Below are 63,225 nucleotides of genomic sequence, written 5' to 3'. Positions count from 1 at the left end.
TACAATCAAGGGATTGCAACCTCTTGTATTCTCTACATATACCTACGTTTGGGTAATACAATCTATTCAAAATTGTTCCCTTCAAATTGCTAAAAAACTTGAAAAAAAAATTAAAAAAAATAATAGAGTTGATTTTGATTTTTAAAATGGTTAGATTTAGCCGCCTATGAAGTGGATGGCACACACTTATTGTTGGAATAAGTGGGTCAAACAATTGGGAGATTAAATGCATGTTTAAGTACTAATAGTCACTTTCTTAGGACAATATTTGCTCTTATTGATAAAAACCGATGTGCGGAGAGGTTGTTGAGGCAAAATTTTCCTTGGGATACAAAGAAACAAAAGATCTAACAATTTTCTCGCCTATTCAAATGCACATTACTAACACTACAGTTTCAAAGTACACTACTTTAAAATAACACCTAGTATTTTTCTAATGTAAAAATAAAAGAATTACCAAGTGCAAAAAAAACTACTCTCCAATTTTCTTGAAAAACTTTAATGGATACTTCACTAGGGACAAGAGGATGTATTTGTCGAGTTCAAGATGAATTAAATGACCTAAAGTTCCCCAAATGGGGGAAGGTGGACCAAGTTAGTTGTCTGCCTGAGGGCAAACAAAATATTTTCCCTTAGGAAGCATCTACAAAATGCCTATAGGTGAAGTTCTACAATACTTCACCTACACCTTTTCACCGTATAAAGTTCATCATACAATCATAATTGTTTGGTAGTATTTGAATTTTTATAATTACTTTATTGATCATATTTATCTAAAATTTGGGGTTGTGTGTACAAATGACTAAGTCACACCAAAATAAAATTTTTAAAAATAATAGTCATAAAATAACATGATGAAATTACCTTTGAAACTTTATGGGGGTATTTTGTATAATTTTTATCATTCAAATTATTTGTTTTATATTTTATTCATGTGCATCTCATTAAAGCGCACACACTTACAAAATTTCAGATCATTATGAATTATAAAAAATATATTAAAATTCAAACACTATCAGACATCTGTGATCGTATGATAAACTTTGAACAGTGATAAAGTTGTAATTGAAATACTGTAGAACTTCACTAATAGGCATTTTGTAGTGTTTTCCTTTTTTTTAATATATTGTTTGATATCATTTTTTGTCATATGGTGTTATTTTTCAAATTGATAAAATGGTAATTTGGCCAATTGTCATTTGCTTTTTAAAGTGTTTGATTACTTCATTCTCAATTTGAATTTGTTATTCTATCGTGTGATGGTGATCGTGACAGTTTGAAGGTGTTGGTACGGTTTTGGCGGTGGTGGTAGTTAATGGTTGAGAGAGAGATATGGCTTACCCATTTTTATTGAAATGGTTAGTCTGTTTTTAAAATATGAGTAGTAATGGAAATCACAACGTGAAATTAAAATACATGGAATGCTATCACTACAACCCCAACCCCTTTACAAAATTTTAGAAAGTTTATTGATATTCTATTATTTATTAGTAGTAAATATTTCATTTGTAGTAGGTATTTCATTTCCTAACTGTGAGATGAAAAATTTAATGGACAGTAGAGTGGCAGAATAGTGTTGAGGTGGTAGTTATGTTACAGTGGGCAACTCCATCCTACTGCCCTTTTCCATCTAGGCAGTGATGGAGTGAACCCCAAGAATGAAACTTCAGTGTTTTAAAATTCGACGATTTTGATTGAAATTGCATAAATATGGTTGAGTCTAATGGTTAGGTGATTCAATTTTATGCCCCTAGGTATTGCCCGATTCCCACCCTTATATATTTTTATTTTATTTTATTAATATTATACTTAATGCTAACCAATCTGGATCGTCCATCCACCCAATCTGGAGTGGTATATTCGGTGGCCAGTTCAACCATCTTTTTATACATCGGTAAAACTGAAAGTAACCGCTGCATATGGTTCCATTTAGTGAACATCTATGCTCTTCTGGAAACCAATTGTATGATCAATTATTTTGGCAGTGAAACTAATCTAGGAGTATTTATAGACTTCAAAATAGTATTCTCAATTTTATAATAATTACAAGGAAAAAGTTTATATTAGGTCGACACTTTTAATTGTATAGTTAAGGCATGTCTCGAACCTCCATCGGAAAAAAGCTACTTTGACATTGGAAAAGCATCTTAATTAACCATCTCGACATCGAGAGGTATGGATACAAAACAAAAAGATTTAGAGTCCAAAAAAAAAAAGATTTAAGTCTCAAAAATAGATATGCTTGAATTGAACTATTTTTAAAATTTAAAATTTATAATTAGAAATGAAAATAGATTATTGGGCTATACTAAAAATTTTCGACATCAAAGCTAATTTATTGGGGGCAAATCTACCAAACAAAAATATTCTTACATAACTTTTTTGTTTTTATTAAAAGCATCAATAGGTTTGGCGCTTTCAATATCGAACAATTTTTTTAAAAAAACCTACTACAACATAGTTTGGAACTAATGGGCACTTTGGAAAAAATAGACAAAAAAAATAGAAAGTCTGTAAGTTTTAAGATTTTTAGGATACTTTTTTAAAAGGTGAGATTTGTATAAGGTTGCAACTTTAAGCGGTGCACCTCCAAACTTTATCATAACATGTAATTTAGGTGTCGAAAATTTGTAGCATGACCAATAAATTTATTTTTGTTCTTCGATTATAAAACTTTAAATTTTAAAATTCATTCAAATCAAGCATATCTATAAATACATAAAAATCTAAAAAAATGTATGGTCTAGATAATATGTTGTACTATATTTGGGATCTTAAATCCTCTCACTCTCTTTCTTATTTAAATATTCACTTAGATTGTTTTTCATCGTCAAAATAGCCTTTTACCCATGGGTTTCGAAGCGCACTTTGATTCTACAATTTAAGGTGTCAACCCTATCTAAACCTTTTTCCTTTTTAAATGTATAAAGAATTTTTTTGCCTAAATTTTGAATAGAGAAATTTATCAAAATACTTATAAGAGATACAATGTTTAATATTTTATATCATTGCAACTCTCTTAACTCATGATCATGAGTTTTTCATGAATATTGTAAAATAAAATCAAATAATAGGAGTAAAATATTAAAGGAGAAAGTTTATATAGAGCCGAGGCTCTAAACAATCAAATTAGAGCCACCTAAAAAATTTCACTAGAAAAAGTTGTTTTGATGTTTAAATATCTTCAAATTGATCATTTAAATATGAGAAAAAATATAGATTTCAAGTTTTGGAATAGTGCATCTTGTAACACATTTTTAGACAGTCAATTTTCATGATTTTTAAGTTTTTATGGATATGATTGATCTACACTATTTTTGAAGCATTAAGATGTAAATATATTTTAAAACTATCACAAAAATTTTTGATATTGAAACCATATTTTTTGATACTATTTGAAAGTGCGCTCTAGTTTGATTGTTTGGAGCCTAGGCTCTATTTGAACCGCAAATATTAAACGTCTCACATGTCATGGATATTTTGATAAATTTTTTTTTTTCATTGGATGTGTTTTTTTTGTGATTCTATTTCCTTAATTTTTCTACTCCCGAAAAAAATCACTTTCCCTTGTGTATAAAAACGACACTTTCCCTTGACAATAAAACCCTAGTACTAAAACCCTGCGTTCTTGAAGTTTAGGTGTGGGAACCCTAATTTTGTCGAGGTAGATTGGAGGATCTGCAATATCTGAGTTTCTGGTTTATCAATGGCGAAAAAGCGAAAGACTGCCTCCAAGCCTGAACCAGTAGTTAAACAGGAAGAACCCATCTTTGAAGAAGAGGTGGAGCCAAAACCAGAGACGAAAGAAGCAGAAGAATCGGGTTCAGAGTCTGAGTCATCTGATTCTGAATCTGAAGAATCAGAAGAGTCTGATTCAGAATCAGAGGAGAAAGAAGAATCATCTGAATCGGAAGAGGAAGAAAAGAAAGGGAAGAAGATTGATAGAGAGAAGGTGAAGAAGCTCCTTGAGCCCTTTGGGAAAGACCAATTGGTTGACATCTTGAGAGAAATCTCAGTGAAGAATCCATCTTTCATCTCCAAGATCAACAAAGCGGCAGAGCACGACCCCTCTCATCGAAAGATCTTTGTTCATGGCCTTGGTTGGGATGCCACGAATGAAGCTCTAATTTCGATTTTCAAAAAGTTTGGAACCATTGAAGATTGCAAAGTGGTCTCTGACAAGCTCACTGGTCGAGCAAAAGGCTATGGATTCATCCTCTTCAAACACAGGTCTGGAGCTCGAAAAGCCCTAAAACAACCACAGAAAAAGATAGGTAATCGACTAACTTCATGCCAGTTAGCTTCTGCTGGTCCAGTTCCAACGCAACATCCAGGTCCTGATTTAACAGGCAAAAAAATCTATGTGAGCAATGTAGCATCTGATATAACCCCACAAAAACTCTATGCTTTTTTCTCAAGATTTGGTGAAATAGAGGAAGGGCCATTGGGATTAGACAAAGTCACTGGAAAACCGCGCGGGTTTGCCATTTTTGTTTACAAATCACCTGAAAGTGTGAAGAAGGTATTGGAAGAGCCATTCAAGAATTTTGAGGGCCATAATTTGCATTGCCAAAAGGCAGTAGAAGGGATGAAATTAATCAAAGCGGGGCCCAATATGGCGCTGAATTCCGGTGTGGGGCCCTCTCTCAATGCCCTTTTGGCAGCGGGCCAGGGTCCGGGCATGCGGATCCCACCTGTTCTGAATCCAAGTGGGGTTGGGGTTTCACCTGTGGTTAACCCAAGTGGGATAACTGGGGTCTCCCCTTCTTTGAACCAGGGGGTTTCAGGGGTTAATTTGGCAAATGCTGGTTCATTTGGTTCTTCAGGTTTGAGTGGTTATGGAGCTCAACACCAGCAAGGACTTAGTGGGATCAATAGTGTGAACCCCAGTGTTGTTGGGAATTATGGGTCTCAGGCTGCTCTTCAAGGGTTGGGTGCTTATCAGAACCCACAAGTGGGTGCTCAGGCCTCGGCTGTCAGGTCTCAGGGTATGGGGCCATTGGGTGGATTGACTTCGTATCCTGGTTATTAGGTGAGATAATGGATTTTATGGATTACTCCTACTACTATTGATATTGTTATTGTCAACTTGTTACTATTAGTCAATGTGATTGTTCCGTTTATTGTTCTTGTTGTTGTTTCAATATTGCTATTGACATCATTACTGTTGTTTTTGCTCCTATTGTTACCATGAGTGCAATATTTTTTATATGCTGGTTGTTAGGCAATATTTTTATGTTTTATTTAATTAGTCCTTTGGTCAGGTGTGCTGTTTTTTGCGTTATATTGAAGTGCGTCAAGTTGTCAGTGTCGTATACTACCCAGAATCTATTGTAGTGATGTTTACTCTAATCTTTGTATTGCTGCCTTGGGTTTTTGAAGAATGCCAGTTCGAATAGTTCCTAGGTCATTTTTTGTATCTTTATGTGTTTTGACTTGAAAGCAAGTTGATTACGATCTTATACTACCAGAATGTGTGTTTGCATATGTTTATGGATCATTTTGTGCGATATACCTTAATGAAGAGCTTGGAGTTGTCAGTGTCCAGAGCCTGAGTCAGAGGCCAACTTGGCAGAGTCTCTATAAAAAAAAGATACATAAAAATCAGTATTAAAGTCAGAATTCGCCCTGAGTATCCTTGATAATATCAAGAAAACCTGAAGCTTTTTGCCATGTTGTGAAGTATCTAAACGATTTCGGTCCAGGTGGGGGGCAGTATCAGATAGCAAAACCAATGGTGAGCAATGGTTAGAGTTACCTTTAGGTAAAAGTTGCACCTTCAAATCAGAGAGAGAGAAAATCCAGTCAAAGTTAGTAAGAGCTCGATCCAGACAGTTTCAAATTTTTTTGAATCTTAATCTCTACATATTTGATTTTGTGGTTTTTTGTTTTTGCTTTTTGACAATTCCCTAGTTAATGGCCACCTGTAGACCATTCTGTTTTTATGGTTGTGGTTATGCATTAGTCTTTAAAAATTGACGAACTGACTCGAAATCTTGGACGGTCCCATGGAGGGAATTACTAGAATTGTCCATAACCGGGCAGTTGTCACTACAGCAAATCACCATGTTTCGTGCGGATCACTTTAGGGTTTGGGCAATTCCTAAGTTTGGTTCTTATCATGGCCCTCCGATCTTATTTTGTCTCAATTTTTTTGTGACTTTTGGGTTATAGAGTTCCCATTGTGCATGTGTATAAGCAATGCTAAAAAGTGGATTATACAACTCTCAGATTTTTAAATCACCCATGCACACATGCTTATATATTTATGTATGCACACATCGACATGTAAAGCGTTCCCTAGGATAGTCATATACATTTTGTACATAGATCAAGCTGCTTCCAAGCCGCTTCCTGAACAACGCTTCCATGTGCTCCCAATGTAGGGAGCATCATCCATCAATCGTCTCAGGCTACCACCTCCATCCATGCTACTATGGGCTGAAATCATGGGAAACATTTTGTTCCCTTGACGGACATGATTTCCTCTCAACTTATGTGGAGTGAGGGTAGGGAAGAAGTAGGTAAGAGGTGTTGGGGCTGACAACTTTTGTTTGGAGACTCTCTCCTGTTAATATATACAGTTTTTCCTTTCTTCTCTCATGTTTCCTTTTCTATTTTTAGTCTCCCTCAGAAACTTCTGATGCATCTATTATTGTCACACAGACACCTTAGATTTTCCTTCATATCACGTATGGAGGTCTGACATGTGAGATTGTGATCCACAATTGCTTTCCATTTTAGGGTGTTGACATGACATGTTGGCACAACTATACTTAACACAATTGAAAAAAAAGGAAAGAAAAAAAAGACATGTGGTCACAATGAATGTGCCAACTACTTCAGTGCCACACATACTTAACCATATAAAATAGGTAAATTACCAAAAATATACCTTAATATTTGGATTATTGGAAATAAACCCCAATCTTTTCAAAACCTCATCCATACCCCTTTTTTGGGTGTGTAGACGAAAATAGCCTTCACGGTAGTCTTAGAACTGTGAAGGCATCACGATCTATTCTAAACCGTGATGGTCATGGCGGGTTGTAAGTCAAATGTAGTTTTGAAGTATCACATCGCCTAAAGAACCGTGATGGTTTATTGGACTTTCACGGTTCTAATTTAACCGCCACGGGGCATAAGAACCCGTAATGACCATCACTGCTTTTTAAGTTCCGTGATGCCTCTTAACGACCATCATGGCTTTTAAGTGTCATGATGCCTCAAACCATTAAACCGCCCATGACCATCACAGTAGTGAGTCTACTGTGATGTCTTCATGGTTCTAAGACTATTGTGAAGGCTATTTTGGTCAAAAGAATTGAAAAGTGAAGAACAGGGGTATGGATGAGGTTTTGGAAAGTTTGGGGTTTATTTTCAATAAAGGTATAATTTTGATAATTTCCCTATAAAATATCAATGTCACTTGTGGTCTGTGAATCCGGAACCTCTTTGATAGTAAACACTATCATTGACTCGTGCATTATAATTGTCGTTTATATATCAAAGTATTGTAATTCAGCAACTTAAAAACATGAATCAGTGGTGACTTGGTGAAAAAGAAATGGAATGAAAATTTTCATCTCCTTTTTCTTTTTTTGAATGTGCTAACTGTTCTATTGAGTAAGGAGTGTAGAACGAGTTTTAAAAAAATAGGCCTCCCATAGATTGGGACCCTCTACAAAAAATAAGCATCTCGAAGAGCGGGAGCTCTATACAAAAACTTAAAGGCTACCCATGAAGAGGTGGCCTATTAAAGAAATCACCGAGAAGGCAAGTACAAGAGAAAAAGATAAAAAGGTGTAGGCCTCTCCACCATGATAGATCAGAACAACAGAGGAAGGGTGCAACAAAACTCATGCTGTGGTGTTGAGTGCTCCTCCTTTAGCATGGGAGTTGGCCCCGCACCATGTATGCCTCCATGAGATGACCATAGGCCTGCAAATATAAGCAATCTCGTTAACAATATGAGCAGGAGTCCGGGGGACTAGGACAGGAGCCCGATGCCCAGCGAATAACATTCTTGGTGTCATCCCCAACGATTAAAATTGGGCTTCACGGTGGATTGAAGATTTTGAGACCCTCAAGAATTAAAATTGGGCTCCACAAGGGCTAAAGCCTCAGCCGATTGAGAATTTCAAATCATTGTTGGTAGCCTTAAAAGAATTTTTAGATTTTTCTTGCCTGAGAATAATTCGTGTCTTCACAAATTTTAAACTTTTCAAAAAAGAAATGTTTTTTTTTTTGTAGATTTACTCTAATATGTTTTTTGTGAATATTTTGTATCTTTATTTACCTCTACATACATGAAGTTTCTATAAGAGCACGTATATTGACGTGTGGTGCAATACTCGCTCTTTTGCCTAAAGTATTCGACACCTAAGATCCATAGTAATAGACATGGATATTTGTGCCTTAGCTGATGCGTATACCGGTATATGAAAGTGAACCCTAAAACTGACCTTCAGACATATCCGTCCATTGTATGAGGGTTTCAAGTTAGATGAAGTACTTCTGTAATCATATTTCAACAAAAATGGTTAAGCAAAAGTACCTAAATCTTTGAAGTGTTAGACATGCATGTTGTGCTCCCGGTGTGTCAAATGTGCCATGAGCCAAGGACACATGTGCCCAAGTTACATTGCATAAGTTATGCAGGTACATAGCATAAGTTATGCACTAGACACCCACACGCTTGTTGGTATCTGTGTAAGATTGATTTCTCCTTGTCTATATCCCTAGAGGCCCCAATATGCAACCAGATTTGTTACTCAATGAATTGTTGCACTATCTAGAAAGGCTATGTTGTGTAGGAAAGCAAGAAGATTGATGCGCATCCTTTTCTTCTACCATTTTCTTTGGGTACTGATGGAAATCTGTTATGCTTGTCTATAAAGGAGGGGAAACAGTGGGGGTGGGGTGGGATTTCTATTAGTTGATCCATGTCCCTGTGTTAAATGCTTGGTCATTCGAGCCCTTTACCCTTTTGTAGGTAAGTAGCACAGAATATGAGGCAAAGAGATTGAATAAAGAGATAAGGACACGGTTTCTATGCGGCCAGCCCGTATATTGTAGAAATGTGGGCTTGGCAATAAATATATATTTTTTAATATAATTTAATCCTAAATTTTAGAAAATATATAATCTTTAACATGGAGATCATAAATATGAAAAAAAATAAAATTGAAATCTAGAAATAGTAATTATATTAAGTAAACATTTGGACCGTTAGTTACAAATGTTTTTAGATGGACTAAGCTTTAAAACTCTGGACCACATACTGTAGAAATGCGGTCCAGCCTGCATGAAACAATTTTCCAAGGGATAATGGGCTGTGTCAAATTTTAATACAGATGAGGATTTGAGTGCTGGCTTGATTGGACACAGTGTTGATGGTCAAAACCAGGGTTTGAAAACTCGGCGAGTCAAACCTAACTCGCCCGGTTCGACTCAGGAATCGGCAGACCCCGTGCCGGTTCCACTACAATATCGGGAATCGCCCGTGTCTAGAGAGAACCGGGCGATTCCCAATAGTGAATCGTCGAGTCTCAACCGTGACTCGTCCAAGATCACGGGCTGTACAGTGTTCTTCACAAATTTCATGGTTTTTTGTCATTTTCTTATCATTTTTCATCTTTTTGAGGATTATAATCAAATCTTGCAGGCTTTATTTTAAATTTTTCAGCATTTCAGTCAATAAAAGGTAGTAAAAATCATCGATTTTGATCAAAAAAATTTGGATATGTGAAGAACCCTAAAAAAATTTTAGGGTTCCGTCATTTCTTTGATTTCAAGCAAAAGAGGGCATCATTTTTTGTAAAATCTGAGGGTTATTGATCGTAAGAGTGTTGTTTAGAAGTTTTTGTTCATAATTTGCGTGTATTTTGGATGAATACATATCAAATTTGAATTTGAAGCCACGGGTGCACGAAAAACAGGTAAGAACTGCGTTTTTTTTTTTCTTTTTTCCGCCATTCTATCAAATTCACTCAATATTTTACAAATAATATGTTAAATTTATAGGCTTTTGATTCGTTATAGTGTTGTTTATCATCACATGTATTCAATTTGATTTGATTTATTCAATTTGAGTTTGATTTTTGAGAAAAAAGACTGATGTCTGTGAAGAAAAAATGGACTGCGTTTTTTTTTTCCCGCCATTCTATCAATTTCACTCAATATTTTGCAAATAATGTGTTAAATTTATAGGGTTTTAATTCGTTAGTGTTGTTTATCATCACATGTATTCAATTTGATTTTATTTATTCAATTTGAGCTTGATTTTTGAGAAAGAAAGACTGATGTCTGTGAAGAAAAAATGGACCGCGGTTTTTTTTTTTCCTGCTATTCTATCAATTTTACTCAATATTTTGCAAATAATGTGTGAAATTTATAGGGTTTTGATTCGTTATAGTGTTGTTTATCATCACATGTATTCAATTTGATCTGATTTATTCAATTTGAGCTTGATTTTTGAGATTGAATGACTGATGTCTGTGAAGAATTGTGTTTTTTTTTTCCCCTCAATTCAATCAATTTTATTTAATATTTTGATAATAATGTGTTAATATTATAGGACTTTGATTCCTTATAGTGTTGTTTATCAAAATATGCATTCAATTTGATGTAATTTATTTGATTTGAGGCAGATTTTTGAGTTGGAATGATTGATGTTAGGTGGGTCTGTGAAGAACTGCATTTATTTTTTTCTAATTCATGATCAATTTTTTTGAAAAATTGTGATTTTTTGAAAAATTGTGACCAGTTTTTGATTATTATGAGGAATTAAACAATATTTTTAATTTTTATTGTTAAATTTTTTGTTCAAAAAGATGCATGTTGATAGATTATTTATGCAAAAAAATACATGTTATTATATTTTTAATACAAAATTGTAGTTTTTAATTTGTTAATGCAAAAAAATACATTAACAAATACATGCTGTTACACTGTATTATATTTTTAATGCAGTTTTGCATTAAAAATGTATTTTTATTTTTTAAAATTTTTAATGCAAAAAATACATGTTGTTATACTGTATTATCATGAGGAATTAAAGTGAATATCATTGTAAAAAAATCGTGGCATGTATGATAATTATATTATCTTGCAGTTTTTCAATTTTATGATTAAATTTTTAATGTAAAAAATGTATGTTCTTGATAATTGAGTTGTAGCCATGTTTGGAGCTTGCATTTTTTATTATAGTAGCTTGCATGTTTGTAATTGAGATGTACAATTATTTGTGATTATTTCAATTGAGTTGGGATTGTGCCCACTATATCATTGTAAATTTTATTTGTGGCATTGTGAATGACTATATCGTTGTAAATATTTTTTGTGTCAAATATACGTGTAGTGGCATTATGGATGACTATATTATTGTAATTTTTTTCTTGATTCTAAGTGTGACTTATACAGACTATTTTTTAGCTATAATGTTACATAAATATTTTTTTTTCTCAATTGGAACTAATTCATGTTCTTCGAAATGAAGATTTGTGACAAGTCCATATGTATTGGCATTGTGAATTACTATACCATTGTAAATATATTTTTTATTGATACTATATCAATGTAAATTTTTTGTTCTATATGTAGTGGCCGATATAGGCTATTTTTATCTATAATGTTGCATAAATAAATTATTTTCCCAGCAAGAACTAAAATATTTTTGTCAATAGAAATATTTTGCATTAACAACAAATATAACTTCATGAACTACCCCTACATATTATCACTACACATGGTGATTATTTTTCATATTGAACTGTCAGGTTAATTTTAACCTTTTACATATTAAAATAGTTGAACCATGACAAGATCTGCGGAAGACCCTGCATGGCAACATGGGGTCAGATTTGATCTCAACAAAAAAGACAATTATTTGTAATTACTGCCAAAGAGTGATAAGTAGTGGGGTACATAGGTTCAAGCAACACTTGGCAGGGGTTAAGGAAGATGTTTCTGCGAGCAATAGTATCCCTAATAATGTAAGAAAGTAGATGACGTCATTTCTCAAGGTTACCAAAGGTAAAAAAATTGCAAAGCAGAGGATGGATGAGGAGATAACTAGTTTATATACGCCATCAAGCGGGAATGATCCAGAAGAGCAATATAATAATGACTTGTTGATGGCTACAAGAATGAGTTTACAGGGAACATACCAGAGGGAACGCGGGTTTAGAATTCTTGGTGGTTATGACATGGGCATGCATGGTGGGCCTAGCTCAGACATGCATGGTGGGCCCAGCTCGAGCATGTATGGCGAGCCCAGCTGAAATATGTATGGAGGGGTTGGTGGCAATATGTATCAAGAGGAATCAAACGTTGAAGAAATTGTTTCTAGTTTATCTAAGAGTGTCAGTATTGCAGGTCATGGTCGTATAGACCCATTTCTCTCAAAGCCTATGTCAGAACAGATGACCCTCAAAAGCATGGTAAAAGGTACAAGAAACATGTTGGGCATATATGTTGGTAAATGGTCGTACGATAAAGGGATCCCTTTTGATACAGCCAATAGCCCATATTTTCCACCTATGGTCAACACAATCTAGAGAGCCGGGCCCGGGTAAAACCCTCGATGACATGTAAGCTCAGTGGGCCAATATTAGATGAAGAGGTAAAGAAAGTTAGAAAGTGGATTGAAGAATATAAACAGAGTTGGCTAAGAACAGGCATTATTCTCATGAGTGATGGTTGGTTGAATAAAGTTAGCAAAAAGGAGTTTTTAAACTTCTTGGCCTATTCTTCAAAGGTACAGTTTTTTTGTCTAGCAAAGACGTATTAGGGATGAAGAAAGATGCAAACTTCTACATACGACTATATGATTAGATAGTGGAGGAGGTGAGAGTTAAGCATGTAGTCCAGTTTATTACGGACAACGCGCGTGCATGTGTTTCTGCGGGCAGCAAGTTTATGGATAAGAGGAAGCATATAGTATGGACCTCGTGTGCTGCACACAGCATTGATCTTATGTTGGAGGAGATCAGTGAGATCAAAATTGTGAAGGAGACTCTACATGAAGCGAAGTTGGTGTCAAGATTTATATATAACCATTTTAAAATTTGATTTTTGTTCAGAGAATAGTCTAAGAAAAAAGAGATAATCAGGCCTGCCATAACCCGCTTTGCGGTTGATTACTTGGCTGTGGACTCCATTTGGGAATCTGAAGGTGCAATAAAGAGATTGTTTTCCAGTGAAGAGTGGTTAAATGACCGCCTCTCAAAGTCCAGTACCGGGTTAAAAGTTGACGGCATAGTCTCAAATAGGAGGTTCTGGTCTCGATGTTCCAGTATTGTAGAGGCCACTGCCCCTTTCGTCACGGTGTTAAGAATAATGGATGCTGATAAGAAAGCTACCATGAGCATCCTTATGAAGGTATCGAGAGAGCCAAATCAGCTATTGGGGAAAAGTGTAGTTTTGCTAGTAAAGTGATCGAGATTATAGAAAGAAGGTGGAACACCAAATTCGGACGTCCAATTCATTATGCAGGTAAATATATATATATATATCATTAGAATGTTTCATTTTAAATTATTTTTTTATGAAATTTTAAATCACATTTCTCTATCTATATATTTTCTAGGTTACTACTTCAACCCAAATTTTTTCTATTTGACACCTGAACATCCCCACAAGATTATGGAAGGGGTCAGATGCATTATTGCCAGGTTGGAGAGAAGTCATCGAAACCAGGTAGCAGCAATACAAGAGGTATTATTTAATATTTGGGTAAGAACTTGATTAAGTTGTTATATTTGTGAGGAATAATGCACTAAAACGAAATATTTTGTTTTAGCTTGCTATGTATAGGGATGCTATAGGATCATTCGGAACTAGACTTGCCAGGAATTCTCGAACTAAGATGGATTCAGGTTATCCCCTAATTAATATTTTGTTCATTCATATATTTAATCTTATGAATTGTTCTTGCCCTTACAATGCTTTTTGCATTTTAATCCAGCTGAATGGTGGGAGATATATGGTAGTGATGCACCTCACCTAAAGAGGATAGCAATCAAGGTGCTCTCCTAGACATGTTCTGCTACTGGTTGTGAGCGAAACTGGAGTATGTTCCAATGGTTGCACATTACTAGGAGGAATCGACTCGTTTCGGAGAAGCTTCATAAACTAGTCTACGTTCATTACAACTTAAACCTCCGAGAGCGACAAATAAGAAGGAAGCTTGAAGACTATGGGCCAATAGACTTGGACACAATATTTGTCACAAACACAGCAGAACAATGGGTAGTAGAAGAAGAGGAGCCAGTGTTGCACAAGAGAGCGTTCCTTGAGGCTATCGGTGAGGAAGATCTTGAAGAAGGTGATGAGCAATATGAAAGAGGAAGCAGCCCGCCAACATATCCACAATTCGTTGGAGATGTCGGTGATATTGCATTTAACGAGGGAGCGTGGGAATGGGGTCTAAGGGAAAATGAGAGAGATGATGATTCTGAGGCCACGCAATCCCGCCGAAATTATTCACATATTGAGTCCCAACAACAAGAGGGTAGGGATGAGCACGATAGTGTAGGTGAGCATGAAGGATTGACAAGCTTCGGGGATTTTGGATTAGGACCACGACAAAACACTAATACTCAGGGATTTGGGTATAGTCAGGTGCCCACTAATTTGGATGATTCGTTTTTACAACGAGTCAATGAATTGTCACGTGAATTCAATCAATTGCATCAGCGTGACCAAGATGAAGAACGACGTCGTCTGTCATTTTATTTTTAGATCGTATGTTACAAATTGTATGCTTTATTGTAGTTTATGTATGATGATATACTTAATCCATGATAATTCTATGTTTATCCTTTTGTGTGATGTAAATTAAATGGTAAATAATAGTTCATGTAGGGAAATAACATATCAATATTCGCATATTCATGCAAAGAAATGAAAATTCTTAATGGAGTATCCGCATTTCTTATTGAATTCTTAAAAAACAACATTTATAATGAATTTAAATAAATTTTTCGGATTTTTTTTAAGTTTTAATCCGACCGATTCAGTCGATTCCCGATCCGGATGGCCGATTCGCCAATCCGGATGGGTTTTTGAGATGCCCGATCGGGGTCACCGATCCGTTTTTTAAACCGCTGGTCAAAACTATACTTCAAATTTTAATTGATGCTGAATAAGCTCTGTGCTTTTTACTCTAGTCTTTTCAGGTTTGAACCATTTGACTTTTTTCTCCGAATGGCTTTGTTGTTGCTAGACTTATCTTGGGGGAGGGTTATCCTGCTACTTTGTAGTGTGTTTTTATGGTGTAGAGATACAATAACTTGGGGTTCCAAAACATGAACTTATCCTCCTATCTTGCATTGTTTCTATGGGAAAATATTCTCTCTAGAAGTAATATAACTTGGGATGCTTGATCACCGAACCCAAATAGTTGGAAAAAGGCTCCTATGATGATGTTGATCACCTAATTAACTTGAGGTGCCCATTTTTAGTTGTCAAGGGCTTCTTGAATTTATGGCCCTTTGATAGAGCAGAATGGCGAACCATGGTTCGCGTAGTCAAACCCCAAGTAGTTGGGAAAAGACTCTAATGATGATGATGATGATGATGATTAAGGCCTTCTTGAATTTTTAACTTGTATTTCTGTTGGTTAAAAGCTTACAAGGTACCTGGGGCTTGCCTACTTCCAATTTCTTGCATGTTGGAGTCTGAAGAATGGAGGGTTATTGCATGCATTTCCCGTTTCTCTCTCTTGGCAGGCTAACTGTAGCCACAAGTGCTTTGTTATAGCACTTGAGAAAGTAACTCCATTGCAGTGATTCATGGAGAAACCAACGTCCATTGGGGGACACATGAAGAGAATGGATCCTGGCCTCTCTCTCTCTCTCTCTCTCTCTCTCTCTCTCTCTCTCTTACTAGTGCTTTTATGCGCATGGGTCTTCGATTGGAGGCTAAGATGTGTGCGTGCGTGTGCCAGAGAGAGAGAGAGATGCGGGCCTTTTTATATTGTATATGTGGATTCTAGACTTCTGCTAGGTTTTGATTATCCAGGTGACATATTGTAGTTCTGGTTTTTCCTTGAGCCGAGTCAAGCTTACATATTGTTTTCTTTTCTTCTCTCTCCATTTTATTTTCAAGATTTAATCAAGCCTTACATTTATGAGTGCTTATTGCCTTTTATGCAGGTTGAGAAATCTCAGTGGCCATGTTGGACATCTATGCCCACAGGATAAAGGATCTTTCCCCAGGTTTTGTCTATCTAAAGAAAGGAAAGGGAAGACTTCTGAATGTTTGCTAATTAGTTATAACTTGTAAGAAATTGAAGAGATTTCTATTGATCTAGACTGCCATATGGTGAATTGTGACTTTTGTTCCAAGTTTTCCTCCCTCTCTCTCTCTCTCTCTCTCTCTCTCTCTCTCTCTCTCTCCATACGCACACGCGAACACCACAGGCCCATTCATAGTTCCATCTTCAGTTACTCTCTCTACTTCAGAATTCCTTTGTTCCCTCTCTCTCAGACACACACCAGACATTCCCATGCGCAGTCTGATCTTCAGTTTCTCTGTGCCGTTTAGCTACTTTTCCTGTTTGCTTCAAGGTCCTTTACTACATTTTATATCGACATTTTGCCTCGTTATGTGGTGCCTCTCGTATGACATAATCAGAAGCAATTCCATGAAAATATTTCTTTTTTATTTTAATTTTCTCCAATTTTCCCGTGATTGCTTTTTGGCATTTCTAGTCCCTTTTTTTTTTGAATTTTCATTTCTTTTATTATTGTTCATTTTCTTTTCTCTTTCCAAGAATAGAGGGCTCGAGAAAAAGAGGGCCTTATAGAGAATGTCGTAATAAATCCACAGTAGAGTTATACCACGACGATTGAATTTATTATCTTCATACATAAGAATAATGATTACTTAGTAGAAAAGATTTTTAAATCATCACAAACCACCTTTTTTGTGTTGCAATTTCTCGATTATTATATTAGTATTTGGTTATTTGAGTCAATGCAGCAGATGTGGTTGCAATCCTAGTTTTGATAACATTTGGTATATGAACTTGAACTTTGTTAATTTAAATGAGTGATCCATGTGTTTGTTTTGATACAATAAGGTTGATGATAGAGCCTGAATTACTCATACAAGCTTCTTCAGTTGAATTTTCAAGCATAAGAAACAAGCTTTTTGGTTGCTTGTTTAAAAATCTGAAGGCATTTTTCCCTTCATTTCACTACGAGAATAGTTGATGTAATTTAAGCCATCTCATACATTTCAAATTTTAGAAAGCCAAAAGATATTCTACTCCTTAGGGAGTATGTTGTCCACTTACTCCCTTAGGTAGAATTCCTAGTTTTTCGACCTTAAATTTTGGGGATATAATATTTTTAACACGGATTGTTCTTAATAATTTTTTCCCCCTAATTGTATCTTTTAAGCATTTTAAAAAAATACAATGTCTCGAGATTGAATAAAAATCGTCTAATTTTTAGAAGGTGAGACCTAAGTGTTAAAAAATTCAAATTTCATTTTCTTTTTATAATAATCATCTAGTGTTTCTCAAGTGCTTGCTAAAATTTCATATTGAAAAACTCCTGCCCCCTCCTCTCCCCGCCCAGGAAGCATAGTACACGTCCTCTTTTAGAAACATAGAATGGCATTATTGAAGTGTTTTAAAAAGTATTACCATAAATAATTGGAAATTTAATTGTCATTTTTAATGTGGCGTATGCACCTTTTGTTTTTACATTATAATTTTAACATGTCTCAACTTAAGATTAAGCAACTAATAGAACACAATTTTTACTATAAACGACTCGTAAATGTTGTAAGCACACATTTTACAGTTCTAACCTTTGTATTTGAGATAGTTGTAATCCCTTTGACCTATCTTTAGGGGTGGCAACGGGTTGGGTACTGTTGGATCTGGACCTAGACCTGAGTAGTATTCGGGTCCAAACCTAGACCTGAGTAGTATTCGGGTCCAAATTTTGGACCTGTACTCAGACTTGTTGGGTCGCTAGTCTACTTGTTGGGTCTCGATCGGGTCTGGTTGGATCTATTGCCACCCTATGACTATAAGTATGATTTATTTATTTTTGTCTTTTTTTTTACCATCATATACCTTATGACTGTGAGTTTTTTTTTTTTCCACCAATAATAATATAAAGATTGTTAATATTTTAACCATATGAACACCTAGCGCACGGCTAAAGACAAACGATTGCTATTATATACCCTATGACAACGGGTACAGGTTGGGTCTGACTGAACCCGGACCCGAATAGTATTTGGGTCCAAAATTTGGACCCATACCTGAACTTGAAGTTGGTGTATTCATTGGGTCCCTGGTCTAAATAGTCCGTTGCCACCCCTACATATCCTTGTTTTCATGTATTTATACATGTCTATATATATATAGAATCGGATACATAAATTATGGGTAAAAAAAAATTGGAGATTTGCATAGAAGAGGAAATTACAAAGTCATGGCAAGCATTGACATATCGAAACTTTGACATTTCTTGTTATATCTTTTATGATAAAAGGTGTCCCTATTATCTAAAATTAAGATATTTTTTGTCGGAAAAAGTTCTTATATAAGGTTGTAATTTTATTTGTAAAAATAAAATTGCAATAATCTATACCGTTTATTTTATTTGGGCGATATATATTGACACCATCTTAAAAAATATACTATATATTAATGTTATTATAAAAAACGTGTCAAATGTACACCATCTAAATAAAATTGGTGATGTAAAATGTCACAATCTTATTTCCATAAATAAGCTATAAATAAGGTTAGAACCTTAAGCAAACCGCAACCCCCTTCTTGTTAACCTTTCACGATATCTAAATGAGATACATAGGCCGCGTGTGATTGGGCAATTTGACATTTTGAAATCTGTGTTTATACCAGTCAATAACACTTGGGCATGCGCCTTTCGAGTATTGTTCAGCTTGGAATATGCTTTGGATATCAAATTTCGGGGGTGTAATTTCTAAAAGGATGAAGTTTCTAGAAGTACTAGACTTTATAAAAACAGATTAAAGCCACACCGCAAATCTTCATCTAGAAAGCACTTTCGGCAATAAAAATCTCCATGACGAATCTAAAATCAATTTCCAACAACAACAATAAAATTTAAAACTCAAATAATAGTACAAATATTGTGGTTCTATAAACACTTATTCTTAAAGTGAAATAGACGATCTAGATAATTTGCTACAATAAATACTATTTTTAGAGCTTAAATTCAATCCGAGATGATTGATGTAAAGATTTTTCAATGCTTGATTTGTAATTTTCGATGAGTTATGAGATGAGGTTTTACTCATTTTAATAGGGTTGCAACTCTATCAAACAATTTTCCATTTCTAAAATGCACTAACAAAATTTCAAAGAATGGAAAATTTAACCACTACTCTCTATATACGTAAAACTAAATACGTTAAGATTGAAGAGGACCTATCCAATTTTTTAAGAGAAGATCTAGATATTCAAACATTCAAAATCCAAGTTGTTTTCTTAAAAATAATCATCTAATTATACTTAGATGGTTGACAACCTTTCATATAAAAAAAATCCTTCCAAGTAACTATGTTGCCCCAGGGAGTTGTACAATAAATGCTCCCATGAGGGCATACCATATTATTAAATTTGCCTCTTTCTCACTGGCGGCTCTGAACTTTCCAACATATTTTCAAAAAAAATATTTTGACAGGGTTGGAGCCTTATCCAAATAAGTAAATCCTCATTGTAAAACTCATTTAAAATTATAGCTCTATCATCAAACTAACCTTAAAAAATTTATCATTTTAGCCATGGGTATGTAGTTGGAAAAAAAGAAGAAAAATTTCAAATACTAAAAAGATTATACTGTAACACATTATCTAAGCCGTTTATTTCACCCTAAATATGGATCCGTATGATCTGTACCATCTTTTGAGTTTTAAATTTCATATGTGGTGTTGGAAATTGATTTAGAGCCATCATGGAGGGTTCCGACGCATAACGTACTTTTCAAATGAGGATTCGAGGTGAGGCTTTACTATATTTTTATAAAACCTAGGCATTATAAAAACCGTTAACACGCGTGTATATCCTAATCAATTTGGACTAAAAAACGAGACTGTGGTGGTGGTAGTTGTACCACCCGAGCCTCAAATAAAAGTTATAACCTCCATTCTCACTAACACCTTCAAAAATATTGACTCTTTCCAAATCGAATAGGACACTATATTTTTTTATCTAATTTTAAAAATAAAATAAAATAAAAGAATGGACTCATAGGAATTACTTGAAAACAAAAACTCTCTCTCTAACACTATTTTCAATCTGTTTGCACGAGGTTTATATAAGAAAGATGGACTTGTGTGTGGGAATTACTTGTGAACAAACGGTTTCTCTCTCTACCCCCTCTCTCTTTCTCTCCCTAAATTACTTTCTTGGTGCGGTTTCATCTATCTCTCTCTTTCTTGGTGCAATTTCACATTGTTATTTACTATTTTATTGCTTCTACTAATGTGGGGGCCTTCCTCCCCTGTATTGATATCCTCAAATGCCTTGCTTCTTCCAATGACAAAAGTCTTCTTTTTTTGTCTTTGCTCATTCCATTAGCATTGTCTTTATCACCCTTTCTATTCTCATATAGATCTTTGCTTTAATCGATATTTCCATTCTCATTGATTTTTGCTTTAATCGATATGGGTTATTTATGAAAAAAGAAAAATAGCTCATAAGAGACTAACTTTTTTAATAAAGCATAAACATGTTTTATGCCAAAAGATTATTACTCCTGCAGGAGCATTATCATCCATTCACTCCTCTTGGGCAAACCTTAATGTTGGAGTTATTTTAGGACCCAAATTTGGGGATACGACATCTTCGACTTACGTACCAAAACACACATATTTAAGAAAAGTTCTATAAGACAGCTAGGAGACTAATTTTGTTTTATAAGATGGAATGTTGGACATTCAATAAATAACATAATACCCATATGATGAGTGTAGCTGAGATGAAGATGTTGAGATGGATAAGTGATAAAACAAGAATGGATAAAATTCGAAATGAATACTTTTGAGATTTAGGTATGGCTAAGATATTAAAAAATAGACTTAGGTGGGCTTACCATGTGCAACATAGATCCAGTATAGAACCTATTAGAAGGTGTAAGTTAGTTTAAGTGGAAGACTAAAAAAGCGCAAGGGATATGCCCAAAAGGACGTGGTTGGAAGTAGTGAAAAAAGATAAGGATACTTATGGCATCACTGAATGTATAATCATTGATAGAGTAGAATAGCAGACCAAGATTTACGACTTAATTATCAACATAGGCACGAATGCATATACATATATAGATAAATATGAAAAATTTTATAGGATAATTGTAGTTTAGAAAAAATTTATGGGACAATTGTGAGACCAACTTTGCTTTATAAGACAAAATGTTGGACGGTCAAAAAACAACACACCCATAGGATTAGTGTAGTTGAGATGGATGAGTGACAAAATAATAATGGATAAAATTCGAAATGAATGCATTCGGAAGACTTAGTTGTGACTAAGATGACAAAAAATAGACTTAGATAGGCTATCCATATACAACACAGACCTAGTATAACACCTATTAAGAGGTGTGAGTTAATTCAAGTGGAATACTAAAAAAGAATAAATGGTAGGCAAAAAGAACGAGGTTGGAAGTAGTGAGAAAAATGTGAAGACTTATAGACCCACTGAAGGTATAGCCATTAATAAAATAGAGTGGCAGACCAAGATTGGGGTAGTCGACTCCAAATATTTGAAAAAATGCTTTTGATTATATGTATATATATATATTATTTTAAATTGAGTTTTTTTTGTTTTTTGAAGCAATTCTTGCACCCGAGGGAGTACATATTCATTGTACCATAGTGGGTACACAATGCCAAAGCCTTGAAAGGGGCCATGTGTCAGCCTTCAGATGATTGCTTCGAAGAGTGTGTTCGTTTGTACATGTGAATCTTGGAAAAGGAGTAGAAATTATATCTTAATAGCAACACATGGGCTCAATTTTTGTGGTACATTCCTTTGTCTCCTTGCACCCCCTTTCACATTTTCCTTTGCATTTGAACAATTTAAAAAGGAATATAAAAATAAGTTGGGTCATGGACTAACTGCATAATGCTGGAGACATCATTGCTTGCCTTCTTTCAGTAAGCTTTGATCACCTCCTAGAATGTGTCCTCTTATTCAAAGTATTAAAAAATAACTTACCCAAAAGAAATATTAAAAAATTACTTAATTTTTATAGGGAAAATACTAGTTAGATTTCCTCAAAGAAATACCAAAGAAATAAAGACATTAATAAATCATTTCACTCTAGTACCTTGTCAAGTTTCTTTATTTTGAAAATATCTAAAATGCCATTGTTTAGGGTTTGGAATCCCGGAGTATGGAGAAATATGATTTTGGTAATTTATCTTATAACCCAATTGGGGTTTAATATTAGAATGCCAACTCCTCTTCTTCCTACTTCCAAACTCAAATAAGATATTTTATTGCAAAAGACCAGTGATCTAAGATGTGGATTGGTAGCCAGATCGGATAACTCAAAAACCAGTTTGGATCAGTGAATCAGTGGTCCGGATCGTCGTTTAACTATGTGGAAAATTAGTGAATCAGAAAGAAAAAAACACGTGAAAAAATAGTGAACCGGCCAAAAACTGGTTCGGATCGGTAAATCAATGTTTTAACTGTAGAGAAACAATCTTTTTACTGTAGTAAATTGCCGCTTCTCTCTCAAACCCAGATGATTTCCTATATTTTGACAAAATCGACATGGGGTGACTGATTCTTAGATTAGATTGGGCGATTTCGTGCCGATCTGACATTTTTTAAATCACTGCAAAAAGACCCATTTGAATTTGGATATAAGATTCTATACCCAGATGACCTACATACTTAAGAATTCCAAACCAAATAAGGGACTTCAAGGACAAAGTTTTTCCCTGTTAGGAACACTAAATATGTTATTTTGGCATTAACTACTAAAATATAGTAAAATTACCAAAATACCCCTATTGATTATCACTACAAATTCGAATAGGTATCTCTCAACAAAATAGGTCAAAGGGTACTTGATTGAAATGATTTTTCAAAGTAATTTAATCATAGCTCAAGGGGTATCTCTCCCAAACATAGTAGAGAGAGAGAGAAAGAAGAGGAAGGGGGTGGGTGAAGAAGCCTAGTACACTCTTAAACATAATATAATCATTGAATGTGGGAGCATAAGGGGTATAGGTGACCAAACATGTAAGCATTATATTAAGGGTGAGGTTTGTATAAAGTTGCCTCTTTATACTGTAGAAGTAAGGAGCACTTATAAAATTTACTTAGAGATATCATTTCGGCATAGAATAGATGACTTCAAAATTCCTTTTTATCTTCAGTTATAAAATTTAAAATTTAAAAAATGTTATAGATCAAGCAGATCAAGAAATACTTGAAAACTTTGAAAATAGACGGTCCAGATAGCTTGTTACAAGATACACTATTTTTTGGACTTCATCACAAGGTTAAGAAGATAAGTTAGAGGATTCTCCTATGCCTGAATACTCTCCATTGTAGAATTTTTGAGGTGTACCTTACTTCAACAGTATAAGTTTGCAACCTGATATAAACTTTTTTCTTGTATGAATGAATCCTTGAGCTCAAGATAGAGCAATACTTAGTTATTTTCAATATTTGATCATATGCAACTTGTCACAATAGTGTTCCCCTAAAACCCACTTGATTAAGATTCTTGTTCACTCAAACTATTATACCCATTTTTCAATAAAAAATTTAAAAGCTTGATTTTAAATATTTTTATAAGAACTTATATTAATGTCCTTAATAGCTCCGAACTGATCTTCACTAGTTGGCCCCATTTTCTTGTTTAATATATTAGAAATTAATTCCTTTAATCACAAGCCATGTTTCTATTGGCCAAAAGCAGTTGAAAGGAGACAATTTGATAATCTAGAAACATATTTTTTAGGGCTTTAGATCATAAGTGGTGAAAAGAGGAATTTACACATTTTAAAGTATTATTATAAGATTTTTCCCTCTCATGTACTAAGAATAAGTGCCTTCCATTTGGGAAATGAATTTGTTTATAGGATCAAGATGCCCTAGGCACTGCCTGCACAATGTGCCCTTTTACATATTAAAGAAAGGGGTTCCATAAGGTTGCAACCTTAAACAATCCATTTAAGGCGCACCTCCAAATTTTATCATAACGTATAATTTTGATGTAAAAATGTTATTAAGATTATCTCAAAATTTATTTTTATATCTAATTATAAAATTTAAACTCCAAAAATGATTAAAATCAAGTAGATCTATAAACATGTGAAAATCTTGAAAACGGATGGTCCAAATAATGTTATGTAAGATGCAACATTTTTGGAATTTAAAATCACTTCTTTTTTTATAGTCATACATCTCAACATCAAGATTATCAATTAGAGAATTTTTCAATATTAAAACAACATTTTTCGATGGATTTTTGACGTACATCCGTAGTTCTACATTTTAAGGTTGCAACCTTATATAAACTTTTCCCTTAAAGAAACCCTATTTTATGAAGAAAGAGACAACACACGTGAAGAAAGGAGCGACTAGAATATCTAGGGGTGACAATGGACCTGACGGGTAGACCCGACCTCGGTTTTGGATATGGGTTTAAATTTTAGACATGAACAGTTGGGTTTGGATTCAAAACTTGGACCCGAATACTATTCAGGTCCTTGATCACAGGGACCCGACTGAAATAATATGGGTATATGTGGGTATTCAATGTTGCTAATACGTGTGTTTTTTAGGAATTTCAGTTATTATGTAAAATAGTAAGGAATATAGGTATACGAGGGTATTCATAAATGTCGTGCAAAAATGTTGCCAATAATATGGCTATATAATGGTAAAAAATAGGATGGAAAAAAAAGAAGAAGCTCATAATCATAAGATGGCAATAGATCCGACTAGACCTGAGACCAGACAAGTAGACTGACCTCGGGTTTGAATAGGGTTCGAAATTTTGGATCCGAATATTATTTGGGTTCGGATCTGGGTCCAACGACCCATTGCCACCCCTAAGGATACCCGAACTTATAAAGAAGTGACCATGAAATAATTATTTTTTTCTTTCATGCAATTTATAACTCGCAAGCTGGCAAGGGTCTACTTGTTTAGAGTTTCTATAACCATCTATATTGGGTTTCCTTGCACGAGCATAAAAGGATTTTTGTATTTATTTCCAAATTTCAAACCATATCAGAGTAGTTGGAGTACCTTATAATAACACCAGTGTTTAAAAAGTAGGCAAGCCAATTAAAAATCATCCAAGTCAGCTCAGACCTGGGGTCACCTAGTTCCAGATGGACCCGAACCATGAAATCGCTATGAGTTCTCCATAAACATATCGTTCAATATAATGAACCGCCCGGTTCGCCGTAGCAATTCAGACGAGTCACGAGTCCAAGAGCAATTGATTTACTCTTTTTTATGATATATTTATTTCCTTTCACCAGGAAATTGTCGAGGGCCATGATCAGTGACCCGACTTGGATCAGCGAGTGCCATAGTTGAAATCGATTCCTTTCTCTAAAACACTGGATTACACAACCATTAAAGCTAATAAAGCTATAAGCAGCCGATTTTTGGTTTTTTTTTATGCAATATAGAAAAAAGAAATATCACCACTTCACATGTGTGCATGTTCAAAACCATTCCATTGTTTGTCAACATATTTCCAAAAGAGAAACATTGTTATATTGAATATTTGTAGTGAAAGTTTTATAAACATACCCCTCATTAAGAAAATAAGAAAAACCGAGGCTAATATTAGTTATTTAGCCACTTTTTCTCTACGAGGTACAAAAAATAAAGTATGAATAAACTTTTGCTCTCATGGAATCCATCACCATAGACAAACCGTTTTAACATATAATCTTATAATATACATATTTATGGTCAAAAGTATATTTAACTTGCATTTTATGAACAAAAGTTTTAGAATAGTAAATTCTAAGCTCACGGTTAATGTAGTGTATTCTAGAATAACTGAATAATATTTTATATAATAAAAAATAATATAAGTAGATTCCCAACTATTAGATTTTCATCGGGTGGTACCAAATACATATCACTATCTGAATTTTAATTTTAATTTTTTTTTAAAATTAGATCGTGATGAAATATTCGAGGTGTGTAAGAAAAAAAAGGGCGCACAAGAAAAAAAAAAAAAAAAAAAAATTCCAAATACAAAATGACCAAAATATTCCTACAAAATGATGGGGGTGATTGTGTAATTTTAATTTCTTGAAGATATTTTTTTTATATTTTTAAATGGTGCACTCTGGTGTCAAGTATATACGTCCAAAATTTTATCATTATCTAATTTCTAGAAAAAAAACTTAAAATTTAGATAATGATATGTATTTTGAACCACTTGATAAAGATATGATGGTCGTGATTCTACATATATTACTATTCATTATAAGTGCTATCTTTGATATATATATATATAGAAAGAGAGAGGGAGAGAGAGCATATGTATCACTTGTAACGACTCTTTATTCTCTACTTTCAAAATTCTTGGCATTTATAAATTGTCTGTACCTACTTGGCTGGCCTAACCTACTTATAAATAGATAAAAAGTACCATGAAGGGGGCCTTTATATGTGGAACCCATGTGATGGTTGATCACCAATGTGCATCAAGAAATCATTGGGTCCTCACTTTGGGTTGTGTTTGGAGCTACCTCAATCTTTCTTAACCATTAGTGAGGGTTGATGGACTCCATAGATCAACCTTTCACATGGATTATGTGTGTAAAGACTTATGCATTACTCTCTAAATAAAGAAGACAAGTTTATATAAGGTTGCAACTTCGTATTATAGAAATAAAATGCACCTCAAAAATCTAGTAGAAAAGAGTGTTATGAAGTTAGAAAACTTTCCAATTGATCATTTAGAAGTTGAGATTTATAGATATAAAGAAAAAAAAAATTTCAAGTTCTAAAAATAGTGCAAATTATTAGGTATGTCTATTTTTCAAGATTTTCAACTGTTTTTAAACTCTATAAATAGGTTTGAATGTGGATTTTCAAGCTATTGTAAGGTTTCTAATACTAGAACTACATCTTGAGGCAAAATTTAGAAGTACACCTTGCTTGTATAGCTTAAGATAGGCACCTTCTAGAAACGTCACCCCTGAATAAAGGGCCTCTCAATCTAGCGAGTGTCGTACGTTCTAAAGGAAGCATATTGTGTATTAACTCCCTTGGGTTACAGCTACTCGGAGGATTTTAATTTTGGTGTACACCTAAAAGTTATTAGATGATTATTTTTAAAAATGGATTTTGGTTTTTTAGAATTTAACCCGATCCTAAATAATTGAGATAAGGCTTGAATAATGATAATGATTTTTCAGAACTTAAGTGTCGCTCCTCAAAACTTGGTCCATCGATGTTTGAATATTGAGACATTATTTTGTCCAAGCACCTAGCATGTAAGTTTTAAAATTTTATTATTTTTCGAGGTTGGCCACTAGGTTTAAGAGGTTACATCTCCAAAATAAAAAGTATGTTTTAAAATTTTATTATTTTTCGAGGTTGGCCACTAGGTTTAAGAGGCTACATCTCCAAAATAAAAAGTATGTTTTAAAATTTTATTATTTTTTGAGGTTGGCCACTAGGTTTAAGAGGTTACATCTCCAAAATAAAAAGGTCTGTAATTGTCCCGCCTAAGCACGGTTCGGGGAGGATGGGTTGGAAACGGTCCTAACCTTTGGCGTATACACAAAGTGGCCGCTTTCAGGACTTAAACCCGCGCTCTGGTGCTGGCTACCTGAGCTTTTTACCATCACACTAAGTGACGGTCCCTTTTATATCGCCAAAATATACAGTCCTAAAATTAATCTTGGGTGTTAGTTGAAGGATAAAATGAACAGTACACTCCCATAGGAGCAACATATCCTCAATATGTGCATGAAAGAAACCGAAATTAGTTTCAAATGTGTTTCACAAAAAACTCACGAGAGTATTAGTGCCGCAAGGTCAATTTCGGCTCATTACTTGCATGTTGCTTGTAACTATGCCATAATTTCAAAAGACTACTAGCAAGGGTAGAGATGTAATTATTGCAAGTGACTCTTTTATTTTTAAGATGGATTTTGGATTCAAAATTCTACATGCCTCTTATCTCGTGATTCTGAAGGAAAGAAAAAAAAATATATGTTTTACTCCCGTTGGAGTAGAATATCTATTTACTCCCTTGGGTAAAACCTATCTAAAATTAATTTTATAGCCTCAAATTTTGGGGATGTAACATCCTCAACCTAGCAGTTAACCTCAAAAAAAGAAAAAATCCTAATTGTACCCTTCATGTATTTGAAAAAACAATGTCTTGAGATTTAATAGAGACCATTCAATTTTTAGATGAGATCTAAGTATTAGAAAACTCAAACTTTATTTTTATTTTTATTTTTTTTGAGAAAAATCATCTAGCAATACTTAAGTAGTTCCTAACATTTTAGATTGAAAAAATCCTCCTAGGTAGGTCTTCTGACCGAGAGAGTAGAAGTAAACTATGCTCCCAAGGGAGCACAATATATATGCTCAATAAAGAAAATGGATTTTAAGCTTAAAAATAGCCCGAATTGTGCCTTTTTTTTTTGGCCATTCATTTAAATTCTTCTAAGATCATTAGGTTTGCATCATTTTTATAGCTTCAAATTTCATAGATACGAGGTAAACATGGATATACAAGTGAATTGAGATGTGTTTCTAGTCCTAAAACCCTTGAAACCCATGGAAAATGCATCAGTCGGAGAATCGGCGGCCGACATGCCAAAAATTTCCCAGCTCTCAGGCCTTTTTACTCTTACTTCTTATGCATCATTTGCCCGAAAGTTATAAAGAGGGGGGGGGGGGGGACATGTTATATCTTATATCTCAAGTTGGTTCCTTTCATTTCAAGGATATCCAAGATTATCCTTGACCACAAAGTATACTAAAAAAACACATGCATCATCCACAATAAAAGTGAGTATGCATACTCAAAGTGAGAGACTCAAGACAAGAGATAGGACCCACCTCTATGTCCATCTCTTTTTTTTTTGACATATGTTTGTGATTTAACCTCTCAAGAAAAAGGGAAAAAGGGAAAAAGGGGGGGGGGGGGCTTTTTTGCTTGAAATCTTGACTAACTTATACCAAAAGCTATAATTTGTGCTCATGCTTTTTCCTTAATTGGAAGTGTATGATGGTGACAATGTCACATCTCATGTAGTTTTGGTTTGGATTTCTTGTCCCTAAAGACATGTAAAGCATATGTGACTTTTACAACCATTTCCTAGGTGCAAAAGGGATTACTATATGGGCGCAATTATTACATTCTATCTTTTGTGATTATTTATTACTATGAAGCCATACATATATTCACAACTTTTGTTGGTGTGACTTAGGGTTTAGCCATTGATGGGCTCATTCCTCTGTGTTTGCGTTTGATACGAGTGTTTTGGTATGTGAGAGAGAGAGAGAGAGAGAGAGAGAGGAGGGATTTATTCTTTTAAAAAAAAAAAAAGGAAAAAGGAAATAAGAGGGAGAAAGGTAGAGGAGGGGTATTGGTTGCATGGTAAATAAACCAAGAAAAAAAAAAAAGGCAAAAAATTAAAGAATTTGGTAGTTATTCTGCATATGACTTAAAAAAAGATAATTTAATATGGACAAGATTGTCCATTAGGATGGTCAGGTCCTAATGTTCAAGAACTCAAAGTCTAATTTTTTCACTTTTTTAAAATACTTCTCGTGGCGACAGAGTGGATTCCAAATTTTCATATAAAAAAATCTTCCAAATATGTCTTTTGCTCGAGGGAGTAAATTTCTGGTGTGCCCCTGCGGGAGTACGTTATACCCACTTAATAACTAACGAGCTCGTATACTATGCTCCAGTGGGAGTAATATTGTACACCTACTCCCTCAATTACAATATCTACTTGGGGGGCGGGGGGGGATATTTTCAATATAAAATTTTGGGAACAGCCTAACCCAAGAATCACTAGATCATTATTTTTAGAAGGAAAAAATTTGGATTTTGAATTTTCTAACACTTAAATCTCAACTCCAAAAATTGGATGGTCTCTTTTTAATCTTGAAACATTACTGCTTTCAAGTGTATAGTAAGTGTAATTTCAATTTTTTTTTATTCTTTAATGAGGCTAGTCCATGGGTCGAAGAGCTTATATCTCTACAATTTGAGGTCTTAAAATTACTCCTAGATTGGGTTTAACGCACGGAGTAAATAGATAATATACTCTACGGAAGCATCAAATCTTTTGAGAATAACAACCATACTTGCCAAAAATCAGATGGAGGTGAGCTATGCTTGTGATTAGGAGGAGTTTGTATCCATGAGTAAATTATTTAGGTACTCGTACCCAACATCTACTACCCATACTTTTGTAGACGATCACAAAGAATAACTATACTTATAAAAATTGAGTAGCTATAAAAGCGAATAACAACTCATTACCCACTATTTTTGGATAAATATGGATACTCGACGTTGAACATGAATACATCTTTCCTAGATGAGCATGAACAATAGGTATTGAGTATGTGTACGTTCTTCCATACACGTGTTGTGTATGATGTAATTTCCCCAGTTATAGAGAGGCAGAGGCGAATAAGAGGAAAAACTAAGAGAGCTTATCCTCTGGGAGAAAACATGTTACCCTAGCATCAACCTTTCATTTTTTGCTTCAGATAATAAAATTCATGAGCATACTGTATACTTGCTCTTTTTGGAGAAAGAGCTACTTGGGATAACTTTTTTAATGTGACATTTTGGGATCCACCTAATCAACATATGATTAGTTTTCAAAAATAAAACTGAATTTTAAGTTTTTAAATACTTAGATTTGGCTGTCCAAATATTAGATGGTCTTTTTTTTTTTTTAATAGGAATTTATTTCTTTCAAGTTCATTTAGAGTGTATTTCATTTTATTTTGCTTTTTCTCATCGTTAATCGACAAATAGAAGAATCTTGCATCTCGAAAAATTGGGCCCCAAAAAATATTGGGTTTTTACTCGAGGATTGAATCGAGGAACATAGAATCTTTTGACAAAACAAGTTACCCTTATACAATAAGATTTATTATCTTTCAATACAAGAAGGTCATAGTCACCTATGACCATTAGACTTGATATTGTATGGCTAAAAATGCACTAATAACCACACTTCAAATCCACAATACTTTTTTTATCAAACTTTGTAGCACACTCCTAGCCGTCTGATTTTATATCTAACAACTAGGAGGGATTACCACCTTGTACAAAGGTTAGTGGCCTCATTATATACAATCCCTCATTAATAAATGTGGTATGGTCTGCCTAATTAGTCTAGTCATAGCTTATTGTGATCAATTGCAGCACCACATAGGCCATTATTGAAAATTATGTTCCACTCTAGCTTTATGGAGAAAAAGAAAATGGCTCTTTAATAAGTTTCTCATGTTCTTGAAGACAGTCAAAATTTAGGAAACATATGATATTGATGATAATACCATTGGGCCTCATCTCCCATGACTTTAAGCCATGGAGGCACATATGTAAAATCATAAGTTAATTCATAGTTTCCTGTGTGTAGATGATCTTTCATCATCCACTATAATGTGCAAAATTTCTAAGAAATTGGAGCCAATTTAACCATTTCATGAATTTCTAGTCCTTGAAATTCACATATAATCATAGTTAGAATTTTGGGCACACAAAGAAGTATCTTATTATTGTCCGAATATTATGGGAAACTCTTTTTTTAATTATATATATAAATAGTAGTTTAGCGGTAGAAATCGAACATGTGATAGATTGTCGTGGTTGTCAATCATGAACTAATCAAGCTCATGCCCCTTGTTGTTCCTCATTCGTATTGGATCATTTATCTTTTGTACATGGAGATCACAATCATTTTCACTCATTAGATGTCAAATTATATAGCTTAGGGTGAGTCACGAAGTTTGAGATTTTTTTTTTTTTCTGAACTTTGTATCTATTCAATGACAGTATTGTAACTACCCATTTTAAAATTTAAAGAACAAAAATGATTGTGATCTCCATGTATAAAAGATAAATGGCCTCTTTATAAACAATTCTTAAAGGTCTTATCCAACTTTCAGGTAATTTGAGTGTTGCAAGTTGAGTGCATTTGCTTTTGGATAAAAATTTAGCGGTTCGACGACTAAAACACCATGTTAGTGGAATTTGTTTGGCCCTCATCTCAAACCATTTTTATTCATCTATGAATTATTTTTTAGAATAAAATACGGAAAGATTTATTTTGATTAGCCTCAAAATTTTAAAAAAATTCCCCCTTCCAAGATTGTATCTAGACTGTCCATTTGATAGACAATTGTATCTATGCTTTTGCTAAAAAATAATAATAATTTTTTTTTGAAATTGGTCCGATGGTCAACCAAGGATACATGTCATAATAAGCCCCTTACTAGGTGGTCCAAGGATTGCCATAGACACAAAGTTCCTGTGTTCTCTATGAAATGAGCCCTCACACAGTGCAAATGGTATAGTTATCAGGTATTAGTTTGTCACTGGGACTATGGTATAAGACAATTTATTTACAGTACAAGAAGGTTATGATCACTTCTAGCAATTATACGTAAAATCTAACAGCTTGAGTGTATTATAAAGATCAATATTTTTCTTTTTTTCATATTTTAAGCCCAATCAGTAACACAATCTCAGCCGCCCCATTTTATATCAAACAACCAATAATGATTTTGTTCTTCTTGTATGAAGGATAAATAACTTTACTTTATAATATATATATATATATATATATATAGAGATAGAGAGAGAGAGAGAGATTGATAAATTAATAAATTGATAAATTAAATTTGAAAAGAAACATGTCACTTACCACAAACAATATTAACATCTCTATGAGGCAAATGGGGAACAATTAGCAAAGAAATGTTAATAGATATATGAAATAAAAACATATTAATTTGGATAACAATTTTATGTTTTAATTTTCATATACCCTAAAATTGATTGTCGACTTTGTAATCCAATAGGGAAGACATGCTCCTACCCACTTTTTTTCAGATAGATTAAGGTGTTAGCTCATTTTTGAAAATATCAGGAGGTGGTCTTAGACATGTTAGGGAGTTTGCTTTTTTTTAAAAAAATGTCGCTAGGCGGTGTCGCTAGGATTGAAAACCGCAACATAGAACTTATGTATGGGGGTGCTACCATCATGGCCCTGCCCTTTTCCTAAGAATGTTTACCGTCAATGCCAAAATGCCACAATCATGCTTAGCTACCGCATTCGAAGAGAGTGTCCCATTGACAAGACTCAAATTTTTTTAAAAAATAATTATTGTTCAATGCTTGTGAAGCATCCTAAGCCGCCTGATTTTAGATCTTGTGGCTGGGAGTAATTATGACATATAATCCCTCTAAAGCTCATATTTCTTAGTTTCTAAAAAGGGAAAATGAGATATAAGGACTATAGCTATACCTTCAATGGACGGCCCTGATTCAATTTCTTTTTACATGTCTAATCACTTGGAGAATCTCAGTCCTTGAGACTGGAAAGGCGGCTTGCCTCTCATACATTACTCATGGCTCTTCCTAAAATAAGAAAGCAATGCTTTGTCTTTTTAAGAGGGCTTTTGTTTTTCACTCTAGGAAGTAAAATAACAGTAGGGCACCAATTATTGACATTGAAAAATAAAAAATGAATCTCATTGACATGATCAGATTGGAAAGACCTCTATGACCCAAAAGCTAAGAAAAAAGAGGAGACTTATGCCTCAAGGGGTTAAAGAAAAGCCTAAGCTTTTAAGGCTTTTCAACCCTAAGCAAAACCCAACTAAGGAAGTTTCTACATAGCCTAGGCTATATGAAAACAAAATAAAGCCTCATCTCAAATTCTAGTATGGAAAACACTATAGCAACATAAATATCCATGATGGCTCTAAAATCAATTTTCAATACTGATAATAAAATTTAAAATTAAAAAAATATACAGTTCTTACGGATCTACGAGCACTTATTTTCAATATATGTTATTTTTAGAACTTGAAATCTTAATTTTCTTCAAAACTATAATGTTCAAATCGAGATGATCAATGTAAAGGTTTCCCAACACTTGAATTACAATATTCGATGAGTTATGAGGTGAGACTTTACTTATTTTGAAAAGGCTAGAGCATATCCAACCATTTTCCTTTAATAAATCAAAATTTTTAGCAAATAGAAAAATGTTTCACAATAAAACACCCAAATTAGAGTTTTTTAACCACAATTTGATTGTGAGAAATAGAACGCCAAGAAAATATTTTGTGAAAGAATTCTATGAACCAAAATCTAAGAAAAAATATACATAGGTCAAAGAAAAAGCCTCGGCTTTCAACTTTTCAACTCAAATTGAAACCCAATTATTTCATAAATCAATTTTATTAGTAAATAGTAAAAAAAAGATACAATAAAAAACAAAATCAATAATTTTTTTAAGCAAAAAAAGTTAATAAAGTCATAAATCAATTTTATTAGGAAATGGTAGAAAAAGATGGAATAAAAAAAGCAAATCAATATTTTCCAAGTAGAAGAATTTAATAAATTAAATTGATTATGAGAAAAAAATTTGTTACACAATGGACAGAGCTTTATGATCCAAAAGCTTAGAAAAAAAGAAGTCCCATGCTTCACGAGGTCAGAGAAAAAGTCTCAGCTTTAGGACTTTTCAACCCAAATTGAAAACCAATTTTCCTCATAAGTCAATTTTCTTTAGTAAATGGTAAAAAATTTCATAATAAAAAGCCAACTCTAGAGATTTTCAAACAAAAGAAGTTAATAAATCACATTAATTAAGAGAAATATAAAACAAAGTAGAATGCTTTCTAATGTTAGAAAGGAGAAAATGAGTGCTTCTTATTTAAGAACGAAAATTGATTTTTTATTTTTTATGAGAGAGAATGAGAGAGAGGTCTCCCTTTCTTTAATGGACCAAAAGAAGACCTCTGTTTAGACTTTAGAGAGAGAAAGGAGGGCTGTTTACTTAGAAAGACAATTAGAATAAAATTTTTAGAGAAAAAATGAATGGTTCTCTAGAAGGGGAATGAGAAGAGAGGATTTTTGTTTTTACTCAGAGACAGCATTAGGGCATTTTTAGTGAGAGAAAGAGAGTTTTCATGGGTTCAAGAGAGAGAGAGAAGAGCATTAAGGTATTTCTAGAGAGAGAGAGAGTTTTTTTTAGAGGGAGAGAGAGGACATGGGTTTGAATGGGTTTTTCATTAAAGAGGACAAAAATGGGGCCTTATTGGGCTCGGAAGCATAAAAACCCAGATCCGGTATGTTCATATAAATGGAGACCAAAATACTTAAGTTTTCTGGAAAATGGACCTTTGGCTTTTGCCTTGTGTCAGTTCCCCCACGACTGAAATGTCTCTCTCCAGATTTAGCATTACTCAGGAAGAGAGAGAAAAAATGGAGCCTCGGAGTACTTCTACTGCAACTGTTCATCCAGGCCTTAGATCCACCCTGAAGTAAGTACACTTGTCCCTCTTTCTGTCTCTCTCCCCCTTCATAATCCAGACCCCCACATAGATTCCCCTGTATAAACCCACCAAAATCATACCTTTTTGTGCCCAATTTCATCAGAGAAACAGACCCAGATTCTCCATTTTTTCAAAAAGGTCTCTCTTTTCTTGTTTTCTCTCTATTTCTGTGTATAATCCATTGGAAAGATTGAATCTTCATGCGTTTTTCTCGTGTTTGATACTGGGTTTCTCTCCCCTCTTTTTATTCATCTTTTTTGGTACAGTATTGGGCTTTCCCGCTATTGTTTTGCATATGTTTTATTAGGGGGTATTAGGGATCTTTTCTGCTTCTTCTCTTCATTTATTTGTGCATGTTATTGGGTTCTTTTGATGTCCTTTTTCTTTCTCTTGTTCTCCTGGTTTTCCATAAGATAATGGGGTTCTTATTGTGTTCTTATAGGTTTTTGAAGTGATTTTTGTTTTCGACCATTTGAATGTTGTTCTTCTTTTGCTTGATTTCTTGCATGTCATTTCTTTATCGTTTCTCTTTGTATGTGATATAAGGGTTTTTATTATTTTTTATAACAGGATGTTCTTGGGGTGTTTTTATAATCTTGTTCAATCTGATATTTGATCATTTCCCCTCTTATCTTGATAAATCCTCATCACAGTTTACTCTCTCTTGCTCTCTCTCTCTCTCTCTATACTTCTTTTGAACTGCTCTCCCATTTGTGATATTGGGATGTTGCATTTGTGACATTTTGTTCTGGGCCGCAAAAGAAAGGGTTGGAGAGCTGTTTTCTAAGGTGAATGGGCTTTGAGACAATGGTGTCTCAAGGTGGAGGGCAAACCCCTCAGTTCCAGATATTGGGTAGGCAGGGTTCTCTATATAGTCTCACTCTAGATGAAGTTCAAAACCAGTTAGGTGATCTAGGAAAGCCCCTAACCAGCATGAACATAGATGAGCTCCTAAAGAATGTATGGTCAGCTGAGGAGGGCCAGGCCTTGGCCACACTAGGTGAAAAAACAATGGGGCCTTCTTCCTCTTCTTCGGGTTTACAGCGCCAGAGTAGCCTCACTCTAACGAAAAATTTGAGTAGAAAGACTGTTGATGAAGTGTGGAGAGATATACAAATGGGGCAAAGAAAGGGCGAGGAAGAGAAGAAGTCGCATAGGAGGCAACCCACTTTAGGAGAGATGACATTGGAGGACTTCTTGGTCAAGGCAGGTGTAGTTAGTGAGAGTTCGGACAAAACCCAGCGAGTAACCGAGAATTCGAATTGTTTAGAGGGTGGCCAAGGGATTTGTGACATGGCTTCAGTTATGGGGATGGATCCAATGGGAAATGCTCATAATCTTCAGCAACAGCAAGCTCAATGGATGCAATACCAGTTAGCTTCTTCTCACCATCATCAGCAGGCTCAACAGGCTCAACAACAAAGTTTAATGGGCATTTATGGGCAAAATCGCAATGTTGGGCAAGGCTTAGGAATGGGAGGAAGCCCACTTATGGATGTGGGGTACCCTGAAAACCAAATGGGTGTGGGATCGCCTTTGGTAGGGACTTTGTCGGATACTCAAACACCGGGAAGGAAGCGTGTGGCTACTGGTGATGTCGTCGAGAGGACAGTTGAGAGGCGGCAGAAGAGGATGATCAAGAATCGCGAGTCTGCTGCTAGGTCTCGGGCGAGGAAGCAGGTTGATTTTTTACCTGTGTATGTTTGTGTGTGTGTATGCCTGTGCGTGCCTTGTGTGTGCATGTGGCTGGTTTGAACTCATGACTAGGGGCTACAGTGACAAATGCCCTTCAAACTCCAAATGGACCATGGGCTCAAATCACTCTCTCTTCCCCTGCTCTGTGTTTGAAATTTCGTTTAGTGCTATTTGAGTTATTGTCTTTCTAAATGTATGCTTTTTGTAATAGTTATTGTTTACATGTACAGGCATACACAAATGAGTTGGAGAATAAAGTCATGCGTCTGGAGGAAGAGAATGAAAGGCTTAAGAAGCAAAAGGTGGGGATCTCATCTTATTTCCAAAGTATTTTTTGATAATTTTTATATTTCTGCATACCATCTAGGATGTTGCCATTTGCATGTAGAGCATACCTTAAATTCTGTCCATGGTTTTTGGCTTTTGTATCTTTCTGCCCACCTATTGGCAAAGTAGGAAGCCGAGTAGTTGTACTTTTGATTAGTGCCTTATTTTTAGTCAGAGAATGGCTCTCACTTCAAAGAATGCGCCTTTTAATGCATATAGGGAATGTTGATCCTCTATAATGTTAAAGTTGCTCGAATAATTTAATCTGCTGCATGTGCTAATTTGTCCAATTGACTGCATAATCTTCTTGCTCAATTACTTCTTTAGCTATTAGTGAAATATTATGTTTTCGTCTACTTGCCATAGCTTGTCTTTGTTTTTCTTTTGGCTGCCTGTTGCTATTATGCACAATAATTTTTTATTTTATTTTCTGCACAATTGACTGCATAATCTTCTTGCATAGCAATTACTGAAATATTATTTTTTCATGATATGTTTAGGGATGTTTTTCTTTGGTCTGTCATTGAATTGATTGTTCATGAAGATGTGTTGAGAAGATGCAATATAATATGGTTATTCAATGACATTTTATTGATTACACTGATTGTCTGATACTTAGGGAAAAGTCTAGAATTTTGTTAAATGAGAAGTATCAAAGCTTGTTACCATTCAAAAAGGGAAAAGCTTGAAGCTTGTTCCATACTGATTAGAAGGTTTTCATAAGAATGGTCATCCTATTCAAGCCTTAAACCTTTTGTCTTTGCCTGTCTAACCCATAGGAATACAGTTTATGCAAGTTTCTTGTGTTGTTTATTCAAGTTTTTATTTTTATATGTCATTCATATTTTTCGACCCATAGGGAAACAGTTTATGCAAGTTTCTTTTGTTGTTTATGCAAGTTTACTTTTGTTTGTTCATATTTTTCGAGTTCAGGGTGGCTTCGGTATAACACAGCAGTATTGTATCGAGATGAAGCCAAACTATTATAGATCATGATTTAGCTGGTTTTTATTTTATTTTATTTTTTATTTATTTTTATTGCTTCTTCAGATTCTGTCTTTCCTATTTGTAATCAATTAATCATATCTTTTTAGGAATTATGTTTTGTGTGACTCGTTAGAAAAACAAAAATCTTGATTCATGTCAAGATATTATATTTGGCATGTTTCACTTTCATGGTTATATCCTTTTTATGATAGGGACTCAAAAGCTTTCTAAGACGTCTTTCCTGTTCAATTTATGTTTAGTGCATTTTTCGAATGCACTACATCAACCATTAGTGGATCACTTGTAGTACATTCACAATCTATATATTCATGTTTTTTTTCAATCATTAAATATTTATCTAGCATACATTAAACCACAATCAAGGGTAGGGGACATGTGGCATTCAATGAGATTAGGACCCTAGTGTTAGAGAGACTTAAGATTGGGCTACCTATTGACGGGGCCCTACAAAGTCGGAGTTTATGGTAGCCTAACTCATAGTCCAATTCAATTTCTATCTCTTCCTATGGTAAATTTTTTTCATAGATAATTCAATTGAGATTATAAATAGGAAATCTAATTGAAAAATGAAACTCTCCATTTAATAAATAATTTATCTCTATCCAAAATTAGGAATAAGTATTTTTTATGACACACACATAATAAGTATTTTAGAGATTTTATTTTTTGTGGAAAAGATTTTATTTTTTGTGGAAAATCTTTTACATGTTGTTTATCATCTTGATAGTGTTATTATAGTAAGAGTAGCATGCATTGCTTGAACCTCTTGCTTGTTTAGCATAATCTCATTTATTGATTTCGTCATTTTTTCACGCACCTAATTGGAACTGAATTAACCTATCCAGTGTTAGGCTCAGGCTAACCTGAGCCACTTGGCTGCGGTAGGGTGCCAAGTCCAGATGCATAATCTAGGAGTCTGATGAGTCTGGCCTGCATCACTGCTTTTAACGTAGAGACTTGGCCAAGCCAGTCTCCAACTCGAGCTCACGACACTGGCAAGTTCAAGCCTGAGGCTGAGCTTTTAATCACTGATCCTATGGAGTCTCAAGGTTAGCTTGATGGTAGTAGCTTGGGGATGTAGCGTGTAACCCTTGTTGTAGGGAGAGCCCTTGGAAATTGTTCCGTGAGATTAAGAAATCTTTTATTGGTTATTTTTCTGATTGAATTCAGAAGTTATCTTTGATTTTCTATTTTTATTAGGTAATGAGAAACTACTCATGTGTATTGGTGTATTTATTTATTCTGAAAATATGTCAGTAGCATGTTAATTTTCGTTGCTGGTCGGATTTGTCCCAAAGATTGGGCATTCATATCTATCACCTCATGTTGGGTAGTTCCCTTCTCAAACCTTAGGTTTTCCAGTTGGATTCCCTAGATTTCTTAGCCCAAATACAAATAAATAATGGAAAAACCTTCTGATGCTTGGCCACTTTTATGTCATATTTGTGCTGTGTGGCACAATAACCTATTGACATGGCTTCTGTTGTGTCTCTTTGTGTTTGTCCAAACAGTTTCTTAGTTCCAATAGATCAATTTTGAGATTTTGTATTATCTGGATAGATGTCTCCTAAATACCTGTAATATTCTTGTAAAGTACTGTTATCTGGATATAAGTCTCCTAAACACCTGTAATATTCTTGTAAAGTACTTGTAGAAGCTTATTAAATGATAAGGGTATTTTAGCTTCTATTAATACACTTTTTTTTAAGAATTGGGAGTGAGAATGCATTATTATACATGGAATATGTTTTGCATTTCATGTTTGTAGCCATGTTGGGGCATCATGACTAAGAGACTGATGTATCCAAATCAATGGATGTAATTTTGTGCTTAGTTTACTTTTGGATGGTCCAAAACTCAATTCAGATATATTTTTGAGATTTATGACCATTATTTCTCTGCATTTTTCTTAATTCAAGTATCTCAGACTCCAAGTCATGTTCAGAAGTTTTAGGTTTAATTAGATTTCAAGTTTTAGTTCGGAGTTCCATGGCCCTTCTAATCCTAGCTTAGATGTTTTGGTTTAAAGTACCACTCCGGTAGGAGTTTCCTTATGTTAGACTGTTGAAGTAGCTTACATAGTAGTTTTTTGAGTTGATTATGTTCTTTATGTTGAGTTTCCCTTTTATAATTGGAGTCTTAATCAAGCGAGGGATTGCTTTCAATCCAAGTAAGAGAGGGTCATGAGTTAAAAGCACTATTATGGGTACATGCAAAGGGCCTATAGCCAGACCATGGCACGAGTAATAGAAATAGAATCTTTGCAAGCCTCAATGATGTTGATTTCATTTTTGTGGTCTTGATACCACAAACCCTTCGTGGTGCCGACTCCACAAAACTTCATTCTTGTATGGTGCAGATTTCATACAATGCTTAGACACCCCTCGCATCCTTGTTCTCACTCCACTTCCTGTGATCCACATCTTCACCTATTCTCTTTCTAAAACCCCATGTCATACCCATACTTCCTGTGACCCTCATCTTCATCTATTCTCTGCCTAAAACCCCATGTCATACCCATACTTCCTGTGACCCTCATCTTCATCTTTTCTCTGCCTCAAACCCCATGTCATACCCATATCTCACTGCCATCAGGTACTTTCTCTTTCATCTCCACAAGCCACATCATCTCCATTAAACCCTAAAACCTTGCATCCTTTCATGCCATGTTCAGATTGCCCTGAGCCCAACATACAGTGTACACCACTTTCTTTCATCCCTTTAAACCCACAATCCCTATGTATTTCCAATCAAACCTACACACAACCATCCACTCCCACATTCCTCACCTGAAACCCTAATTCACATCAATAACCACCAGCCACAACCATAGTTTAACCTTCGCCCTAGATTTCTAAGCCTACTACCTCAAATCCCTAAGCCTACTACTGTTGGATCTGCCTCTTTGTCACTACATTAAATTATTAACATGGATGCTATATAAAGTTGTGTAGAATATATATGAAATTTGCAACGGAAAGTAAATGTTGTGTGAGTTGATTAAATGAAAGTGTTGGCTACCCTAAAGTTTAAGCAGTTTGGTATGAGTCCCATCAGCTCAGTCAAAACAAATGTTCAATTTTTGTGAGCTTGTTCACCTATTAATTAGGTGAAATGCTTAGGTTCTAATGTCCAGAGGTAGACAACAAAGGAGGAGAACTGGTTCTTGCCAGGATATTTATGAATGAGAGCATGTTGGTTTTTGTCAACCAAATGCTATTTAACATCCGTGCATCCATGGAGGCAAAAGAAAGCGATTGGTAAATGAGCAACAGTGCTAATGTTGTGGTCATATTGATAAACATTGTGTAGTGTTTGAGATTTCAAATCTATTGATGATGGTGGAGCTGTTTGTTGCATGCCTTCATAGCGCACAGTCAACTTTAAGCCTACTTTTGAAATTAGGCTAACTATATGTGGATGTATGAATTGCGACTTTATGGAACTAAAGAGTTCCATTTTTAACTCTTTTTGACTGAGTTGAATTCCAAATGCATGTTTACAAAAGCAGATCAAGACAGTATTGAGCTCACCTATGTTGCAGAAGCATTTATAACCATTGGTGCTTTTGACTGTCAAATAGAAAAAACCGCTCATGCATGAGCTTCATCAAAATTAGACATTTTGAGGTTTATATGCATATGTGTATGTATATGCGTATGTGTATTATCACTTCAGAACCATAGACTTTCATTCTCTAGTGATAGGTATTATATGCGTATGTGTATGTATATGCACATATGTGCGCTAGCATGGCTACAAAGTATCTTCCACCCTTTCTATTTATTGGCTAAAATTCTTGTAAATAATTTTTTTCTGATGCAAGGCTAGTTGGAGCAAAACTAAGTGGATACTCCTCTGATTAGGACAGATGAAATGCTTTTTTGGTATTGACTGTCAAGCTCGAAATTTAATCATATGCACACTTGGTTAATATGAATGCTTTTTGACTTTTTGTGCTCATAATTCCATGCAAGTTCTTCATAGTGGTCTCTCTTTTCTATGAGTCAAGGTGGCGTGTCATTGAGATTCCTTTTGGGTTTGAATTTCCATGAGTGATATGACTAGCACAAAATCTGTGCTGTTTGTCATTGATTGACAACCACTTCTAAAGTAGCAATTTTACCCGCCACATTTTGAATAATCCATTTTCATCAAGAATAAACAATTAAATGTAGAAAATTTTAGAAAAAAGAAGAAGAAGAAAGAATAATGAAGTAAGAAATAATTTCACGATAAACATCTTATCAAGAAAGATATAAAAAAAATGGAAAGAAATGAAGCAAGTATGATTGGTATCAACACTTAATTTTTCCTTTCTCTTGTTAACTGATTAACATAGATAATTGTGAACATTTTACTTATTCATCTGTTGTGTTTATTGTAAATGGTTATTTTTGTGTATTAGTTTATGCTTATTTATTATCAAGAAAGCGTTTCTGGTTTTCAGTTAGAAAAATATGTCTTCCACCAAAGCAGCTGAACCACTGCGTCACTTTGCTTCTCCAGCTAAACCATGGTGGTGTGGTTGTGCATGTGCGGATGTGTGGTTGTGTATGTTCTTTACTCATACATGGGATCTGTCTGTTCTTTTACTCATATGTGGGCCTGCTGGCTACATGGTTTATTTACGTGTAAATGTATGCTTTACTTGTTTGCTCATACAAAAGCGTGTTTGTGCGTGTTCATTCCATAATGTCATCATGATGACATGCATTTACCATGCTGTTAGGTACTGCTTGGTATTGCCAAATGTGTTGAACCTGTGTTGCATGTATACTGTTATGCATGGTAGTTTCTGACACGGGTACGTGGTTCAGATTCCCCATGCCATGGAGAAGAGTATTCAACAATGCAGCTATGTTATGTAGAGATAACTAAATCCAACAATGTTCTACTAATATCCTATTTCATGACGAATAACAAGAAATAATTGATTATACCTTAATTGGCTGAATCTATGGGTTTATTTAAAAATACCATAAATATTTCAAAATTCACTTGGGTTTACTCAAGACAAAAAGGAAGATCAAGTCTCTAAAATGATGTAATTAACAAACAAGTAGAATTTAAAAGAGTCCAAATTCATATGTTTGTCAATTCCTATCCGATACGGGTATGGCACCCAAACAGAAGAATCCATGTGACATTGTGTAGAACCTCTCTCTCTCTCTCTCCTCCCGCACTATGAGCTTTATTATGCATGCTTAAAATATGTGCTTGGCCTCCTCTAAAGATTAGAAGAACTACAACCTCCTTTGTTAGGAAATATGACTCAGTTTGGGGTATTTGTCATGATTTTTTTTCTGCTTATTACTAGTAGGAGGTGGAGAGACTGCTGCATTCTGTGCCTGCTCCCGAACCCAAATACCAGCTCCGAAGAACCAGCTCTGCACCCTTTTGATAAATGATGTGTTTATACTTCACAACAAAGGTTCTGTTGAATTCACTGTGGACCCTTTTCAAGATACAAATCCGGACTCGGCTTATGTTCCTCCTCTTTCTTTGTAAGTTTATGCTATTGGCTTGGAACTCTGCATTTGCTGTTGTATTTTTCATCTCCACTTGAGGCCTTACTATGTACATTAATTATATGTTTGTACTTTCTTGGAATGTTGGGATTTTGCTTTTGTGAGAGTGAGAGTGAGAGTGAGAGTGAGAGTGAGAGTGAGAGGGAGAGGGAGAGGGAGAGGCCGTGTTATTTGTGCTTTGGGTTCCTGATAAACTATTTGTGCCTTACAAGCCTTTACAGTTATACATGTAATTGTGGGAACTTCACCAGGCTTGGGAAAAGAAAGGAAGTGTTTATTTATGAGTCCATCCCAAAATGTGTATGGTTTGTGATGGAGTTTCTGATCCCTGTGGCACTCTCTCTCTCTCATTTTCATTCACACATGCATGCATCTATATCTACGCATACCTCTCGCATTTTCATTCACACATGCAAGCATCTATACCTATATATATTTTTTATATTAAAAAAACATATACTTTTTATAAAGAGACTATTTATCTTTTGTACATAGAGGTCACAATCATTTTCACTCATTAGATGTCAAATTGGATGGTTTGGGGTGTCAAGAAAATTTTTTTAGGAGCTTTGTCTATTCAATGACACACTCTTACAACCACCCATTTTGAAATTTAAGGGACAAGAATGATTGTAACCTCTATGTATAAAAATAAATGGTTTTTTCATAGACAATCCTATATATATATATATATATATAAAAGTCTTTTTAGCGCCTATAGACAAAAATGAATAGTGATTTCGCCTACTATCATTACCGTTCAAGTTTCATCCTGTGGTCACGATTATTCGGTAGTGTTTTATTTTTCATTTTTTTTATAAATTGGAATGACCTGAAATTTGGAGGGTATATGCATCTTATTGAGGTGTATCTGATAAAAATATAAAAAACATTATCCATGAAAAATGAATTAATCAAAATACCCCCGAAATGTTTGGGGGTATTTTGGTCAATTTTTTTCATGTAAATTTTTTTTTTTATATTTTTAAAAGATTCCCTTATTTTTTATGGATACACATTCCAAATTTCAGGTCATCCTGACTTGTAGAAAAAAAATCAAAAATGAAACACTATCGGACAATCGTAGCCGCACGATGAACTTTGGACGACGATGGGGGTAGGCGAAATCACTATTCATTTTTGCCTATAGGCGTTGCGTAGTATTTTCATATATATATATATATATATATATATATATATATATATATATATATATATATATATATATATATATATAGGGAAAATATGAGATTAATCCACTAACTCATATGAGCTCAACGTCTTTAATTGATTCTGGGTCGATCATAGATGTCCGGTAGTGTTTGAATTTTAGTTTTTTTCTACAAATCTAAATCACTTGAAATTTTAGGTGTGTTAATAAAAAATAAGTGAATCTTCGAAAAGTATCAAACAAATATTTTATATGAAATAAATTGATCAAAATACCCCCAAAAAATTTTAGGGGGTATTTTGATCATTTTATTTTTTACGGATAATTTTTTTATATTTTTATTAGGTGCGTTTTGATGAGAAGAATGTACATTTAAAATTTCAAGTGATTTGGATCTGTAGAAAAAAAATAAAAATTTAAGCACTATCGAACATTCGTGATCGTTAGATCGGTTCAGATTCAATTTGAATCGTTGGGCTCATATGAGTTAGGGGGTTAATCCCATATTTTCTCATATATATATATATATATATATATATATATATATATATATATATATATATATATATATATATTATCAACCATCCACCATTTATTCCAAAGATTGATTTCGAAATGTGTTGTAGTACATGCAAAAGGTGCATCATTTTGATCACTTTGAACGGAGAATGAATTACTACTTGGTTTTTTAGCTTTCACATTTTGGATGCTTCAGTCTCTTGTATTTATGTTTGATTGTATGGAAGGAGGTCACAATCATTTGTGTTCGTTAGATTTCAGATCAAGTGGTTGTGGGTATCATTGTCTGAACTCAAAATTCAAAAAAAAAAAAAATCTCAAATTTTGTGTACACCTTAAGCCATCCATTTTGATGTCTAAATGGCTATGAGTAATTGTGACCGCTTTATAACATAGATAAATGGTTTCATGGTATGTACTCTCATTTATCTTTGGAACGAAAGTAGCATTTATTTTAACTGTCAAATGTGAAATCAAGCAACTAGGGCTGTGATAAATGATCAACAATGTACCCATGACTACTCAATTTCATAAGGGTGATTGTTTTTATTGTATATGTATATTTCTCCAAAGGCTCTTGCTATAACCAAATGCCCCTCTCTCTCTCCATATATATATATATATATATATATATAAACACTACAAAACTCTTATAGGTGTAGGTCTATAGTTTTCACCTACGGTTTTATCATAGTTCAAAGTTTATCACATGGTCATAGATGTCTGATAGTATTTTAATTTTAATATTTTTTTTACAAATCATAATGATTTGAAATTTTGTACATGTGTGCGCTTTAGTGATATTTCCATGAATAAAATATAAAACAAATAATTTGAATGATAAAAATTATGCAAAATACTATTATAAAGTTTGTGGGGTAATTTCATTGTTTTATTTTATGATTTTTTTTTAAAATATTTTATTTTGGTGAGACTTGGTCATATGTACACACGTCCCAAATTTTAGATAAATATGATGAGTACATTAATTATAAAATTTAAATAGTACCAAATAATTGTGACCGTGTGATTAACTTTGGACGGTGATGAGGTGTAGAAGTATTGTAGAATTTCACCGATAGGCATTTTGTAGTGTTTTCATATATATATATATATATATATATATATATATATATATATATATATATATATATATATATATATATATATATATATATATATATATATATATATATATATATATATATATATATATATATATATATATATATATATATATATATATATATATATATATTTATATAGGGATAATCTAAACTTCATAAATTAGGCAAAAGTATTAAACACAAGACTTGATATAGTACAAGGATATTTATGCGAGTGGGGAGATTGGGGGTTCATCCAAAAATTAAGGGGTTAAGGAAAAAACGTAAGGGGTTAAGGAAAAAACGTAGATCTCTTTGTAATTAGATAAAAACAGAGAGGCGTGAGGAAGAGAGCGAATTATAACCTTACTCTCCATTGCCGGTAAAGAATTCTAATCTCCCGTGGACGTAGGCGCGCTGTCAAACTGTGTATATCTTTGCGTTGTAATTGCTTGTCTCATTCTTTTGTGTTTATTTCTTCTTTCTTGTTTTCGTGGATTGCTTTTCGTTTATACATTAGACTTAAGCCCAACCCACGAAATTCTAATCTTGTTTATTTTTTCTTTCTTGTTTTCGTGAATTGCTTTTCGTTTATACATTAGACTTAAGCCCAACCCACGAAATTCAAATCTTAAACCTAGTGTTTTAAAAATCGGCGAGTCGAACTGGACTCCCCCGGTTTGACTCGGGACCGGCACAGGCCGTGTCGGTTCCAATACAAAACCAGGAACCGCCCGGTTCTAGAGAAGAACCGTCGGTTCCAATCCGGTTCAGCCCGCTTCCCTCCCTGCACGCGTGCGACCACATGTGCATGCGTGCGACACGCACGTGAGGTCACCTCAGTACACGTGTGAGGTTACCCCTACAGAAACATTTTAATTTATATTACATAGGTATTTATATACTAAAGTGGAATATCTATCTTTCGATGTGAGATAATTTCCAAACATCATTAAATGAAAAGAGAATTTTAATATATTCTATTAATCATCAAGTTGTAACCACATATGGTGAGGTGGCGTGGTGGTTAAGACCTTTGCTTCTTCACTTGATGTCTCAAGGCCGAGTCCCCCCGTAGGCGTAAGAAAGTTCTTGATACATGTTAGATTGCTCTGGTCGACTCCGGATAGTTTGACAAATAAGAGAATTCATGTTCATGCTAACAGAAGAGCGGATCCAATACCAAGACGACTTCTTTTCTCATCTCAAGAAGTGCAGCAAGTTTAGGGATTTTTGAAGCACCCCACCACAGTCAGACGTTGAACTCGGGTTGTTAATGCCGAGCTTAATTATCCCAAAAAGGAAGAGCAGCAAGTCGAGCTGCCTTAGCTGTTAGAACTAGGAAGGCAACTGGAGCAACTAGTCTTACCCGTTCCGCCCCTACCTCTTAAAGGCCACTCCACTAAATCAATTCTTTAATTAGTAGTCGCCTTAAAAGGACCCTCTCTGCAGTGCCCCCCCCCTTGAATTATTCGGCCATGCAATACTTATTGATGTTTTTGAAAAATAAAAAAATTAATTTTTTGTATAGGAGTTATTTTTTGTTGTACATAGTAGTATAATTCTTTTTTTAAATAATATGAAAGGCATAAAAAAATAAAACATAAAAATTTTATTCTATTTGAAATCTCCATCTTTCTACTAACAATCTCTTTCACTAAATTTATTATAGAAACCTAAAAAAATAAATTTTTAAAAAATTGAAGTGTTATTTCCAAAATTTGTACGCATTGTATTAATTTTTACATTGATAACTAAATCTTTTATTTTATTTATTAATTTTTACATTATAAATCATGTAATGTACTATTTTTCTTACAGTTGTCAAAAATACATTTTAAATTAGATAATATTATAAAATATTTTAAATTTGTTATTATTTATCTAATAAAATAATTATAAAATGTAAACTAATAATTATAATTTCAGTATATAATATTATAATTAGTTAGGTTTTAATAATTTTGGATTATAGTTAGTTAGGCTGTAATAATTTGGATTTTTTTAGCGGATTAGGGTTTTTTGCCAAAACGAGATTTTAATGGCCATTCTTTCATTGATTAGTTTACTCTTTATAATAGTCCATGTATAATTATATATTTTATCTATGATAATTCTATGATTTTTCTTTTATGTGATGCAAATTTAATGGTTAACATAAGTTTATACAGGGAAAGAGCATCTCAATATTCACAAATTGATGAAATAAATAAAAGTTAATAATGTAGTACCTTCATTTCTTATTAGATTCCTAAAAAAAAATATTTATAATAAATTTTAATAATTTTTTCGGATTTTTTTGAAGCTTTAATCCGACCGATTCAGCCGATTTCCGATTCGGATCGTCGATTCATCGATCCAGATCGATTTTTGAAATGCTCGATCCGAGTCACCGATCCGCTTTTTAAACCATTGCTTAAACCTATACCCCGAAGGGTCGCGGTCGGGTAAATTCCCAACCTCAGGAGAGACGGGCTATCGTGAAGAGTAGGACGCATTTGATTTTTAGAAGCATCGTGAAAGTTGTCATGAGGGAGGTTTGTGTGGGGCAGGCACCCATTTTCAACCCTTCACACAACCGCCTATCTTTTGACTTGGGGCTGAGAAAAAAGAGTTGAAAGCGATGCCTTAGGAAGTTTCCATGAGGGGGGTTTGTGTGGGGCAATGCCCCATTTTCAACTCTTCACACTACCACCTATCTTTTGATTTGGGCTGAAAATTTTTTAGATCCATTTTTGGATCCTAGCTGATTAGATTTGGATCCAAAACTATATATAGGATTCAGATTTGAATCTGGATCTAGATCAGTTCTAATTTTATATATTATAAAGTTAAAATATATTAATAAAATTTAAAATAATTATATATCTATATCATGGTACCTTCAAATAGTGCATCTTCAATCAAATAGCCGAGGCTATAAACAATCAAAGTAAACCGCACCTTCAAATAGTATCAAGAAATGTTGTTTCAATACCAAAAATCTTTGTGATAGCCTTAAAATATATTTCACCTTTACCTATAAAATATTAAGCTTGAAAAATGGTGTAGATCGAACAGATCTATGAAAACTTGAAAATCTTGAGACATTCCAAAAATGAGTTACAACATGCACTATTTCCAAAACTTGAAATCCATTTTTTTTTTTGATGTCCATGCCTCTTGATATCGAGATAATCAATTTGAGGATATTTGGGCATCAAAACAACTTCTTCTAGTGAAATTTTTGAGGTGGGTTCTAATTTGATTGTTTAGAGCCTCGGCCCTATATAAACTTTTTTTCTAATGTAAATGGGTTATATATATATATATATATATATATGGAAAAAGATGAGATTAGTCCACTAGCTCGTATGAACATATGAGCCCAACGACCCAGATTGAATCTGGGCCGATCTGACGATCACACACATACACACACATACACACACACACACACACACACACACACACATATATATATATATATATATATATATACGGAAAAATCTTAAAAACACCTATAGGTGAATTCCTATAGTGTTTCGTCCTGCCACGGACATGAACATGATATGTCTGTGGCGATTTATTGAATGGAGCTACAATGGACGGCGCGTGTTATTTTTTGACTGTCACGGACTTGCTATGTCCGTGATGGCTTGACCGTCACAAACATGCTAGGTCCATGGCAGTTTTTAATCCGTGCCATCCGAACAAATCAGATGGCGCCGAGCCTAGGGGCAAAAATATTGTTTATTTTCAACTATATATATATATATATATATATATATATATATATATATATATATATATATATATTTCTAAATAATTGGATTTGGATCGAATCCACCAATACCTAAATCGGATGAATTAGTACTATTCAGATCTAGATTTTAAATCTGAATCCAAATTTTGGATTCAAAACTTGGATCCAAACTCAAATCTAGATAAAATCCAAAAATTAAGTTTCAAATCCATACCGGGTAAATTTTCATCCCTACCTTTTGAGTGGGATGCCATGTCTTCGCACCGAAAGGGCAATTTTCATGAGGGACATGGAAGCCGCTCTTTAAGACTAGATAGACACGGCTTGGGAAGCTTTCAAAGCCTTATTCCAAATATTAATCCTTCCCAATAAATTTGATTTTCCCTAAGGCGAGTCAAGGATAAAGATATCATTTGAGAGTCCTAAACTCATACTAAACGACAAAGTGGGTTTGTATATCGGTGAGATCGCAAGGGAGTGAAAGTTAAGCCCAAGCAACGTTCAAAAGAATCGAACTGGCCTTGAAAACCAGAAAAAAAAAAAAAAGAAAAAAAAAAAAAAAGAAACAGGGTTCGAGTAAACGGGATACTGGGCGGTTCAACTGGGTCTAAAAAACGGTTTTAAAAAATAAAAGAATGCAAAATAAATTAAAAAAAAGGTGAAAGGTGTATTTAAAGTATGATTAAACAAAAACACATCCAAATAAAGTTGAAAAGTGGTGAAGAACATGGATTTTAAAAATCAATATGTGCACAGGGTATTTTCAAACTTTTCAAAAAAATATGGGAAAATATAAAAATAGTATAGAAAATGTTTACATAAAGTAGTAACTTTAAAATGTAGAATTAAAGGTGCCCCGCAAAAATCCATCGTAAAATATTGTTTGGATGTTGGAAAACCTTCTAATTGATCATTTCGACATTGAGATATATGAATATGAAAAGAAAAAAACGATTTCGAGTCTGAAAAAAAGTGAATCTTGCAATACATTATCTGAGCAGTCCATTTTCAAGATTTTCATGTATTTATATACGGGTCGCAATGGGTTGTGTCCAGTTGGACCCAAACCCTGACCCAAATGTATTTGGGTCTAGGTTTTGGACCCGAACCCGACTCATCAGGTCCATTGCCACCCTCAATGAACTTTCTCTTTTGTAGCCTAAAATGGTGAACAACAGAGAACTGATTTTTTAGGGTTGGACAATTAGAGAGAGAGACATTCGAGATCCAGGGAGAGAGAGTAAAGTCTCCAAGAAACTAAGAGAGGCAGAATTACAGTCAGGGAGGATGGCGATCAGGTTTTACCATTTGGGGAACCAGGGGAAGATGAAAAATATTGAAACGATTTTAGGGTTAGGGCTTTAGCCTTTGGGTAAACAAAAAATTCGAGTCCGGGTACCCGCTGGGTCGGGTATAACAGAACCCATACCCGGACCTAGGACTATCCGGCTATCCTTTGTTAGACTCAGACCCTACCTGCAGGTCCAAAATTTGGACCCATACCCAGACTCGTGTCGAGTATACCCGATGGGTATGGGTCGGGTCTGGGTCTATTATCACCCCTATGTTTATAGATCTACTTGATTTGAACCATTTTTAGAGTTTAAAATTTTATAATTAGAGATAAAAATAGATTCTCAAGCCATCCTAAGATTTTATTTATATCAAAATTATATTTATGATAAAATTTAGAGGAGCACCGTAATTGGATTGTTTAAGGTTGCAACCTTATAGATTCTATAAGGTTGCTACCTTAAACAATCCAATTAAGGTGCTCCTCTAAATTTTATCATAATACGTAATTTTGGTATAAAAAGTCTTAGGACTATCCGAAAATCTATTTTCATATCTAATTATAAAATTTTAAACTCCAAAAATGGTGAAAATCAACTAGATCTATAAACATATGACAATCTTGAAAATGGACGGTCTAGATAATGTGCTGCAATATCCACTATTTATGGGACTAAAAATCTTTTTTATTTTTCTCATATTCATACATTTCAAAGATGATCAATGAGAGGGTTTTCTAACATCCAAACAATCTTTTATGATGGATTTTTGGGGTAGACCTTTATTTATACCTTTTACAGTTGTAATCTTATATAAACTTTTTTCATTAAGGATATAACTCTACTTAATAAAAATTGGGTTAGTTGTTTCGTATGTATCTAGTATTTGTATAAGGAAAAATGTGGGAAAGTGTAAAGCGTCCATCTTAAAGATAAATACAAGTAGGTGTTCCATCAAAATACAATGGAAACTAATAGTCCAAATGTTTTTTTATTAGAATTATTATTTTTAATTTTTAAAATTTATTTAATTTTTCACATTGATGATCTCCATGTTAGAAATTACATGGCATAGAAACGGGGTATATGTATAAAGCCATACCTTATCTAAAATGGGAAAAGTTTATGAGGCTCTAAACAATCAAATTTGAGCCTACCTCCAAATTTTCGTTAGAAGAGGTTGTTTTGATGCTCAAATATCTTCAAATTGATCATCTCGACATCTATATGGACAGACATAAGAAAAAAAATGGATTTCATGTTTTGAAAATAGTGCATTTTATTTTTGTATCGTCAATTTTCAAGATTTTCAAGTTTTCATAGATTTGACGATCTACACTAGCTTTTAAGCTTTAAATATTATAAATAAATATAACAACATATTTTAAAGCTATCGTCTTAAAACCACATTTTTGCACACTATTTGAAAGTATGCTCTAATTTGATTGTTTAGACCATAGGCTCCATACAAAACCGCACCCATCTAAAATTAATATAACACCTTATTTGGATTGTGCTATAGAACGAGTCCAGTTTTGCTGTGTTATGGTTGACGAGTGCTATGGTTGACAGAGGACCAAAAAATAAGAAGCCACATCTTTGTACAGCTTTTTAAGGGAATGCAGTAGCACAACTTAGAGAGAGAAAAAGAGGAAACGCAGAGCTTAGAGTGAGAGAGAAAATTCGTGTGTAGAGAGAGAAAACCCTGAAATCTTCCTGCCCTTAACTGGATTACATTGTAACAACTCAGTCCTAGAGAGAGAACCAAGATCAAATCCATGGCAGTTTTCCTGAACTTCTGTGATCAAGACACGGGAAATACCTTCACAGCCCATCTCAGCAAATCTCTCATTGATTCTGGTATCACCAACTTCTTCTTCTCACACACACGAAAACAACCCAGTGATATACAGAGAGCCATTGAAGAGTGTGAGGTGTTTATAGCCATCTTTTCCTGTAACTATGCTTCCTCTTTCTTCTGCCTCGACCAGCTCTCTTATTTACTTAAATTGCCAAGGAGGGTACCCATCCTTCCTGTATTTTATAACGTGGAGCCTTCGGATGTCGGCCGGCAAAAAGGGCCTTTTGAGGGAGCTTTCGAGGATCACAAAAATAACAATTGTTTTGATGAGGAGACATTGCAGAAGTCGAGAAATGGTTTGAATGAAGTTGCAGAATTTTCTGGTTGGGACATGAAGAATTACCGGTATGACCAAATATCTTGGATTTCTTAAAAAATAAATAAACGAAAAAAATACTCTCTCTCTAGTTTGCAACGAGGAAATCTATAGAGAATAGTTATGAAGTGCAGAACCCTATTTTCAGGTCCTATAATGGCAGTTGCCATTTATTTTGTTTTGACCTTTGGAAAAAGTTTATATAGAGCCGAGGCTCTAAACAATCAAATTAGAGCCCACCTCAGAAATTTCATTAGATGAGATTGATTTGATGGCCAAATATCCTCAAATTGATCGTCTTGAATACATAGACATGAGGAAAAAAAATAGATTTCAAGTTTTGAAAATAATGCCTGTTGTAATGAATTTTTGGACAATCAATTTTCAAGTTTTTGCTCAATCTACATTATTTTTAAAGTTTTTTTTTGACACGTATGACCATGAGGTTTCACATGATTTAGCCTATAATTGTGGGCTTATATTTTATTATAATTACCCAATTATGGGCTTGTGTTTTATTATAATTATCTATATTATCCAACGTTTCATATGGATGATATGGATGAATATCAGATACTTTTTATCTGAAACCCAAAGAGAGGAAAATACAATAATAATAATAATAATAATAATAATAATAATAAATAAATAAATAAATAAACAAATATTGATAGCTTCTCTCTAAAAGGCAAAAGGGTTTCTAATCAAAAATCCGGGCTCTATGATAACGCAACCCTCTTCTGATATCAGGTTTGGTCTCAAGTGCGCCATCAATTTCATTGGTATAAGAGCCATCCAGGTTTTATGTTACTCTTGGGAAAAAAAAATTTCTTATGGCATAGCATGTGTTATTTACCATCCCACACGGATATATTTTTCCACCATTCAGTAGAGATTTTTTTTGGATATAGATCGTGGATTTATTTTTATTCTACTGTAATAGTTTTTTGCGGAATATATCAGTGGCTTCAACAAGAAGGATATACACGATTCATGCTAGAGATTTATCTTTAATGCCACCATTCATGACACAAGGATATACACGTGAATATTTTTTTCCACCATTCATGCTAGAGATTTATCTTTAATGCCACCATTCATGACACAAGGATATACACGTGAATATTTTTTTCCACCATTCATGCTAGATATTTATGTTTAATGCCAACTCTTATCTTCTCTTGTTGACCCATCTGTACCTTTTGAATCATAAAGGGTGTGTATGTGATATCCTATATCTGGTTCGTAGACCTTTTCAGCGATACTGACTCCTGTATCTCTTTGATTTTCACCAAATACAAATACACTCACATTACTCCTCAGATCTCTCTTATTTGTTTAATGGTATTCATATAGCTTCACGTTGCCTTTCTATCCTAAACCATTAGGATTTCACAATAAAATGGTAGAAGATAATGACAATAAGAGAATAAAGGCAGGAAGTTTGCCATTATTTTTTTTCTATGTAGTCATCCAAATTTTTTTTTTTCTCTCTAGTTTTTAACCACGTCAAAACAGGGAAACGCAAGGGCTGCTCCTCTCTCTCTCTCTTTTTTTTTTCTCTCACGAAAAACTCAAAAAGATTATTGGTTTTTTTTTTATGGACAATTTGGCGGGTATTGATTTTATTCTACCATCTATTTACTTCTCTATTTTTTACATGGTTGATATTGCTCCGAAGCCCAATTTTAGTTACATTACTAGTTTCTTTTAATATAAAGGTGCATGCTTTCTGGACATTGGAATATATTCGGTAATACTCCCGTTGAGATTGCTCGTTTATACTGTTGATATTGCTCACACGTACTTGATGTTGCTCATGCACCCCAAATAAATAACATAAGGGGGAATTTTATATTATTTTTTATAATTGTAGTGCTTACTTATAGATTGGGAAATTGCATATTTCATAGTTTTTTTTTTTTTAAGGCATCACTTAATAACTGATATTGTTTATAAAATAATTGTAACTCTCTCTAGACAAGTATTGACCACATATTAAAAATTTTGGTGTCTTGTTTAGCTTCTTTAGAACTTAAAAAGTATTACGTTGCTCATACATAACTTAACAAATGGCCAGTAGAATTGTAATGGCTGAACTTTTTAGAGTTGAAAAATTGAATAGAACCAATTTTGGCATATGAAAGAAGAAGATATTCATTGAATGGAACCCATTTTGACATGTGGAAGAGGAAGATGGAGTATCTCCTCATCCAAGATATGGAATATCTCCTCGTCCAAGATAAAATCATATATGTACTAAAGATGATCCACCAGTAGAAGAAAAGAAAAAGTTAGAAAAAATTTTAGAAGATGACCTCATAACAAACTTCTATGTTAATTTTTATGCAAGATGACCTTATTAAGGTTTCGAACATCATGAAACATTTAAGAAAATGCTAGTGGCAATAAAAACTAAATATGACTCAACCTCTGAAACACACCTCTAATTGTTGTTAGAGCAATATAACTCATTTAAAATGAATGAGGGGTAATAATGTAGCAGAACATGTAAACAAGGTGTTTGTTATGGCTAAGGACTTAGCCATTGCTGATAATGAAATCCCCGAGTGCATGCAAGTTTTCACAATCTTAAATAGCCTTCCACCTTCATGGAGGATGGTAATAATTGCACTTAGGTTGAATGCAAAATCTCGTACATTAGGGGACCTACCTATGCAACTAGCCTTAGAGTAAGAGCACATGAACAAAGATAAAAGGAGTGAGCTCATGCTTGCTCAAGGACCTCTCAAATCTAGCCAGCCCAAGCCTAACAACCAGAAATTTCAAGAGAAGTTTAATAAGAGGAACAATAGGTTCAAAAACAGATGAACTAAGCCATATTACCAAGAAACTAAATAAGGATTGCCAAAATGCTTCTTATGTGGTCTACCAGGTAACTTCAAGAACTACTGCTCACATAATAGAAAGCTGCAAAATCCAAAGAATAGCGGAAATGGAAGCAAGAGGCATGAAGTTGTTTATATGGTTTCTGAGTACCTGTTGGCAGACCACGACATCAAAGGATGGTGGGTAGATTCAGGCGCTAATCGGCATATTGCAATCTCAAAAGCCGTCTTTGAGGACTTCAAAGAAATAAAAGCTAGGGAGAAACGCATCTACATGAGGAACAACACCTATTTTGATGTATTAGATGTAAGAACTTATAGGTTGTATGTAGGGGCAATCGACTTTGTATTAACTGATATATATTTTGTCCCTTTTATGAGGCGAAATATTGTATCTGTCTCCTTGCTCATTAGAAAGCGTTTTGAAGTCTGCTTCCCATTGATGAAAGTATCAATCGGAAACCGTGGACATATTTATGTTTATGGACACTTGGTTAATGACCACAACTTGTTCCTTCTTCATGTAAATGAGAAAGATGATAATAAAATTTCCACTTATTCTGGTTATGTTGATTGTGTAATGGTTGTTGATGCATATACTTTGCATCTTAGGCTTAGCCACATAGGAAAAGACAAAATAAATACGTTAATAAAGAAAGGTCTTATTTCAAATCTAAATAATGTGGAATTTTCAACATGTCAGCACTGCTTAGGAATTCATTCAATAAAAGGGCGAGAGCTAATAAGTTATTGAATGTGGTCTACTCAGACATTTGTGGGCCCCTCAATGTTAAAACTCATAAAGGGATGTCCTATTTCATCACTTTTATTGATGATTTTTCTAGATTTTGATATGTTTATCTAATCCACCATAAATCAGAAGCTTTAGAAAAATTTAAAATATATAAAAAGAAAGTAGAATACCAATTGGATAGGAACATTAAAGTTCTTGGAATTGATAGGAGAGGTGAATACACATCCGAAGCTTTCAATAGTTAGTATCAAGAATATGGTATTAAAAGACATACCACTATGCCTTATACACCACAAAAAAATGGAATAGCTGAAAGGCATAATAGAACCCTCTTAAAAATGACTAGATCCATGATAGCTCATGCTAGTCTATTCAAGAGCCTTTGGGAAGAAGCAATAAGCACATCTACATATATTCTTAACAGGGTTCCAATTAAGGCAATAGATTCTACTTCTTATGAACTGTGGACATGTAGAAAATCTGATCTAACCAACTTAAAGAAGTGGGGGTCAACTGCATATGTCCTAATTTTATATCAACATAGAAATAAGTTAGAAAACAAAACTCTAGTTTGTAATTTTATAAGATACCTCGAAGGTTCAAAGGAATATCAATTTTATCATAAAGATAAGGGACTCGTTGAAAGCAGAGATGTTGAGTTCCTAGAATATTTTATTGAAGAAAACATACATGTAGTGGATAATGATAATCCACTTAATATCATAGATGACTTTGAACCACTAACTACAGTGGATATGGGTAACCCTGATCAACATGATGATGTTGAAGTACCCATACACCCAATGTTAAGTGGTCAAAAGAGGTTTAGAGCTCATCTATCATACCTTGTTGATTTTTATGTCTATATGAGTGAGGAGATGGACAACTTTATTGACCTAGATGAAATCCATGACCCTTTTGACTTCAATGATGCTATGAAGTTACAAGAATCTCAAGAATGACTTAATGCCATGAGAGAATAATTAGATTTTATTGAGAAAATTAAAGTTTGCAATCTATGTGATTTACCATCAGATAGAAAACCTATAAGTTCTAAATGGGTACTTAAATAGTTAAAATCGGATGGATCAATTGATAAATTTAAAGCTAAGTTAGTATCAAAGGGTTTTACTTAAAGAAAGAGAGTCGACTATGTCGACACTTATTCCCCAATTGCAATGTTTATAATTAATTTTGGCAATCGTTGCATATTATGACCTAGATCTTTATCAAATGGATGTAAAGACTGTATTCTTGAATGTTGAACAAAAGGAAACCATCTACATGAAGTAACTTGAAGGCTTCATAATTAAAGGCCAAGAAAATAAAGTATACAAATTAAATAAGTCTTTATATGGTTTAAAACAATCTTCAAGCCAATGATACTTAACATTTCATGATGCCATCCTACAGATGGGATTTGAAGTAAATAGATTGGACCATTATGTGTATGCCTTGAAGAGTGAGAGTAAATTCACAATATTCTCATTATATATAGATGATATCTTAATAGCTAGAAATGACCTAGAAATGATTGATAAGACTAAGCCATGGCTTTCTTCTCGATTTGAGATGAAAGATATGGGAGAAGCATCTTATGTTCGAGGCATAAAAATAACTAGATATAGACAATCAACAATGTTGTGCTTGAGCCAAGACAGATATCTTGACTCTATTCTCAAAAGATTTCAAATGGAAAATTGTAAACCATTATCTACTCTTGTTGACAAATGAGCAAACTTGCCTAGGAAGGATTGTCTAGTAGAAGGATAAAAAAAACCTAACGTTCCCTATGCACAAGCTTTTGGTTGCTTCGTATATTCAGTAAGATGCACAATACTAGATTTAAGCTATGTCGTAGGACTTGTTAGTAAATATCAAAGTAATCCAGGCATAGCTCATTGGAAAGCAGTAAAAAGAATTTTAAGGTACATTAAGGGAAGAAAGCATCTAAAACTGTGTTTTCAAGCAGATAAGCTTGAAGTTATAGGATATTCAGATGCAGATTTTGCTGGGGATAAGTCCACCTCGAGACATGCTTTCCATTTTGGAAGGGTAGTTGTTTCTTGGTCTAGCAAGAAACAAGGGTGTATAGCTAGGTACACACAGGAAGCATAATACATTGCATGTAGCACTGCAAGTACCTTCGATGTCTGGATAAAGCGCTTCATAGATGACTTGAAGCTGCAAATAATCAATGGACCAATTCAAATGTTTTGTGATTATCAAGCTTCAATTAAATTAATTCAAAGTGGAGCAAATAGCTCCAATGGAAGACATATAGATGTCCAATACCACTACATTCAGGATGTAGTTGAGAAAGGTGAAGTAACTGTTAGTTACTTGCCCTCATCAGATATGATCGTTGGTCCATTAACAAAGGGTCCAAGTGTTGAATTATTGTCTAAGCACACCAGTTTAATGGGACTTAACAATGTCTAAGTCAGTCAGTTTTCATGAGTGACAAATCCGTATTAGTGTAAAAATACTCATGATGGACATTTGTTATGAGATGCATATCCACGGAAGCGTGAGAAAACCTCATGACAAGATATTTTCTTAAAGGTCATACTCAAAAGTGGGAGTATGCATGTGACTTATTATTATGCTCAGCCATCATAGCCAAGTGGGAGATGTTGATACGTATGGCCATGAGGCCTCATATGATTTAGCCTACAATTGTGGGCTTGAAGGAATCCCATTTTTTATTATAATTATCCATAATTATCTATATTCTCCAACGTTCATATGGATGAGTTGGATGAATATCCCTAAGATCAGGGAAGACTTTTTCTCAGAGACCCGTTTGAGAAAGATGAACGTTAGCCCTTCTTCTACCTATAAAAATGGGAAGCCAAAGAGAGGAAGATACAACAAAAAAAGAGGGTATAGAGCTTCCTCTGTAAACATATAGCTTTTCTTCTCTCTCTCTAGAAGGCAAAAAGTGTTCCTAATCTAAAATCCGGGCTCTGCGATCACCAGCCTCACAGCAACCCTGCTCTCTGATCTCAAGCTTGGTCTTATCCGCGCCATCAATTTTCACTAAAAGTGATGAAGACTATCACAAAGATGAAAATTATCACAAAAATTTCCAGTATTGAAACTACATTTCTCGACACTAGTTGAAGGTGTCTTTACTTTGATTGTTTAGAGTCTCGACTCTATACAAACGACACCTTTTACCTTTTAATGTCCCATAGATGGAACTTATGGAAACAAGATATTTTAATTTGTTGTTTTGATAAATCTATAGATATATGAAATGGGGCCTGATGTACTTCTAAGACTTCTGCAAAAAGTTTATATCAGGTCTCGACGTTATATTGTACGGGAAAGGTGCACCTAAAAAAAAACCTAGTGAAGGACCCTCAAATCTGATCATCTCAACCTCAAGATTCGTAAACATGAAAAAAAAGGGGATTTCTAGTCCTTAAAATTGTTTATCTTCTAACACATTATTTGTGCCGTCCATTTTTAAGATTTTCAAGTGTTTATAGGTCTAAATGATCATCGCTATTTTTTAAACTTTAAATTTCATAATTGGGGTTTCATATCATAGTTTTGAGGCGCACCTTATTTCAATAGTATAAGGTTGACACCCTATACAAACTTCACCCTAAGACTTCATGACCATGAAATACTTCTTTGCACCTAAATATATCCATCCTATCAGCCAAGCCACTTTATTTGGGGCCCTGTTTGTGGATACCTCTATTGCATCACTAATATTTTGCCCGTTTACTTACCAAAAAAAAAGTTGTTCAAGTATTTCTTCCATTAATTGCCTAATGAGGAAGGATATTCTACAGGGCTGAAGCAGATTTGGTAAACAAACTTATTGAGCATGTTTTTGCAAAGTTGGAGCCCAGAACACCATTGCATGTTGTTGATCATCCTATTGGGCTCGATTCACGGGTTGGTGATGTGATGGAACTCTTACATCTTAATGCTAATGGTTTTCGGATGATCAGGATCCATGGCATGGGAGGCGTTGGTAAAACCACTCTTGCCAAGGCAATTTTCAACAAGATAAATTTCAATTTTGAAAGTAGTTGTTTTCTCTCTGATGTTAGAGAAGGGTCGCAAAAAAATGTAGGACTTGTGACCTTTCAAAAGCAACTTCTTAGGGATCTGTTTAATAAAAAAGATCCATATATAGATAATGTTGATAGAGGCATCAATCTTATCAAGAATAAGATTGGGTCTAAGAAAGTTCTTGTTGTATTGGATGACGTTGATCACCGCAAGCAGCTTGAAAAATTGGTTGGAGAACGTGACTGGTATTGTAAGGGAAGCCGGATCATTATCACAACCAGGGATGAGCATGTGTTAAATGTACGTAATAGAGTGGATAAACATCATATATACAAGCTTGAGGTATTGGATGACACACAATCTCTGCAACTATTCAGTTGGTGCGCATTTGGGAGGGATCAACCCAAGCAAGAATATACACCGGTCTCCGAAGATGTGGTATCTACTGCTGGTGGGCTTTGTTCCCTGGAGAAATTAGATGCAGAAGGTTGTGAGTAGTTGGTAGCCATTCCTGAGCTCTCCAGCAGTTTGAAACATCTACATGCAAAAGTTTGCAAATGATGCCCAAACTATCTCACTTTTCTGAACTAAAATACTTGAATGTTTCATACTGTGAGAAGTTGTTGGCTATCCACTATCTTCCCACCACATTGAAAGTTCTGACCACTCTACTAAAAAATAGTCAAATGTGATGTTCAAACCTATTTTTTAACCTAAATAAGTTAAATCTATTTTTTAACCTAAACAAATGTGAGAAAAACATACTTCTTCTAAACTCCATCATTTCTCTCTCTTCATTTATATACCCAATATTCTCTTTTGCTCTCTCTTCCTAACATCCACCTCTCTCCTTTACCTCCCCATTTTCCAACCTATTTCTCTCTCTATATGATTACCTCTCTCTTTTCCCCAACCCACTATAGAAACCACCGTAGATCAGTAACCTCCAAAACACTCTTTCTCTTGGTGGTTCTGCTTAGTTTAGGGAAAACCAGGAGGAGCGATAAAAAGAGAGAGGAGTGGTTGGGGATCGGATTATCTGTCCATTATCTCTAGAGATACAAAACAGTGAGTTCTATAGAGAGATGAAAGAAAGACCTATGTGATGTTTTATCGAGGAATACATTTTCTGTTTTCTTTTTTTTTCACCCCTTTCTTTTGGCAAAAGATCACTTACAGGTGATCTTTATTATAATAAGATAAATTTCAAAATAAAATCAACATAACAATAAAACTTTATTATAATAAAATAAATTTCAAAATAAAATCAATACAACAATAAAACCAAGATCTTAACAACTTGATGCCATTGAAACAACTATACCCTATGATTGAAAATAAAAGATAAGATTATAAGAAAAAAAAAAAAGAGTGCCGGAGATTACCTCAACCGGGCTTATTGCACCCCACACCGAGTCACCACCATCCG

General features: G+C 34.2%; 3 protein-coding genes across 7 annotated transcripts; all 3 read left to right on the top strand.

The window, feature by feature from the left end:
* The first annotated feature begins 3,630 nt into the window (after window positions 1-3,630).
* On the top strand, window positions 3,631-16,352 carry LOC18427031 (RNA-binding protein P). Its single transcript, XM_006836094.4, has 2 exons — window positions 3,631-5,032; window positions 16,161-16,352. The coding sequence occupies exon 1, from the start codon at window positions 3,707-3,709 to the stop codon at window positions 5,030-5,032; it is 1,326 nt and encodes a 441-aa protein (XP_006836157.1). The 5' UTR covers window positions 3,631-3,706; the 3' UTR covers window positions 16,161-16,352.
* Window positions 16,353-35,204: 18,852 nt separating this feature from the next.
* Window positions 35,205-44,437, top strand: LOC18427030 (ABSCISIC ACID-INSENSITIVE 5-like protein 2). Of its 5 annotated transcripts, none has more exons than XR_016042292.1 (4): window positions 35,205-37,267; window positions 37,513-37,584; window positions 43,068-43,171; window positions 43,938-44,437. XR_016042292.1 is itself a non-coding variant. In XM_020662888.2 (4 exons), exons 2-4 carry the CDS (start codon window positions 36,380-36,382, stop codon window positions 44,019-44,021), a joined length of 1,041 nt encoding a protein of 346 aa, XP_020518547.1. In that variant the 5' UTR covers window positions 35,205-35,575; window positions 36,350-36,379; the 3' UTR covers window positions 44,022-44,437. The 5 variants fall into 5 exon arrangements, 4 of the variants coding, with proteins under 4 accessions (XP_020518547.1, XP_088705459.1, XP_006836156.2 ...); XM_020662888.2 differs by lacking the exon at window positions 43,068-43,171 and having other exon boundaries at window positions 35,205-35,575; window positions 36,350-37,267; window positions 43,941-44,437; XM_088849333.1 differs by lacking the exon at window positions 43,068-43,171 and having other exon boundaries at window positions 35,205-35,575; window positions 36,350-37,267.
* A 9,090-nt stretch (window positions 44,438-53,527) lies between these two features.
* On the top strand, window positions 53,528-62,311 carry LOC18427029 (TMV resistance protein N). Its single transcript, XM_088855310.1, has 2 exons — window positions 53,528-54,187; window positions 61,571-62,311. The coding sequence occupies exons 1-2, from the start codon at window positions 53,760-53,762 to the stop codon at window positions 62,292-62,294; spliced, it is 1,152 nt and encodes a 383-aa protein (XP_088711436.1). The 5' UTR covers window positions 53,528-53,759; the 3' UTR covers window positions 62,295-62,311.
* The last annotated feature ends 914 nt before the right edge of the window (window positions 62,312-63,225 follow it).

The sequence above is a fragment of the Amborella trichopoda genome, chromosome 1, assembly GCF_054954075.1.
Source record: "Amborella trichopoda isolate Santa Cruz 75 chromosome 1, AtrichopodaSantaCruz75HAP2 v2.0, whole genome shotgun sequence".
Classification (NCBI taxonomy): Eukaryota; Viridiplantae; Streptophyta; class Magnoliopsida; order Amborellales; family Amborellaceae; genus Amborella; species Amborella trichopoda.
Note: the sequence above shows the minus strand (reverse complement) of the source record. Positions and strands in the feature narration are given on the sequence as shown.

Coding starts and splice junctions, on each gene's coding strand:
- LOC18427031 (XM_006836094.4), top strand. CDS start 3,707: ATGGCGAAAAAGCGAAAGACTGCCTCCAAGCCTGAACCAGTAGTTAAA.
- LOC18427030 (XM_020662888.2), top strand. CDS start 36,380: ATGGGCTTTGAGACAATGGTGTCTCAAGGTGGAGGGCAAACCCCTCAG. Junction 37,268..37,512: donor GGTCTCGGGCGAGGAAGCAG/GTTGATTTTTTA, acceptor TTACATGTACAG/GCATACACAAATGAGTTGGA. Junction 37,585..43,940: donor AAAGGCTTAAGAAGCAAAAG/GTGGGGATCTCA, acceptor TATTACTAGTAG/GAGGTGGAGAGACTGCTGCA.
- LOC18427029 (XM_088855310.1), top strand. CDS start 53,760: ATGGCAGTTTTCCTGAACTTCTGTGATCAAGACACGGGAAATACCTTC. Junction 54,188..61,570: donor TGGGACATGAAGAATTACCG/GTATGACCAAAT, acceptor GATATTCTACAG/GGCTGAAGCAGATTTGGTAA.